The sequence below is a fragment of the Aethalodelphis obliquidens genome, unplaced genomic scaffold (assembly GCF_003676395.1).
Source record: "Aethalodelphis obliquidens isolate GAN/ISIS:26980383/991018 unplaced genomic scaffold, ASM367639v1 scaffold20, whole genome shotgun sequence".
Lineage (NCBI taxonomy): Eukaryota > Metazoa > Chordata > Mammalia > Artiodactyla > Delphinidae > Aethalodelphis > Aethalodelphis obliquidens.
This window is the reverse complement of record NW_020837964.1, coordinates 2,101,088-2,166,079: the sequence shown is the minus strand read 5'-3', so window position 1 is coordinate 2,166,079 and position 64,992 is coordinate 2,101,088. Positions and strand designations below refer to the sequence as shown.

Sequence of the window (64,992 nt, the reverse complement as noted above, 5' to 3'; positions counted from 1 at the left end):
TCAGGTGACTCGGGGTCCGGCTTCCCTCAGGTGACTCGGGGTCCGGCTTCCCTCAGGTGACTCGGGGTCCGGCTTCCCCGGGTGACTCTGGGTCCGGGTTCCCTCAGGTGACTCGGGGTCCGGCTTCCCCGGGTGACTCGGGGTCCGGCTTCCCCGGGTGACTCGGAGTCCGGCTTCCCCGGGTGACTCGGGGTCCGGCTTCCCCGGGTGACTCGGGGTCCGGCGTCCCCGGGTGACTCGGGGTCCGGGCTCCCCGGGTGACTCGGGGTCCGGCTTCCCCGGGTGACTCGGGGTCCGGTTTCCCTCAGGTGACTCGGGTGCCGGTTTCCCTCAGGTGACTCGGGGTCCGGGTTCCCCAGGTGACTCGGGGTCCGGCTTTCCCAGGTGACTCGGGGTTAGGCTTCCTCAGGTGACTCGGGGTCCGGGTTCCCTCAGGTGACTCGGGTGCCGGGCCCCCAGGTGTAGAGTGGTGGCCCAGAGTTTAGGACTGAGGGGTCACTTGCCTGTCATGACGCGCTCGGGGTGAGTGCGCGCTGACAGACCGACACCCGAGGGCTCCCGGAAGTGCCCGCCGCGACTCTAAGTCGTGGAGAGGGGGGTGACGAAGCTCATGATGACGGCGGTGACGAAAGCGGGGACTGGCCCAGGCGTGTCACTCCTCCCTCAGACCGTCCGCCTCTCTGCGCCCTGTCCCTCCCCGGGGCCTCCTCCGACCCCCAACGTCCCTCCTCTTCCGCCACCCCCGCCCCTCAGAGGCCAGGCTCTTCCGGCGACGGCCCTCTGCGCACGCCGCTGATTGGCCCTCATTCAGCCAATCAGACGCTACCTTCTAGGCACTTACTTGGCAGCTGATTGGGCCCTGGCGTCACGGGCCTCGGGGTCAGCAGGGCGAGGTCGGCGGGGCGGGGCGGGGCGGGGCGGGGCGGGGCGGGGCGGGGCTCCTCTCGGGGACTGAGCGGAGGTCGGGCCGGCGCGGTTGACCGCGTGTCGGTTGTGGCCCCGGCCTGGCCTGGATGGGCGTCGGCCCCGGAAGAACCACCCCCTCACTCCCGGGAATGCCCGCTCACCATTTCCGAAGGACGGGCCTGCGGGGCCGCGGGGCACACTAGCCGGGGTCTCTGTCCCCTGGAAGGAGAGAAAGAGGTGGGACCCGCCCCCCGAGGCCGCAGGGGCGCGGTGCCGGCCCAGGGCCTATTCCGGATACCGGGGAGCATCTCGGTAGGAGTGTGTCCCACGCAGGACCCGGGACGTACTTGTAGTTGAAGTCGTTGTTTTTCTGACACTCAGATTTAACCGGGCGCCCCGCAAGTCACTGCCTGAATCGGGCTCAAATTGTGACTTTAGAGAATGTGTGTTTCTTAAGCAACCTGGGGGTTCGAAGGCCGTGGAATTCAAAACAACTGACATCCAGAGATGCCGTGCGGTTCTGAACGCTCGGCCCGTTTCTCTACCCGTTGATCTCTCCTTCCTCCACCTCGCACGTGTGCGCTCTGGGCAGTTTCCGAAATGAAGACACGATGCTTGTCTTCACATTTTAGTAAAATTGAATGTTTTCTGCCTCTCTGTGATCTTTATCACAAGATCAGATTTGTATTTCTTGGAAGCATGGGAGTTCCCTGCTGACCTAGTGGTTAGGATTCCGAGCTTTCAATGCCTTGGCCCGGCTTCAATCCCTGATCGGGGAACTGAGATCCAGCGAGCCACACCGTGGGGCAAAAAAAAAAAAAAAAGTATTTCTTGGAAACAGACTTCTCAGTGTTTGTTTTGCTTTTTTTCTTTTTATTTGGAGGGGGGGGCACATCTCCACGTGCTGCGTTCTAGCCATGGACAAACAAGAGTTCCCGGGCACTGCTCAGGATTCTTGGCTCTTTATTAACTGGTAAGTTTATGAAGTGTAAACAGGGCTGAGCTTCCAGCCAGTACCCCCACGCAGGCTCTCCGGGCCAACACCGATGCTGACTGGGCAGCACCCCACCATATTAGCTGCTAATTATTTCAGACACCACCACCCCCCCACCGCATGTGTGTCTATAAATAATGTCACCACTGGTCTCTTAATAGCTAATGACAAAATTATCCAGGAATCTCACCATTAGCCTAGCATTTTATTTATGGCTGTCTTGTCTCTGCCAGCCTTGGAGGGCCCTTGGCTTCCTTGCATTCTCCTCCTGAGCCCACTGGAACATCGTGGTAGCATAGAAGACAGGTTTGTGCCCCCCTAGAAAGTCTGGCCCTCACCCCTTGGACTTGCCATCTCATGTCAAGAGTGACTCATCACCGTCCCCGTCCCCACCAAAAATAGTTAAAAGGACTTACGGTACCAAGTTTGTAGAGGATGTGGCAGCTGGAACCCTCATACATTACTCACAAAATGGATACAACCATATAGGCAAACTGTTGGGCAGTATTTACAAAGCCTAAACGTGTGAATACCCTATGGCCAAGCAGTTCCCCGCCCCCCCTCCCCCGGGTATACACCCAAGAGAGTGAGAGCTTATGTCCACTAGAGGACACAGACAAAAACACACACACACAGTGCTGGCTCGTCCAGCAGCTGAAGGACAGCCACTTCCCACTCTCACACGTGTCTATATCTGTGTCTTCGAGAACATTCCTTAAAAAGTATGTATTGGGGCTTCCCGGGTGGCGCAGTGGTTGAGAGTCCGCCTGCCAATGCAGGGGACACGGGTTCGTGCCCCGGTCCCGGGAGGATCCCACATGCCACGGAGCGGCTGGGCCCGTGAGCCATGGCTGCTGAGCCTGCGCGTCCGGAGCCTGTGCTCTGCAACAGGAGAGGCCACGACAGTGAGAGGCCCGCAAACCGCAAAAAAAAAAAAAAAGTACGTATTACTGGTAACCCAGAAAAGAACCAAAAAGTTGTGCTTTTGTTTTGAGGTTGGCTTATTTCAAGATAGCCTTGCCTAACTGACCTGTGACAGGCATAGGAGTTCCACAAACCTAAATCCTACGGATTAACTGAAATCACGATTTTCAAATAAAATCTAAATAGGAACTGTAATTCTTAAGTTCTCATGTCTCATAACTTTTTGGGTCTCTCTGACGTTGAGCACTCAAGTGTCTTCCCAGCCCAAGCCACACAGCGGTTTTGGTCAAGATCACACCAGGTGCCACTGTCGTCATGGCCCTGGACACAGGACTCACTTTTTACCCGGATGGGGGCCCTGCATGATGTGACAGGTTCCCACCGGTGGACAGCGTGATGTCAACTCTGCTGCCCCAAACCTTACCCTTTCCTCGTAGGACCATAGGCTTCATCGTCACCCTCACTGACCGAGACACCTAGACTTCTCTCTTCGGTGGCTGTGACATCAGCGTCTCGGCTTCCCTTCCCTTCTTCACTGCGAGCTCCTGCAATCTGCTGGGGGACACAGGACCACTGTCATCCTCCTCCTCACTGTTGTCAGAGGGCTATGAAACGGCACAGCCGAGCCAGGCCACCAGGCTAGGAGAGTCTGTTCGTTTTCAAGTGCCTCTGTCACTGTCTCACCCCCACCTCCGAGGTACCAAGGGCCCCATCCTAGCGCCTTCCCCGAGATCACTGAAGTGTCCCCTAGGAGAGGCCTCGGCACCATGTTCCCTGCACCCATGGCGCCCCATGGGAGCTTGCCTTCCAATAGAACTGTGGCACGCTGGGAACAGGAGAGACATTCTATGGCAGTGGGGCCATCCACCTGGGCTCACACACGCACACAGACCCACACAAATGCATACAGTACATATAAACTGTATCTGTGGCGTTTAATTGTCATGGGGAGTATTAGGGGAAAAAAATGTCTAAAAAAGCTCCTTGGAGGGAGATGATAATGAATAAAAGGCTGAGAAACTGCTGATGAAAGAAACCAGACTAAAAGAGCTACATACTATGCAATTCAGTTTGACATTCTAAAAAAGGCAAAACTAGGGATGGAGAAGAGATGAGTGGTTTCGGAGCGGGGCACTGGCTATGAAAGGGCAGCACCAGGGATTCTGAGGAAGATGGAACATTCTGGATCTCGACTGTGGTGCCTGTTCACAGCTCTATGTGTTGGTCAACTTAAAGAAATTTACTTACGCTAAAAATGACATAATTTATAACTCAAAAAACCTAACCATGAAATAAAAAAGGACAGTCCAGTGATTCCCACTACAGTGCCAAGAACAGCTATGTGTTTAAAATCATGTTCCTTGAGGTATTTTCTCTGGAATCCTCTTCCCAAAAGATTTTGGAAAAGGAGATATTTGTGCAACATCAGAATCCTTTGCGGGGTTTGCAAAACTCGACTGCTCAACCCCTCTCCCCAGAGATCATAGTTCAGCATGCCAGGGCTGGGCAGGCATCTCCCTCCTGCTGAGGACCTGGTGGCGCTGAGCTTCACGCCTGCCCACCCTTCGGGATGCCAAGCCACCAGCTCGAGTGGCAGGCAGTGTTGCTGTTGCCACAACAGCCGTTGCCCACTCCTGCCCACCAGGAGCCGGGGAAATGTGCCGAGGACGGGGCTGGTACCAGGGAGGAGCCCACGGCTCTGGAGCTTTGCAGACACCCCGTTCCTGGGCCCCTGCTGAGGTTCTGGGAGTGACGTCCTCCTGGGTAGAAAGGGAGATAGGTGAGGACACAGCACCTCGCCCACCATCTGGGCCCTGCAGGCCAGGTACCACATGACCACCTGCACCAGCTTCCATCTCAGCCTTGACCCCTCATTGCACTGGAGACAGATCATCACCTGATACAGCACCCAAGAGTCAAGGGGAGGCTGCCTGAGCCCATTTGGGGGATGTTCTGTTCTGTGACCTGTGCAGGACTGAGACCCTGCCACCCGTTCACTGCTGTGTCCCCAACACTTGGCACCCTGTTTGGGGCATGGAGGTGCAGGTACATACCCAGTGGTTCTCCACCAGGTGACAGTCCCCAGGGGACTATGGCCGCATCTGGAGACGTTTTTGGTTGTCATGATGGGGGAGGCCAGGGATGCAGCTCAGCCGCTACAGCAAGCGGGGTGGCCCAGCACAGAATCACCTGGCCCCAAACGTGGAGACCTCATGACTGGTGGAGAAGCCCCGCCCCAAGCAAGCAGCCGGGCTTGGGGACTAAGCTCCAGGGGGCCTAGGCAGCAGCGGGGCTGGTTTCCCCTAAAAGATCTTGTGTCTGAGGCTCGGCCCAGGCTGAGGGTGCGCGTGCGTGCCACGAGAGCAGGACCATCGGGTGGACCTCAGGTCTGCTTCTCAGGTCCGCCTCTAGGGCCCCTCGTGGGTGTCCTGGGTGACCGGCTGCCTCCTTCCGAGTCCGCTCCCGGAGAAGCACCTGTTCATCCCAGGGCGGGGCAGAGCTGCCAGCCCTCCCCTCCCCAAGTTTCCTGAAAGGCGGCCTTCCATCACTCATGGATTTTCAAGTCAAAGTGGGGGGAAAGGTCTGAAAACTTTACCCAAGTGGCGTATCTTCTTTCTTTGTTGTTTTCACCTTGCTGGCTGGGGTCACACAGCGTGCAGCGACTCTACGTGCCCACTAGAGGGCGGGCTACAAAGGGACCCGGTCACAGGGACGCCGGGCCGGAGGGGAGCACACTCCCCAGGGCCACCAATGCAGCCTCCTGCCGCGGGGAAGGGCGAGCACGGTGCCTGCAGGGATGGGGGTGATGCGACGCCCCGGATGGGGGAGGGGACCTAGCCCCAACCCTTCTCAGGGCTCCAGGCCCAGCTGGATGGGAACATGAGGTACTTTTACTTCCTACATAAAACATTTGAATTTTTCACAAGAATATTACTTTTGTAAACAGGTTAAAATAATACATAAATGAGCTCCTCAGCTGTATGCCCAGCCGCTGAGCACATGCCCTGCCCTATCTATCCTGCCCTTCTGTTCTCAGAAACAGCAACTTACTTAGACTTCAGACTAAGAAAACCCACTTCGGCCCTGCCCTCAGGGCTGCCTTGCTGGGGAGGGGGACACATGTCCGCTGGGTGAAAGGGAGGAATCCAGGGACCCACGGTTGTCTGGTGACCCCGGGGGTCACTCACCACTCCGTTCCATAACTGGGAAAATCAAAATTTTGTCAAAATCAAGTGTGAAAAGCGCAGGCCCCTGGGGAGGCCCCCCACCCGTGCCCCAGTCCCCTCCCTCGACCCGCAGCCCCCTCCCACGATCGTCCCCTGTCCACATCCATAGGCCATGTTGCTTAGGGCTCCAGCCTCCATCTGAACCACATCCCGAAAGGAATAAATTACAAAGCACACAATAAGATTTCAGAAGCTGCTTTATGGAGGAACAACCCCGCATGGTTGTCGTGTCCGGGTCACAAGCCGGGGCCCAGGCTCACGGCAGCTGCTTCCTCGGGTCCTGGCCCTGCCCCAGCCGCACCTGGCAAGCCCGAGCGGATGCCTGAGAGCGACCACGACTCTTTCCATCTCCACTCTTGTCTTTCTCACTCACGGGGTGGGGTTTCAAGATCACACAGGATAAAAGTTTTTCTTCTCCAAGTGGACTGTATGATCTCAAACAACAACCAAAAGTACTGAATTAAGCTAAAAAAGCAAAATGTTCTGATCCCTTCACGTGCTCTGGCTGGTCTCCCGGCGAGCACAGAAAGGACCCAGAGGAGGGGCTGCCTTTCTGTCCGAGCCTCCGGTGCCACTGCTGGTCACCTTGGCCCCATGGAAGGCTGGCCTGCAGGCCACCCAGCTGTAAACAACACCGCTCTGGATGGTTCCCATGCACAGCATCAGGCAAACTGATGGCATTGTGGCTTTCTTCTGTCTCTAAATTGTTCTGAGAACATACAAATTACACTTCAGATCTTCTCCCAAAAGTAAAGACAGAGAAGTTGGCCTACGTTAACACTGGGATGGACCATGAATTGGGTCATCTTATCCTCAAGGCAGGTGAGGGTTATATGAGAACATTCCCGTAGGCATTCTTGAAAGTATCCAAAAGAACATGGCTACTGAGTCACAGTCAGGTGCTCCCAGTCTACACTCGAGACACCGTGGTCACAAGGAGCTTAGGAAATTCCCCGAATGACAAAGGGCTGAGCAGGTTTCTGATCCTCTTCAGCTCAGCTCACAAGCACTGAAGTGTCCTCATAGCAGCAGCTGTGCAACCTGGGCAACCCGCACACTGCAACCAGCCCTGAAGGTGTCAGGCCGAGAGGGCAGCTGGCTAAGGGAGGGGTCTGGTCATCTGGAAACAACTCAGTTAGAAAGTCTGGCAGGACAACTGCACCCCTGCGCTTGTTCTGCAGGAAGCGGGAATGTAGCTAGTTAGACCGCTGTGCACTCTCCCGCCCTCCGCGTTGGCCAGGGACGCAGGCACCTGGCACTGAGCAGCCTGGTGTCGGGGCAGGAGGGGGCAAGGGGCAGAGCAGGGCGGCTGTGGCTGTGAGCACCAGCCAGTGAGCTGGACTGTATTGCAGGAGGGGCCAGGCCCACGGCCAAAAAATAAGGTCATTTCCCACAGCCTCACAGCAAAAAACGCTCAGCCCCAACAGGGAAAATCGCCAGTGACCCGTGTCTGAAATCTCCAATCACATCATTTCCAATCGACTAGCAGAGCGTGGAGCCCGCCCAGGTACACAGAGGTGCACCTGAGCTTCCTTCCCCAACCTCACGGCAGCAAAGTGGCAGTGAAGGCGGTGCCAACCATGGGAAACATCTAAAGACCCTCCGAGGTCCACCCATCACCCCCAGATCAAGCCCCACGTGGACGCTGCCAGCCCCTAACCTGGGTCGAGTGCACCATTGGAGCCTGCTTTTTCAAAAGCCCGGTTGCCTTGAGGCCTCGGACAACGACGTCAGCCTTTTTGAATCCTCGCCTACAAGTTAACTGGTTGGAAGTTCCCCTCCTGAGCTGGTTGACCGTCTGCCAGGAAGGGGAGCGGCCAGTGCCGGCTTTGTGCACAGAACCGCCACTGTCCCTACACCTCACCTACTGACATCAAGAGCTGGCTGAGCACGGGTCAGACTGGGAGACCTCTGCATGACCGGCTGTGCGGATGACAAGCCCTCACCCTTCACTGCTGCTGACCTGCCTGGCGTCACCCCGGCCACTGCCAGCTAGACAGACCCCACCCACAGGCCCAGGGGCCCCGCCTGACACCAGACACAGAGGCCAACGTGAACGCGGCCAAGAGACCAGGGTTATTTTAGTCACTGTTAGTGGAAACCATGCGTAGGCCAGACACTAGAGGCAGAACAGCATTTGGTTTGAGACTGGTTTTTAATCAGAAGTGCTCGTCTTCGATCTGTGTGCGCTTGGCAACACTGGGGGCCTCAGGGGGAGACGGTCCCTTGGCCTCAGAGGGAGACGGTCCCTTAGCCTCAGGGGGAGACAGTCCCTTGGCCTCAGGGGGAGACGGTCCCTTGGCCTCAGAGGGGGACGGTCCCTTGGCTCTGCGTAAAACACGCATTTTCTTGACTTTGTTTAAACAATGATGGAATCTAGAGAGGAACAGCCTAGCCCAGCTGTCCTCCGTTGTCACGGTCCTCAAGGCTTTGCGGCCAGTCGTCACTGTTGGGGACGGCCATGCTTGGCACGAGAGAAGAACAGCCACATTGTGAGAGGGAGGGACCGGCCTCAGGCTCTGAGGCTCAGTCCTTCGAGAGACGCGGGAGCTGGGACCACGTTCCCACCCGACCCCGGGTCCTGCTGGAAGGGTCTGGGAGGGGGGCCTACGTGCCTCGGACGAGACGGCCGACAGTGCCCGGCGTGCCCAGGGCAGCCCCACGGAGCCTCCGGAGAGGCGCAGCCTGCGCTTCAAGGCCATGCACAGAGCTTGCTGCTTCTGTGATTCTGGGAGCAAAGGAAGGCCAGGGTCGCCAAATGTGCTGAAGCGGGGGCGGTGGGGGGTTGTTGTTTTAGAAAAGGGCTGGTCAGGGAGAACGCTATCACGAGACACAGGCCACGTTTCATGGGACACCTCAGGTTGGTCTCTACATAAAGGCACCACAAAGCTGCCCCTTCCCTGGGGCCCCCGCCCCCAGTGTGAGGGCTCAGCGCAGTCCAGCCGACAAGGACGAGCAACTGGGAAGGAACAGAGTCCGTCCACCCCGGGAAGCCACACGTCCTGGTAGGCAGGTGCAGCCTGGAGGGAGGGCTGAACAGAACTCCAGCAGGTCTGTGCACAGGCACGCGGGGCTCCGCTCTTCAGGACACAGCAAGATCAGAGCGAGCTCACAGGGGTCCCCAAATGAAGGGGTCAACGTGACACAGGGACGATGCCAGCGGGAGGGTCTGCATGCTGGAGGCTCCCTGAGGGTCCTGGTCTCCAAAGTGCGCTCCCTACGTGCAGCGTCCAGAAAGCCCCCCACCCCCCGCAAAGGGACGTCACGCTCACCTGGCACAACCCCTTCTGCTGCTTCGCCCCTCTCAGAGCGGCACCTGTGTAAAGCAAGCAGGAGGAACAGACGCAGGTCATCTCAGAGGGTGCCCTGTCCTGGTTCTGAGACCAGCGGCTGCAGCTCAGGGTCTGACAGCAGTGAGTGCGGGGCAGGGGCAAGGCGTGAACTAAGTGAATGCCTGTCTGAACTGCTGCAGTGAAGGTCTAGGCTCTAGAGCCTGAGAGGCCGGGCAGGCACACCGCACCGCAGGGACCGGGGTCGGGCGGTGCTTGCAGGGCCTCCAAGCTGCTGGAAGGCCTGCAGTGGTGTTCCCTAGTGACCCGTATCACTGGCCCCATTCCACTGATTTGGAAACTGAGATCAGGGTGAAATGCCTTTGTCCAAAATCCAAGCAAGTCGGTAGAGAAGTGGGTCCCAAGCCCGACTCCCTGGAGCCCTTATTCCACACACAGTGCCCCACCTGCCCAGGCTGTGTCGAAGGCACCAAGGCCCTCTGGCTCACTTCCTGCAGAGGGGATGGTGGAGCCCACACACCTCACCCATGACCCCTTCTATCGGCTGGAGGCAACAGACTCTGTTGCGTTGTGAACCTTCCTGGAGGAGGATTTTGTTTTCCCTAGAAAATGGCCAACTTCTCCAGTTCAGTCACCTACGTGCCCTGCAGCCCGTCCTCTAAGGCGGTTTGTTCTGGTTCTGTTGTTTGTTTCAGACATGCTCAGCTTTCCCATTGCTACTGGCAGATATGTGGGCGTCCACGGAAAGCGTCTGGGGAGGCCGCGCAGAGGCTCCTACGAGGAGGTGGGTGTTCCGGTCAGAGGCCGCGTCTCCTGAGCGCACACTGCTGCCCTCCCAGCCCGGGCCGCCCGCCGCGGGGCGGTGGGCCATCAGGAGGCGAGGGACTGGATGTTCTTGAGCATTTCCTCGAAGGCCTGTGGGGACGGGGCGTCCGCATTCCGGAAGGCGGCCTGGACCCTGCTGTACAGGCTGAAGGACTTCAACTCCAGCCAGATGAACCCAAAGCGATCCTCGTCGAACAGGACGAAGACCCCAGGGGTGCGCTCGGGGCTGGTGAAGCCGTGGCCGGCGATGAGGCCCGTGCCGTAGAAACTGAACAAGGACAAGAGGGAAAGCGCGGGGAGAGGGGATGAGCGGGGCCTCGAAGGCGCGTGCTGGCCCAAGCCCATCACCCGTGGTCCTGGACGTTCTGGAACATTCTCCATTCCACCTCCAGGCCACTTCCACCATCTGCCAGCAGCTCTGCACAGAGGTGGGGCCCTGCGCCTTTGGGGAAGCCGGCGTTCACCCCACACAGTCGGGCTCACCCCGCCGACCACTGCGCTCTCTCTACCAGCTCACCCAACGAAAGGACGAGGGTCCCAGGCAGCCCCACCTCGTATTCTCTATCCCAAAGTACATGTCTTTATGATGCAGACCCAGGTAACAGAAATCGCAGTCCCCGGGACAGTTAGGTCCACATATGAACAACTCAAATGGAATCGATAATGATTTATTGGCATGCAACTGACATTAACCAGAAGCAGAACTTTCAAATACCCATTATAGCCAAGTTTTGAGACTCAGGCTGTAATATGTTTATTTCTTTCTTGCAAAGAACAGGTGACGAGGAGTTAGGGGCTGGCCTGAACCTCCCAATGCGTGGAATGGTGCCTGGGACGCCCACCTCTGCCCACCATGCTGAGGCTCTGCCTGGCGGGAGGGGGACAGCAGCCCTGCGCCTGAGGGCCCATGGCTCAGAGAGTTTCGGGGGGGTGCACCAAGCTTAGATACACAGAGACGTGTGTTGCGCAGGCACTGTGGCAGTGCCAGAGAACGCATGCGCCCCTCCTGGCCGAGCCCCTGATGTTTAGCACCGGGTGGAGGACCACCCCATGACACAGCCGGGGGCTGGGCCAGAGCTTCCAGGCCAGCGCTGCCAGAGGGCTCTGAGCTGGCCCTGAGATGCTGCAAGTTTCCCAGGGATAACAAAGCCTTTTCCTTTATGACCTTTCAAAAATTCACACATTCGCTATGTGTACATATCCCTCCAGAAAACCCAAATTCAGCATCTTTTATCACAACTGTATTAACATGAAGAAAATGTAATGAATTTTTTTCCATCAAGTCCACGCAGACGCCTAAATTCCCTTTGGGGAGCTCGGCGTGCGCCCGCCTACATGTGAAAAGCCTAGGAGACCACTGCGGGCACACGAGAGGCAGCAGATGGCCCAGAGGTAAAGAAAGAAACCTTCACACGTAACGTGACAAAGGCAGAGAAAAGTCGGCTGTGATAATCTGCCAGGAGACTGACAGGTTCCTCCCTCAATGAACCCCGAGGTGACTGTCCATGAGAACTCTCTATGGCGATGGAATGTTCTAGACCTGCACTGTCCAACACACGAGTGGCTACTGAACACTTGAAATGTGGCCAGTGTGCCCGAGGGCCTGAATTTTCATTTTATTCTCTGTAGTTAAACTAAACAGCCCTGGAGTGCAGGGGACCGGGGCAGGGCGTGCATCTCTAAGACAGGACCATGCAAACAGCACGCCAAGTGAGGAGCTAGCAGCAGCGGGCAGGCCCTGTCCCAGACCGGGGCCCACGGCCTCTGTGGGGAGGCTGTTAGAGCCGGGGAGAAACCACACGAAAAAATGAGGAGGCGGTGAGACCCCAGGACAGGCCTTCCCTGCAAGGCCGTCCAGGACGCCGCGAGCAGGCTTTCCAGGGGAGGCGCGGGGAGGGACGCCACGACCTGCTTTCAGTGCTGCCTGACGTCTCACCTGTCTGCCTGTCTACCTTTGATCTCAGCGGCTGTGCAGTGAGAGATGTTGGGGAGGAGGCCCCCTGCCTGGCAGCTGAGGCCCCCAGAGGGGTGAGGAGACAGGAGCCTCACAGTCTGCTCGGCCCGAGCTGGGACCCGGCCCAAGTAGGCAGAGCTTCCCCACCAGTGCAGGGCCCCCAGCGCGGGGTCGGCCCCACCCCAGGCCACCTCCCTGCCGGCCGGGCAGAGTCCCCTCCGGGAAGCCCCGTCTTGCCCGCCCCGCGGCATCCTTACCACATCCTGCAGGTCCGGGGATAATCCTCGTTCCTCGAGCTCACGCCCACTGGCAGCACAAACGGCTGCCCCTGCCCCGACTGGGCGGGCGGCTCAGCCGCGGCCTCGGCCCCTCCATCCCCGGGCCCCTTGGCCTGCTCGGCGGGTGGCTCCGCGCAGGGCTGGGGGCTCTGCCGGCCGAGGCCCGCGGCGTCCTCGGGCCCACCTTCCTGCTGCTGCTCCTGGCGCACCTGCTCGCGCACCTCCAGGACGATGCGCGAGAGCTCGTTAAAGTCGCGGAGGCTCTCAATGTCGGGCAGGTGGATGCGGTGCCTGAGGTCGATCTCTACTGTCTGCTGCCCGGCAGGGATGTTGGGGTCACCCTGCGGAGCCAGCGGGCGGCCGTCAGCAGGCTCAGAGACCACGGCCTCCAGCCCCGGTCACACCTCCGGCCGAGGGCGCTCGCTCAGCCTTCCTACTGATTTGGCGGCAACCCCTTACAAGTCAGAAGATCCTAGAAGCCCTTACAAAGCAGCACCCAGCGCAGGCAGCCTTCTGTGAAGGACCTCTGAGGACACGGAACAACAGCACCCACGAGTGACCCTGGGAGGGCCCGCAGGCACATCTGCGCCCAAAGACCTCAGGTGGGAGCCAGCCTGCGTGACAGCTGAAGAGATGCGTGGCCTAGAGAGGTCCATGGACCCTCCCCGGTCAGACGGGGGACAGGCCGGAAACACAGCCCAGACTGTCTGCCTGGAACACGAAAGCTCCCCAGCATGAACCTGGGAGAACGCCCAGGCCCCACGGCCTGGTCCCAGGCCCTCGTCCACAGGGAGCCCGGCCAACGGAGCTGCGAGCAGTGCCCTGTGAGGACCAGGAAGAGGCCTGCTCTGCGTCTCCACAGAGACTCCCCCCCACCACACCTGCACAGCGACAGGCGAGCACGTGGACAGCAGCCCCTAGAGCAGGTGACAGAGGGCCTGTCGTCGGGACCCCCACTCAGCTCAGAAATCCTCCCACTGCGTTCCCGAGCTGCTGAGGCCAGGACAGGCCACGGGGGCCGGAGTGCTAATGCAGAGGGTGTCCACCATGGCCACACCTCAGGGTCACCCAGGGAGCTCCTGGAGCCCCTCACCCGGCCCACCCCCATTAAATCAGAATCTCTGGGATGGGGCCCCAGCATCAGTGTCTCCTCCACCTCCCCAGGGATCCAGGGTGTGGCCAGGGCTGAGAGCCGTGTGGTAAGGCTGCCTTGGAAACATTCAGAATCGCCGGGGGATCCTATGGAAGGCAGGCCCTGGATCAGCAGGTCTGGGTGGGGCCTGCGTTCCCAGCAAGCTCCCCGGGGAAGCAGTGCCACGGTCCGGGGCCCACACTGAGCAGCCAGGGTGCGGCCCGAGTCACACTACGCCACGCCGACGTGATGGAGTCCACACGGTGCTGGGCCTGCCAGGGCAGCCCCTGGACTCACCGTGATCTTCGTGCCCCTGGCGTGCTTCCCGTGGAAGCTGAGCATGACGATCTCCAGGCCGTGGCTGCCGTAGGTGCCCTTGAAGAGGCCAGGCCTGATCAGGTCGTCCGGGTGGCTGGGCGGGAGGTAGATGCGGCGGTAGGTCAGGCAGTTGCTGCAGGGGGAGCGGGCAGCATGAGAGCTCGGCCACAGAGCCGCACGGGAGCAGGGGCAGGAGTACAAAGTTCATGCACCTCCGGCCATGCTGCATAGGGCGGGCTGGGCAGGGTGGCCCAGGGCAGCCAGGGTTAGCTCCCCACTAGGGGCACCCCTCGTTCCTGAGCTATGCTCCCCAACATGTGCACAGCACACCTCACACCTTCTCCATCACCCCGGGGCAGGGACCCCTGAGACTGCAAAGGGGCTAAACAGGGGCCATGCGACAGGGTCCGGGGGCAGAGGGCACGGCAGCAGGGAGGCTAAGAGGCCCTCCAGGTAGACATGGGAAAGCAACTATGAGGCTCTAACACACAGGCCAGGCCCGTGACAGCACACAGCTGGTGGCTGATGATAGTCCAACAGACACCGAGGTGGGCCAGGGAGTGTGCTCACAGCACCCTGAGAAAAAGACCATGTTCACAGTACGCAGAGAGGGACTGTGCACACAGCACCCACCAGGAGACGGTGTTCACAGTACCCAGAGAGGGACTGTGCACACAGCACCCACCGGGAGACGGTGTTCACAGTACCTGAGACAGGCCGCTCACACCCAGCGAGGGGCTGCACTTACTCGTACTGACTGGTGTAGATGAACTTCATCAGGATGAGCTCCTGCATGTGCTCGTGGAAAATATCCTCCAGCGTCCGCCCCCATTCTTCCCTCAGCCACGTGCGGAATTCCTTCGAGAGAACACAGGTCACGAAAACCGCCACAACACTAGGGCTCGGAGAGGCTGTGACGCTGAGTGCATGGGATGAAGACAGAGGCCGGGCAGGAGGGAGGGGGGCTGCTGTGTGTTTGGTCTCCCAGCTCCTGGCCTCCCTTCCTGTTGAGGCGTGGCGCCAGGGGCTCTGGTCCCCACTTCCCCCGCCCGACTTCAACAGGAAGGAAGCGCAGGGACCGTGGGGGTCCTTCGGGGAGGATGGGGCCGCAGCCCATGTCGAGAGCGCCCAGGAGGCTGCTGGGCAAGCCTCGCTTCTGTGCCACCCACACAGGTGGCGTCTACACTGAGCCTGGTTCTCAGGTTTCTGGGGGAGTGGGCACAGCAGACCCCCGTGCCGGCCAAGTCAGCAGAATTGCCTTCTGTAGCCACCAATGAGGAACAGGACAGGGACAGGCGGGGCAGAGAGTGTGGGTGGATTCTCCTTTTTAAAATGTGCCTTCAGGGCTTCCCTAGTGGCGCAGTGGTTGAGAGTCCGCCTGCCGATGCAGGGGACACGGGTTTGTGCCCCGGTCCGGGAGGATCCCACATGCGGCTGGGCCGGTGAGCCATGGCCACTGAGCCTGCGCGTCCAGGGCCTGTGCTCTGCAACGGGAGAGGCCACAACAGTGAGAGGCCCACGTACCGCAAAAAAAAAAAAAAAAAATGTGCCTTCACTGGGATTGACGTACACACTACTATATATAAAATAGATAAGTAATAAGGACCTACTTGTACAGCACAGGGAACTCTACTCAATACTCTGTAATAATCTATATGGGAAAAGAATTTTAAAAAGTGTGGATATATGCATATGTATAACTGATTCACTTTGTACAGCAGGAAATAACACCACATTGTAAATCAACTATACTTCAATAAAAATTTTTTTAATAAAATAGAATAAAATGTGCCTTCACAGTTATGTTCAGTAAGTATATTTGTAAAAAGAAAACTTTTATGACTACCTCATCCGCAAAGCCCAATAATTCATTATGGAATCGAACAATGAAGGATATTTAGTGCTTAACGGTTTCATTCTGTACACCTGACATAACTAATCCACAGCTCTGGGATCCTAACTCAACAGAGTGTTTCTAATGAATATCTAGAATTAGCTCTACAAACAGAAGCAAAAGCAATTTACAAAAAGAAAAAAGAAAGCTACAATCTGTCAATTGCTTTAATATGTTACTGCCCAAACCCTGGCAAAGAAGAGCAATTACTAGTGACTGAAATAAACAACATTAGAACTACAAGGTCCATGCACAAAATTAACTGAATTTTTGTACACTAGCAGCACAAAACTGGAAAGTAAAAAAAAACTTAAAAATCCTACTTACAACAGCCTCAAAAGACATAGGACTTAGGAATAAACATTACAAAACATGTGATACCTCTACTCCGAAAACCACTAGATGCTGCTGAAAGGCGGGGGAAGAGGCCTACAGAGCAGAGGCACCTGCGAACCGGGAGACTTGGTATTGGGTCAGCAACTGTCTCCAGACTGATCTACAGACTCAACATCAGGCCAATCGTAATCCCACCATGCTTTCTGTAGAAACTGACAAGCTGATTCTGGAATTCGTTTGGAACATCCACAGCAATCTTGCAAAAGAACAAGGTTGGAGGATGTACACTAGCGTGCACTGTGACCCACTACAAGACAACAGTAACCGAGATGGTACCTGAGCAAGAGGGCAGAAGTAAAGACAGAGCCTGGAGGGAGCTCCCTGGTGGCCTAGTGGTTACGATTCCAGGCTTTTGCTGCCATGGCCTGGCTGGGGAACTGAGATGCCGCAAGCTGCGCAGCCAGAAAAAAAAAAAGAGAGAGAGAGAGCCTGGAAACACTCACGTGTGTCTCAGGAGTGGACTTTCGATCACAGCATCCAAGCCACCTCCCAGGGAAAGAAAGTCTTTTACACAAATGGTGCTTGAACAACTGCACAACCACAGGGAGCAAAGGAGCCCCGATCCCCACCTCACACCACACACAGGAACCATTCAAGATGGGTCACAGACCGAAAAGTAAAGTGAAGCTACCAAACTTCTAAAAAGAAAAGAGAGAGAGAGAGAGAGACACTCTCTTTGCAACCGGAGGGTAAGCAAAGTTTTTTAAGACAGAAAACAATAACCACTAAGGAAAAAACTGGACAAATTAGACTTCACCCAAATCAAAATCTTCCACTTAAGTGGCTTAACTCATGAAGGGTAGGCCCTTAAAAAAAAAATCGAATAGAGAAATAACAGATAAAAATGGAAGTAAAAGAATGTAGTGATTTCAGTGTTGCCATGGTGCATAATCAGACTTGAGCTAAATACCATGAAGCTGGCCTGTGAACAATCATAATCTTATTTACTTTGCATGAGAAGGTCAGTCATTAAGAATACCAAGCAGACCCAATTACTCAGAACAAATATGCTTACTATGAAATTATCTTACCAGATATGTATCCACAAGGAAAAACACAGGGGCCTAGAACATATCAGACAAGACTCAGTCCACTATGGACCCAGGGCTCGTCCATCACGGCTAACACCGCCCCATCACTGCTTCACTCTGCACAGCGGCCTAGGAGCTGGGTGCTAACATCTTCCCTGTTCTACAGAGGTTTGGGGCTTGGAAAAGTCAACAGACCTTTCCAGAGCCACCCAGCTAGCAGGTGGCAGAATTAAACCTAACCAAAGGCCACGTGCTAACCGGTCTCACCTCTGCCAGGGCCAATGCCAAGGCTGGCAGGAACGTGGTGAGGCAGGGGGCTAACGTGCCCTGGTGGGCTGTAAACGGGGACCAGCAAACTGACAGCATGTAAAGAGAATCTGGAATACCTTCAGGGCCTTTTACCCAATTCCATTTCTGTACAATCCAAAACCACAACGTTTTTGCAGAGTTCAGGCAGTGGGTCACAGTAATAATGCCCGGCATCTCTCCTGGGCGGCTCCGACCAGCTCTGGCACTAAGTCATTCAGCGTCTTACTCAACCCTCCAGAATCACTCGGCACCGCAGGTAATCTCATGGCCCCATTTTACAGACAAGGGCTGAGGCTCCCAGAAGCTAAGTCACTGAGTCACATGGTCAGGAGGGTAACAGGGGAATATCTGACCACAAACCCCAAGTCCAACTACAGGATGGTCACACACCTACAGTCATTACAGCGCAGCAGATGACAGATGGAACGCTGCATTAAAAATAAAGTTTGTAGGGACTTTCCTGGTGGTCCAGTGGTTAAGATTCCACACTTCCAACGCAGGGGGCATGGGTTCAATCCCTGGTCAGGGAACTAAGATCCTGCAGGCTGCGCAGCATGGCCAAAAAAAAAAAAAAGTTCGTAAAGAAATCTAATGAGACTGGGAAATGTTTCTGGAACAACGGTTAAGCTAAAAAAAAAATAGAAAAACTATCCAAATTAGATAGTTAGACTGCAATGACATCACGAAGGCTGAAGGAAATTTGAAGGGATGATGGAGGACGGGCACGGAGGCCGCTCCTTGTGGGGCTGTGTCAGCACTCTTTTCCCTCCCGATTCTGAGGATTTCGGATCTGATGATGATGAGGTATCATTTTAGGAATGTGGCGAGAAAGTACATAAGACAAAGGAAAGCAAAATAAAAGCCACTTGTGTGCAACTGAGGGGAGTCCAGCGCCAGAGCCTTCTGCAGGGCCGAGCAACCGCAGGTAGGGCCAGGCCACACGCCCTTCCCTACCTCTGCTCCCCCTCACAGCGCCCCCCCAACCCCGATTTCCAGAAGCCTCAGGCTGCAGGGCCTGGACGGGCGTGGGCAGGGAGGGAAGAGCCAGGAAGAAGAGCAGGCAGCGTCTGCAGCGGGAGCCAGAGAGCAGACGCACTGCTGGGGTCTGGGCGGGCGAAGGCCTGAGCTGCTCTCAAAGGCCCAGGAGATGAAGCTGCAGTTTGAGCAGCACAGGGAGGGCCCCCAGGAGGGGCACGTAAGGAGCAAGCAGGACACCCCAGTCCTGAGGGGCCAGATCCCGCCGCAGGACGTGGCCTTGGAAGGTGCACAAAGCTGGCGGAAGTCCCAGAACTGGGGCCTGGGATGGGGAATGGGGCGGTTGGCAGCCTCAGGATGCAGCTTATGCAGAGCTGGCCTTGGGTGTTGACGAAGGGATCACAGCCAGCACGGCCTGCAGGGGCTGGGGCGGGCACCTCCACATCTCTCCACGGTGCCAAGGACAGCCTTCTGCCTGGAGACAGTGATAAGCAAGGCCCGTTCACCTTCCTACCCTCCTAGGCCACCAGGAGTCCTCCATTCCCTTGGGAAGCACCCTTGTGGCCCAGAATTTTAAGTGACTATCAACCATCAGAGCACAGAGCAGCCCGGAATCCGGGGCCGAGACTTTCACCTCTTCTTCAGAGCTGTCAGGACACACGGCAGTGCCCACCTCACGGCTCCTCCTCTCTCCCTGGAGCCTGAAGCCACGCTCTGGGTCTGAAAGACTCAGCTACAGAGTGAAGATGTTTCAGGCTGACACAGGAATCCATGGGAGAACCCGTCCCCCAGTCCCCCAGCTCCCCCCTTGGAGGGCAAGAGGGAGGGAGACAGGAGACGGCACAAGGAGCCAGCAAAGTGGCCCCGGGCAACTGAGATGGACAGAGTGACTGTGCCTCACACAGCAAGCCCCCCTGCCCCCCTGCCCCTAGGATGGATTCCTCGGCACCTCAGGCAGCCCAGCCCCTGCTCTGCCTGCAGACGTGCGGCATCTCCCCACCCCAGACCGGCAGGAGTTCCAAGTCCACTATTAAATGATTCCGAGGCCTAGAGAGAAAAGAAAGGCTCCCCAGTTCTAGAAGCCAGCAAAAGACTGCTCCTAAAGCCAAAGACAGCACAAAAAATGTTAGACCAAGCCCGTTCATCAATGCAGCAGTCCTAAATAAAACAGGATCAAAGAGCAGCCAGGAGCAGAGAGAACTGTGCCCCACGATCAAACAAGCTCTCTTTTCACGACTTCGAAGTGGTTAGAAATCTATTAACATAGGTCATCACATTACTAGATTAAGGGGGAAAAAAATCACCTGATGGTTTCCACAGATGCTAAAAAAAACTGGTCAATTCAACATCATTTCTCAATTAAAACAAAGCCCTCTTAATAAAACACGGATAAACAGCTCCATCCCTAGCATAATAATGTATATCCTGACCCCAAGGCCACCTTGCTGCCTCGTGACAGGACCATGTGAACCACACCCACCACTAGACAAGGGTGTTGTCCTCACCACAAGGGGTCAAGGAAGAAGGAAATGTCATTATTTGCAGATAATCAGTATTATCCTGGAAAACTCAAGGTAATCAACTCAAAGATGCTCATAAATGAAAGAGAAGAGGCAGTAAGACGGGTGGCATGCAACAGCTTCTATATATAAAGTCACCAGCTGAAAGATACGAGAGCCAAGAGTCCATTTACAACAGCAACGAAAGACCAGACGCTTTACAACAAACGTGCACGATCTACCTGAAGAAAATCAAATTCAAATGGCAGCACAGGACAAAGATGGCATTTTGAATCGTAGAGAAAACGTGCATCACTCAGCACCAGTGCTGGGGTGACTGAGGGGTACCTGCACTACAGCCAAGGCGGGCTGAAGCTCACTCTACAGAATAAACCCACAGAACCAGCGATAAATGTGGGAAACAAACGCGTGAAAATGAAAACACAAGCGCGTCTGTAAGTGTAATTTCAAAGTGGGGAAAGGATTTCAAGATGATATCAAACTAAGAAGCTATTCACGGGCTTCCCTGGTGGCGCAGTGGTTGAGAGTCCGCCTGCCGATGCAGGGGACACGGGTTCGTGCCCCGGTCCGGGAAGATCCCACATGCCGCGGAGCGGCTGGGCCCGTGAGCCATGGCTGCTGAGCCTGCGCGTCCGGAGCCTGTGCTCCGCAACGGGAGAGGCCACAACAGTGAGAGGCCCGCGTACCGCAAAAAAAATTAAAAACTAAGAAGCTATTCAGGAAGGCGAACTCCCTGGCGGTCCAGTGGTTAGGAGTCTGCGCTTTCGCTGCCCAGAGCCCAGGTTTGATCCCTGGTCAGGGAGCTAAGATCCCGCAAGCCACACAGTGTGGCCAAAAAAAAAAAGGAAAAGACAGATACAACTGCAAATATAAAAATTAAAAACTAAATTCTACAAGTGAAAACATACCTCATTTCAAACCAAAAGACAAAAGAATGAAGGAGGAAAAAATATTTGCATCTCATATCTTGAAGGGTTCACTTCCTCACAGGATGAAAACTCCTACAAATCAATTAGAAACATAACAACAGCAAACAGGGCCGGCAACGGGTATGAACACAGATTTCACAGAAAAGGACCCACAGGACACTAATCCTAGCCTCAGACAGAAGAGAAATACAAATTAACCACCAAAGTCAGGATTCCAACAAAGCATTTTATTCTCACCTTAACTTCTAGGTGTTTTTCTAGTTCCCACAAGGAGCATGTTATTACCTTCATAATGAGAAAAAATACCATTCCGTCTCCAAATTGGTGAGGCCACACACGGCAGTTGGCTCGCAGGAACTTTCTCTGATCCCAGAGCGTGTATTTCCAGAAATCCATACATGGCCCTTTTAAGGTCTCAACAGCTGAGGAGGTTCTATTCTTGGAAAATATGCTGTTGACGTGTTTCACTTAAAAGTGGACTTGGAACAGCCACTGATGTGTATGTGGTTGTACGTGAGACTGTGAATGACAGTGTTATTAGGGAAGGAAGCACGTCATTACCGTCACCTTCACGTACCACGCGTTCGGGAAAACAAGGGCCTCGTTTACCCCCAACAGATTCCAAGCAGCACGTGTGTACTCTCCATCTGCGCTGTCTCCCCGCAGACCCCTGGCTACCAGGGACCCAGCAGACTCAGAAACGCTAAGAGATGCACCCGACAAATAAATGCAACGAGCATCCTGTATTTAAAGGTCTGAGGTTTTCCTAAGAATGTTTCGAGATGGTGGTGTAACTAAAACTCAAAGGCGATGTGAGATTACTCGTGCAGAAAGGAAACCCGAAGACACTCACGCAGGCTCACCCACCACATGGCTGTGACCTGGGAACCTCCACCACGGGGTTCACGCCAATAAAGGCCTCTGGTCTCCCTGCAATTCACATCCAGGAAGAGACCCCACCACCCACGGGCCTGTTGTCAAAGGGGCGACGGAGAACCAGGTAGAAAACTATTTCTACTCGTCCCGTTCATCCTGGGGGTGGTGGGGACTCAGAACCTGGGCCCAGTACACACGTCCACAGCGCCAGCATGAGCCCGGGAGGCGGCCCTCCCTTTAAACCACCCACCCTCTCAGCTGCCCCGCAGGACAGGAGGGTCCGGCCTCACCTCCTGCCTCCCACCAGACATCCTGTGGTGGTCCGTCTGGTTGCACTTGGTGGAGAACTCGTCCTTCTTCACGATCTTGAGTGTCCACAACAAGGAGAAAGGGTAACGAGTCAGCCCCTAACCCCCACCAGAGCAGGCGTGCACCAGTCCCTCCCGCACCCATGCATCCCACTCATCTACAGGACCCCAAGAGGCCATCAGATCGCAGCTGCTCTAAGAAGGAAGGCTGGAACCCCCCTGAGCACACGCTTCCCTCCCAGGGGGCCAGGCGTCGCTGTCCCCCAGGGGGTCCGAGAGCAGCACAGAGGGGCTGGCGCTCTCCTACTGAGATAGAGAACAGGCTTGCTCTCGGGCTGGCCACCTGCCAGGCCCACATCCGAGAGCAGAACGTCTGGTTCCAAGTTGATGCCCTTGCGAAGAGGAGAAAAAGGAACAGTGAGGAATCTCGCTTGGAAGGACAATTGGCTCTAACCAGAGGCAGAATCAGGGGAGGCTCTGGAAAGTGAATCTCTGAGGAGCGACAGCGGCATAGCGCACAGAAGGGCCGGGCCAGGGCCCGCTTCCCGGTCCTGCTGGCCGGCATGGGCGTGGTGCACAGCTGGGAAGACCCTGGCAAACAGCTGGCAGCAGGCCCGGGACGAAGTGAGGAGACCCAGCCCCTTACCTGCACACGCTGCCCCGTGTGCTCACCTGGACGTGGCCATTGTGGGGCCCCCTGTGGCCGTACATGCACTCCACCGTGGCCGACTTCCTCTCCATCAGGTGGATTCGGAACAAGGGCTTGAACCGCATCGGGTCGTCCACATGAGGGTCGTGGGGAGGCAGGTACATCCAGCCAATGATGAACAAGCCATCCACCTGTGCAGAGGTCCACACACGGCTGAGGGGGAGGCGGAGGCTCAGCATTCGCACCCCCCAGATCACCACGAGGACCATTCCTGTCTTCACACTCCGGTCCCGCGGGGACCCTGGGCCCCCATCTAGCGCAGCAGGACGAGCACGGCCCCGCCCACCAGTGTGTGTTAATCGAAAAGTGGTTTATGAAACGTGGTGACTGAAGTTGATAACGCTGCTATATCACTGAAATCTACTAAGAAATAGAACTCAGTGCTCTCCCCACCCCTCAAAAAAAAAATAAAAATGTGAGGTGATGGGTACGTTAATTAACTAGACGGGAGAATCCTTCCACAGTGCACTTGTACATCAAATCAGATCACCACAATGTACGTTTTATATATCTTACAGTTTTGTCAATTATACCTAAATAAAGCTGAAAAAGTAACTAAATGTTTTAATAGAAAATATAGTGGTTAGCCCCAAATCCGAGCAAACCTTTTAGAGAGAACTTCCAGCTATGAAGTGGGGGTGGGTAGATGCCGGGAGGACAAGCTAAAAGACATAAGAAAGAACCTGGAATGATCCAGAAAGTGCGACACCCAGTAGGGCAACTGACCAGAGGAAAACGGGAGTGCTGCTTTCCACAGAAGAGACTCAGGAGGCAAAACAAAGCAGGCAGCGCGAGGGCCTGCTTAGATCCTCGTGAACAAGCCAGCTGTCGAAGGCGGTTCTGAGACCGTCAGGGAGCCTCGAGCGTGGACTGGGCCTCAGGTAATCCAGGAACTACTGCCACTGCTGTGAGGCGTGGTCAGGACCTCACATGTGTGGGAACGTGCGAAACACCCACATGGTTAGAGATCCACACTGAAGTACAGACATGAACTGACACGGGCCTGGGATCTGCTTTAGAATATGGAAAAGAAAAGGCAAAGGGGCAGAGACAGACACCGTGAACCTGGCGCACTACGGCCAACCTCTGAGTCCAGGAGGTGGGCGTCTGTGGGCGTTCACCCAGCCATTCCCACTACCCTTGTATGTGTTCAAAATGGCAGATGATAAAAGTGGTGATCAGGTCAAAGGAGGGGGCAGTCTCCAGGCACGTTCTCAGTGGAGGGGAGGGGGTGGCCTCTGTAGCCCACTGGGGATGCCCCAGCAGTCGCTCCTGCCTTCCTGGCAGAGCCTGGGTCCACAGCTTCCGGCTCTAGCGACAGAGGAGAGAACTTAATCGCTAACCATCTGAGACAAGAGCCAATTGGCGGTGTTCTGTCATAGGCTCCATTTTCCCCTAATTATCCCCTGCTTTCAGAAGCCTTTTTTTTTTTTTTAAACTCTATTACTCACTGCCAGTAAGACAAACAATTATCACCCTCCCCGACGAAAAGAAAGGAAAGAACCTGCCCACGCTGGGAGCTGTCTGTCTTGGCCCCTGTGAGAATGTTCTAAAAGCAAGGCTTCCCCAGTGATACTAAACAGAACAAATGTAGAGCAAGTTTCTTAACAGATGTTTCCACCAAATTATAAAAAATATGAAGCAATATTTATCCCTGCCCAAACCCCACCTGGTGAGCAAAATACAGAGTGACGAAGTATCCAGTCACCCCGTGGCCTACGTGAACCAAGCTCGGGGGAGGCCACAATGAGACTCCCTGGGGGCCCCAAAGGCCACAGTGAGGCAGACCCATGAGCCGTGACACGAGCTGCAGCCAGTCCCCTGGACTTGGCTTCTGGCCTGCCAAGCGCGTGTGCAGCGCCGGCCAAAGGGCACCTGGCTGTGTTTTCCCTGCACCATCAGCTGCGGCAACATCGAGGCCAGGCCCCTGCCCAGAGCTCAGCAAGTACAATGGCCCCACTCAGGTCCCGGCTTCTGTCCCAGAGGCACCACTCGTGCCTGGCAAGAGCACCGGCGAGGGCTGCATCCTGCTAGACACCGACACCAGTTAAGCCCAAGAAAAGTCAGATCTGAGTTTCTCAAATGGACCCAAAAATGAGCAGCTATTATATGCTTCTAGGCAAGTGACCTAGAAGCATATAAAAATTAAAACCAGAAGACTCTTCTCCTGGCTACGACCAAGGAGCTTGTATCAAACAGCCCCTCCTGCTGAGACCAGATATAAAGCCTGAATAAAGTAAAGTTAAAATGCTGCTTGTAGACCTCAGGGCGCAAGCCTGAAGAGAAGGGACAGACACCTGCCATGACACCAAGCCTATGCCACTTGGTCCCCGGGTGGGGCGGGCCTGGCGTGGGCTTTCTGTCTAGGGCCAGCCTCCGAGGGCCCCACATGGCCTCCTTTTCTTTTAGCCTGCAGACCCGATTTAGGGCAACGAACCAGTGCACAAGCCAACACTGGAGTGCCCCGGGGGTGTGAAGGCCGATGGCCCTGAGTGTCCAAGAGGCAGGGACCGGGGAAGGCATCCCGTCACCACGAAGTTCGTGGGTGTAGCAGAAGCCAAGAGCTACTTAAAATGAATCTCTGCTCGCTAGGAAAATAAAACCTGGCCCAATGAGTCTTTGTGAACAACTGGCCTGCCCCTTGGAGGGAGGACGCAGTCCCGTCCGCAAGAACCCAGGCCCGATGCTCTGGGACTTACCACCACGTTCAGCAGTCCTCCATACGGCCCGATATCTGGCTGCCACAGTCCCAAAATGTGTCTGTATCGGTGAAGCACTACAGGGAGAGAGAGAGGACAGGACTTCATCAGAGCCAGCTGATCTTCACTTTACAGTCAATAATCGGAGGAAAGGGCGTGAGGAAGAGGAGGGATGTGTGAAGAAATCCCTCACGGAGGCTCGTAACAGAGCCTTGCAAACAAATGTGGATTCAAGCAAATATTACAAGTGTCTAAATCATTCTAAGAGTAAAAATGTAACAGACACCTGGGTCATTTTGAAACCCAGCCTCTGCGTATCAGCTCCAATGACAAGGAACTGCTGCCTCGAAGGACGTGCAGTGGGCGCCCTTGTGAAGCAATGAACCTCCCCTCCCATCAGTCTACACAACGGAGGAGATGTGGGACTCTTTACCGGGGCAGAGTCCAAAACATCATGGGGCTGTAGAGTAAGATTTAATTGGATCATCTGTCTTTCTTTTAAACACACACACACACACATTCCCCCTTATTTCAAAAGCAGCGCATGTATATTCACTGAGGGCAACGGGAGAAAAGGGCACCTGATGCCGTCCTGAGACCCCACTGCACACGGCCATGGCCAGCACAGTAAATGCCCTGGGAAGAGTCCTTCGCTTCCATTTTCTCTGCATGTGTATTTGTTGAGTGAACAGTGAACAAGTGAAAGAATGAGCAAACTGCACAAAGAAGACAACCAGCTCATGCAGGCCCTGCCTGCCAGCTTCAGGGTCTGGGGTCTCTCTGCAGCCAGTGTGTGGTGGTAAAGTTTATATGTCAACTGGACTTGGCCATGGGGGGGCCAGACATTCGTAGTCAAACATTATTCTGGTATGTCTGTGTTCCCGGATGAGATTAACATTTAAATCTGTGGACAGAGAAAGCAGATTGCCCCCCCTAGTGTGGTGGGCCTTGTCCAATCAGTTGAAGGCCCGAGCAGAAGAAGGCTGGTGCTCCCACCAGTAAGGAGACACTCCTGCTGCCTGGCTGCAGGCTGGGATATCAGCCTTTTCTAACTTCGAACTCTAACTAAATCATGGGCTCTTCCTGAAGAGGACAAAAAGGCTAACCCTCCCACAAACACGGGAATTTTCTCCTGCCCGACTGCGTTGAGCTGGGACATTGGTCTTTTCCAGCCTCTGGATTCGAACTGAAACATGGGCTCTTCCTGGGTCTGGAGGCTGCCGGATTTCGGACTGGAACCACACCATCAGCTCCTGTGGGTCTCCAGCCTGCTGACTGGAGATCCTGGGACTTGTCAGCCTCCACAGCTGTGCGATCTAATTCCTTATAATAATCTCTTTATACATGAAGACATTGGTTGTGTGTCTGAAAACCCTGGCTAATACTCAGTGGGAGCCATGGACGGTCTCCAAGTGCTAGAGCTGCATCATCACAACCGACTTCAGGAAGGAAGACCAAGCAGCAGAGCCCAGAGGGACCTGAGCCCAGACAGCAGTTCTCCAGCCACCACTTGGTCTGGGGAACAGAGAAGAGGAACATGAGGCCAGAACCATCCCAAGCCTGCAGGGCATGCCGACGGCTGGTGGGAAAATACCAACCGTTCCCTAGGTTTCAGCCTAAAGACACACTTCTCTAAATGAGCCTCGATGGCCTGCACGGCGCCTGCCACTCACACCGCGTGCAATCCTCTGAGTCGGTTTACAAGACGCACATTGAAGCCAGTGGTTATTTTGTGGCCACACCCTGACAGGTTTTGTGTTTGTTAAACAAGCAATAATAAGCAGGGTCAGGAGCCATAAACAAATACTGAACTCAGACAGTGCAACACACACTCAGGTGTTTAGGGGTGAAATTGACTGATGGCTGCCAGTGACCTTGAAATGCATCGCAAAACAGGATGGACGGAGGGACAGGTGTGTGGGAGTGAAGTGGAGCAGGGTGCTATGGAATCGGGTAAATGGGTGTTCACTGCACAATTCTTTCTACTTTTCTGTGTGTTTTTAAAATTTCACGATAAAATAGTGGATAAAAAATTAAATGGGCCCATACAGCATGGTCTTCTCTTGTCTCCCCTCCCCTCATCTCCCAACTTGACTGCTGACAACGTCTGGTTCTTTCCAAGATCAACCAATCTGATCTCAAAGCCCCTGGAAAGACTGTTCAAAGAATATGCCCCAGACTCAGCAATTCCCAAAGGGGAGTTCAGCCTTCCATGTGTGCTTAGAGCAGCAGCTGTCTCTGGATTTTAAGCTCTGTGCCCATTAGAAGACTCAGGTGTGCCCCTCGCCCCCGCTGACACGACGCTGGCTCGCCCAGCCTGGGCCCACCCAGGACAATCCGAGGGGAGGTCAGAGACCAACGTCGTCATGTGGACCGTGAGGCACGGGGTTTCCTCAGGCCACGTGACACCTGTGTTCTATAACGTGTTCTTTAAGAAGTCTCAGAGTTAGTTTGGTAGAAGTGACCTGAAAGACTCAGCAAGTCCAGGCAGCACTCAGACAGAAGGAGTCCACTTGAGTCACATGAAACTCTAGGTGTCAGGAGTGGGAGGGCAGCCTGTCCCCACGGCGACCTTGTGTGCCCGGGGCCTGCTGGGCAGGGCAGCTCTAAGGCGTCACCACGACAGGAGGTACGGAGCACGATGAGCTCAGGCACCGGCCCCTGTGCTCTCCTCTGACCTGCACCCGGACCCTGCCTAGGGCACACAAGGGGCCTGCGGGCTTAAGACAGAATCCACAGCACCTCCTGGCCCAGGCGCTGACCACACCCCAGGGCTCCTCGCCTGGAAGAAGATTCCAGCTCAACAAGTCCTCCCGACGTTGTTTCCAAACAACCACTGACCATGCAGGAGAGTAAACGGGATTAAGTCCCAATGACACCGGCTCAGGTGCAGACGGCGGGCTTGGGACCTAGGACAGCAAGTGGACTGGGTCAGACCCTTCGGGTGCTTTCCTGTCAGAGACAGGTGTGCTGAAAGGGCCCAGCTCTTAGGAGACCACAGAAGATAGGCATTCGTGGGCAAGGGGACCCAAACACCAGAGAACCACACTTAAACTCAGTCAGAATAACGACAACCCTCCTGCTCTCAGCCCCACGAAGCAGGACTTGGGCCTTCCAGAATGAGCACCAGCTCAGAGACTCTTCCAACCATTGATCCCCGAGGTCAGCATAGTTGTGTTCAGAAAACCATCCCTGGCTCTAACACAACCCTCCTATTCCCCAAAATAGGAACAACAGTCCAAGATGGCTAAGGGGCGGCTCAGCTCAGCAGCTAACAGGAAAAGAGTCCTAGGCAGGGTTCTCATCTGCCAACAGGAAGGGTCACTTAACAAGCCAAGTGGGAAACTCCGATACACTGGACAACACCCAACCCAAAAGATCCAGCTCTCCTTGCACAGCATGCTCTGATACTGAGCAGTCGCTTCCCTGCTGTCCTACCAGCAGCTGTCACTGCCCACCACACTCGGGACAGCGGCCCCCCACCCAGCAAGGCCATAACATCATTCTTGAATCACCACGTCTGTCACTGCAGAACTGAGGTTTCTTGCCCAAAGGCAAATCATACATGCAACTAATGGTATCTCCCGCCACTTGCTAGAAGCTTTTGGTAATTAGAATAAAATCAGAGGAGGGAACACTTCCAAACTCATTCTATGAGGCCGGCATTACCCTGATACTAAAACCAGACACAGACAGCACGATAAAACAAAATTACAGGCCAATATTCCTGATGAACATAGATGCAAAAATCTTCAACAAAATATCGGCAAACCAAAATGGATCATAAACCATGACCAAGTGGGATTTATCCCAGGGATGCAAGGATGCTGCAACATCCACTAATCAATCAGTGTACTACACCACATTTACAAAATGAAGGCTAAAAAGTCACATGACCATCTCAATCCATGCAGAAAAGGCTTCTGACAAAATTCAACATCCATTTATGATAAACGGGTATGGAGAGAATGTACCTCAACACAGTAAAGGCCATGTATGACAAACCCACAGCCAGTATCACACTCAAAATGAAAAGCTGAAATCTTTTGAAAGACAAGGATGCCTACTCTCCCCACTTTCATTCAATGGAGGATTGGAAGTCCTAGCCAGAGCAATTAGGCAAGAAAAAGAAATAAAAGGTATTCAAATTGAAAAAGAAGAAGTAAGACAGTCACTATTTGCAGATGACATGATACTATATAGAGAAAATCCTAAGGACACCACCAAAAAGCTATTAGAGCTAATAAATGAATTCAGTAACATTGCAGGATACAAAATCAACACACAGAACAAAATCAGGAGAAACATTCCATAGACACTAAGTAGCAGAGGGTCTCTCCTCTCTCAGACGTACATACCGTTGGTGCCCCACTGCCCTTTCCAGGAGCACCCTTCTGTTTTATTCTTACCAGTGGTCTCCTTCCTTCCTCAGTAACCATCCTGCAATGTGCTCTTAGCTCCAGTTGGCAGACTGGGCCTTCCCCTCCAAAGACTCTACCCTGTGTTATCTGCACCTGAGGATTAAAAGTGGTCTGTCTCCTCACCAGTGGAGGGGGGCGGTTTCCACCAAATCCCTCATATCTACTCGAGCAATCTGAAGCACTGCTAAGATGCTGGGTGTGAACCTCAAAACCCAGAGCCCTACAGGTACACGACGCTATTTTTAAGTTCAAAGTGCACTCGGACAGTCACCATCGATTAGCACATACAGACACGTGTTAGACCCATCGTAAAGGCAATATACCCCCTAGGACACTCCCGACGCCTTACAGACATGGATTATCAAGACCATCAGGAAGCTACATACACACACCAAGAGCAGCTGATCTGGGCCACAAGGCTGTGGGGAGATATCATCTCTTGGGTCCAAGGGAACGTGGCCCAGAGGACTTCAGAGGACGAGAGGACACGAGGCCCCACGGCTCTAGGAAGAGCACAAGTGGATGAGGAACAGCCCCAGGGCCTTGTTCCTTACAAGCCAGTCATCACAGCACAAGTCTCTGGAGCTTTGGTGAGTGTCAGAGGATGAATTCCGAGCTGCCCTCGGTTAGGACACACTAGGATGCTGGAACACAGAACACCTGGGCGTACAGAGGTTTCAAATTCAGTTGAAACTGGTTTTTTGTTCACGCACGTAAGTTTTCACTGATGTTTTAGGAGACCATCCAGGTAACAGACCAGTCCACAGAGAAAGGCAACCAATGCTGACAACTGGTTATTTTCATTATGTTTTCTAGATCTTTCAAGTTTTCTACTGTATTTTTATAACTACACTCACACCTCAATGAGACAGTAGTCCCCAATTAAAACAAGTCTGCAATACAGCTACAAGCAGCTGGGGGGCATCACGGCATGTGGCTCTCGTCGGACGTGGTCTCTGAGAAGCATGGTAGGAAGTCTGGATGCAGAACTCGTCCTCATCAGCTGCAGGAAGCTTCTGCCCACCGCTTGGGGACAAAAAGAACACCCCCCAAAACAACTCTAGGTGCTTCCTAGGTCCTGGCCACCCCCAGAGGTGGGTCAGAATTCCACACTAGCCCTATGGTATTAAGTTCCAGATGGGCTGTTGTTCCAGAAGAGGTCTGTGACAGCAGTGTGACATAATGGACCTCTAAGTGCTTGTCTGCTTGTATCAAAAATCCCGCGGCACCCAGTTCCCGTCAGCACAGCCAGTGTCATTGATCCGCTGTTCTCATCAATACCAGCTACGTCACTGTCTCTCCTGTGGGGCTGGAGAAGGCACCAGGGCTCACTGACTGCTAAGCAGGGAGAGCAGCGCAGTCCATGACAAAATGTTCTAGAGAGCCTACTGCTGAGATGGCAGGGAAAAGAACGGAACTTGTGTCCTCATAGCCAGCCGGCCCAGCCCCACACTTGTGGTGATCGCTCCCACACCCATCCCCCCAGGGCCTGGATGACACACAAGGTGGGTTTGTTAGCCCAGACACGCCCTCAAAGCATGCTGCCCACACCCAGGCAGCCCTGTCCGGACCCCAGGATAACCCCGAGTAAAATGGGGCCAGCCAAGCACATGGCAGCTAGGTGGCTGGAGTCTGATGGGGGTTAGGAGGAAATCCACAAACGACTCTATTACCTCTACTCTGAGTAGGTTTTATTAGAAACTGGGTACTTCTTTTTTTTTTTTTTTAAAGATCATTTTTGATGTGGACCAGTTTTAAAGTCTTTATTAACTTTGTTACAATATTGCTTCCGCTTTATGTTTCGCCCACTAGGCATGTGGGATCTTAGCTCTCCGACCAGGGATTGAACCCAAGCCCCCTGCATTGGAAGGCGAAGTCTTAACCGCTGGACTACCAGGGAAGTCCCAAAACCGTGCACCTCTAAGACCCAGGAGTGGGTCTGTCCCACGGTGGCAACACCGACATGAGGAGCACTCGGAGGGGTGGAGTAAAGAGCAGAAGGGTGTCCCTGTGCTTCTTGAAACATAAAAACAGCTTTCGGGACTTCCCTGGTGGCTCAGTGGTTAAGAATCTACCTGCCAATGCAGGGGACACAGGTTTGATCCCTGGTCCGGGAAGATCCCACATGCCGTAGAGCAACTAAGCCCATGAGCCACAACAACTGATGCCTGTGCACCCTAGAGCCTGCAGGCTGCAACTACTGAGCCCACGTGCCGCAACTACTGAAGCCGCGCACCTAGAGCCCACGCTCCACAACAAGAGAAGCCACCGCAATGAGAAGCCTGCGCACTGCAATGAAGAGTAGCCCCCGCTTGCTGCAACTAGAGAAAGCCCACGTGCAGCAACGAAGACCCAACGCAGCCAAAAATAAGTAAATAAAATTAATAACTTAGAGAAAAAAAAACCAGCTTTCAGTGCATCTCGGCTGAACCCAATAAAAGGCAGGGACAGCGGGCTTCCCTGGTGGTGCAGTGGTTGAGAGTCCACCTGCCGATGCAGGGGACACAGGTTCGTGCCCTGGTCTGGGAAGATCCCACATGCCGCGGAGCAGCTGGGCCCGTGAGCCATGGGGCTGAGCCTGCGCGTCCGGAGCCTGTGCTCCGCAACGGGAGAGGCCACAGCAGTGAGAGGCCCACGTACCGCCAAAAAAAAAAAAAAGGCAGGGACAGCATTCATCACCTATGGAATGTGGCTTAGAAAATCTCCAGAGCTCAAGTAATGCCAATCGAAGGAGGAATCAGGACCTAAGTAATCAACTGTTTCTACACACTTTTGTCGTGTGTGTGTATGTACACTTTTGAATTGACAAATGCTGTGCAAACGTGACTGACTAATAAAGCCCAGATGTGAATGCTTACGTTCCATTTTGCAATAGAAAGGTTTTGAGGCTTCCACTCTGCCTCAAGAAGCAATAAATTTTAAAATGCACAGCAACATGGTGATCTTGCTTGGTACAACCCAAAAACCCAAAGCTGCTGCGGACACCCAGCCCGTCTGTGCAGCTGCCCTGGAGTCGCCGCTCAAGAGTGACCCTGGTTGTGCCAAGCCACGGAGGACGCTGCAGCAAAGTGCAAACCAGCAAACGCCAAGGAGGTCAGCTCGATCTCAGGGCCGAAGCTGCCTCGTGCTGTAAGTGAGAGGCCCTATCCATGCAGCTTCTCGGTCTTGCTCACCCACAAAAGCGGAAGCCAGCAGGAGATACGTACGGCAGGTGTAAACATCTCTGTATTCCATGTGCTCGTAATCGGGAAGAATTTTCATGAAACGGCCCGACTTCACACGAGGGTTTATACCTGAACAGACACAGCAGGGAAAGGGCTGAAGATGGTTCTGCCTTCTCGACTGTAGAAACCATTTTCACAGGACTCAACGCCTGTCCCTCACCGACATCACACGCTTCCCTACATCCTCGACCCCCAGAACCAAGCGGTTGCCAAGGAGGCAGGTCTGGCCAAGAAGGAACTGTGGTGACAGGTGCTCCTGTCAGTCAGTGATCCACACCAGGAACTCATGATGGCCGGCCCGCTCGGGACCCCCTCCGGGCTCTCTCCCCATCACCCACCACAATCAGCGGGGCTCACCGAGGTGGGAGGGCAGAGGTCACAGCTCACAGATATTTGGGGTGGCTGTGTAGGGAACCCTGTGCCCCGCTGCACACCTGGCATTGTCCTTCACCTGCTGCACGTGTGTGTTTTGTTTTTGACAAAGGACCGTGTTTGCCAGCCTCCTAACTCAATCAGACCCCTTCACCCCTGGACTGAGGTAGCTGACTCTACCATCTAAGCAGGAACTAGGGACGACTGTCTTCTACCACCTATTCCAGAAGCTAAGTGATTTTCTCCTGGATAAGGCCTTCAAAGCAAATTCACAAAAACACAGTTCCTGCACTGTGAAGATGAAAACTGAAGCTCGCTTTGGCCGGGGCAGATCAAACGCTCAGGGGTGCTGATAACAGATAATGTGAATCAGTCTCTGGATTTGGCAACCGTGTTCAAGGGGTTAAGAACCAGCAGTCAAAGAAGTCTCCAGACGTCCTCCTTTGCCTCACGGTGACCTCACCGTGGCCCTTGTCCCCTCTCCCTGGCCCACCTGGACCTCCCCCTCTCTCCTACTCACCTGCCCATCCACCTGTGTCCAGACGTCCCCTCCACAGGACAGATGCCCCCAAGGCCCGGGCAACCCCTCTGCCCACAGCTGAGATGAGCTCTGTGGGGGCCTTCATTCTCACACGTGTTCTCCTCTGGGTGCTTCAGCCCCCAACACCTAGCAGGTACGAGCACCTGCCTCCCTCCAGGAGTATTTTGAGGGCTTACAACTCTTAGACAGAACTCAAGTGGCTTTGAGATGATATCATCAAGTGGCCTAACAAACTCAAAAAGCAGTGAGATGATAAGGACTTCTCATATTAGATCCTCATGGAAACAGCTGACCGTCCCCAAAGCCAGGAACCTCTCGTTTCTGTGTGCTCACAGGGACTCCTGTGGGGAGCGTGCCTCTGACTTGGACACGACGCCCATAGCGAGGGTGGCCTCCTGGATTCTCTGCTCTGGGAGACTTAAGACACGGACGCTGGGGAGCAACACTGAAGCAGAGAGTGGAGCGGGGCCCTGGGGGCAACCCCAGGATGGAGGGCGGGACGGGAGGGAAGGGGACACAACCACCTTTCCAGCCCTGGAACTCCGGGCTCTGCAGGGTTCAAAGTGGCACTGTTCTCACCACTGAGACCACAAGACAGGAAGGAGTTACATTTTCACGAGACGTGACCACTCGGGCCCCAAGACCCACTTCCCCTGGAGACACGCATGCTCTTGGGTGGGTGGGACATGAAGCAGAGGCCAGAGAAGAAACCAAAATGCGAAGCTGCACAGGGAAGGAGGCGCGGGAGGCCTTGCGCAGACCCGCCCTGCCCTGGGCTTCAGGACCAAGGACAGCGGCACGGGGGTGGGGTGGGGCGCTAGGTTGGGATGGCGTCTGAGGGTGGCTGAGGATGCAGCCCGAGCCCCTCGGCAAGTGGGGACAAGCGGATACGGGGAGGTGGCAGAGGTGAGGCTGGGACACACAGGGCTCCCAGAGAAGGTGGGAGGGGCAACAGCCTCGAAGGCACAGCCAAGAGCCAACATGGAGAACCACACATGCCCAGGGCGGCCGGGGAAGGTCCACGAAGAACTTAGAGCCTCCAACAGGAGATCTCCCCGCTCGTGAGCAAACTCTAACCCAGGAACACTGGCCAACCCAACATCCCAAATGGCCACGGGATCGAGGTGGAGAGAAGTCTGACGGGATGAAGAAATCAGCCCAGATTCAGGGACCAACTGCGCCCCCCCTGGGCTGTCTCCCCACAGAGCTGACGCTCCGCAGAAGTCCACACTCTACCTGTGCGGGGGATGCGGGACACAGGAGGAGAGGCGTCTCCCAGGGGGACTCTGAGAGCAGCAAATCCACTGAAAAGAGGGAACACAGCAAGCGACACCAACGAGCAAGCCCCTGACACTGGAAGGAAGCCTCCAGCACGCTGGCTCCCACCCAGCAGCCTGGCCCCCGGGAAGTCCCTCCATCCTGAATCACAGGTTTTTCCGAGCAGGAGCCCAGTCCCCAGCCTCTCGGTGTTTAAGTAAGAAGCATCATCTGGTCTAGGTGTTCAGGGCAGAACTGGTGCAGAGTTCAAAAGAATGTGTAAGCCAGGGCTTCCCTGGTGGCACAGTGGTTGGGAGTCCGCCTGCCGATGCAGGGGACACGGGTTCGAGTCCCGGTCCGGGAAGATCCCACATGCCGCGGAGCGGCTGGGCCCGTGAGCCATGGCCGCTGAGTCTGCGCGTCTGGAGCCTGTGCTCCGCAACGGGAGAGGCCGCAACAGTGAGAGGCCCACATACCACAAAAAAAATAAAGAATGTGTAAGCCAAAATCTACCAAGCTGGTTTTAAGATGAACACTTAAGGTCCTTTTCAGAGAGGTCAACAGGTCAACCTCAGGCCAAAGAGGAGCGGGCCATCGTGATCCTTCTTTCCCCGTCCTTTACTACCCAGCCCCGAGTGTTAACAACACACGCCACACCCCGCCGGGCAGGGACAGGCGGGCTGCTCCCCGCAGGACGGTGTGCCCACTGCCCCTGGGTGATGTCAGTGCCAACGGACACCCTCACAGCCTCACGCAAAGGGCCCTGAGGAAGGGCCAGCAGAGAGGTGCTTGGGGTCGGGGGCTCTAGGCATCACGGAGCATTGCTGGCGACTCTGGAAAGCAAAGGGGCGGGGACAAGAAATGGGGGCGCTGGGAGACTCAACGTGCCTGCAGGAAACAAGCCAAGGAAGGGCCGGGGCTGGTGCGGTCAGGGTGGCGGGGAGGGGCCCTGGCAGCTGTCACGGCTGCATGTCACAGTCGCTCCTGGTGTCCACGTCTCCAACCAGGCTGCAGGCCTGGGATCTAGAGAGACGGGCACCTCCAAGCACACCAGAGTTGTTTCCAGGGCAGCCACGTTCCCCAGAGGAAAGACACCTTCATCCACCTGCGCTGCAAAATCAGGGTCATGATTCACTCAGAAAGGGAGAAGAGAGCCCCCGACCTTGTCAGTGCTGTTACTACCAGCGCTGTCTCTACAACGTCAAAACTGAACTTAAAGCGTATCTGAGAACACACCTGTGGGCTGAGGGCCATAGACTTCTATTTTCCGTGGCTGATGTCTCTGAGCACCTGCTTCTGGAACAAGTTAACAGAAGATGGTGACAGATTAACTTACACTTCGCGTAGACGTCTCGACAAGACACGCCCGTGATCTCCAGCTTCCGCAAGTTTTCACAAACGCCGTACTCTGCAACAAGAAACGTTTGCTGGAAATTACAGTCAAGAAGTCATAAAGCAGCAGAAATATTAATAGACAGACGTGCGGGTGGGGGTGGAGCAGGCACGCCTCAGCCTTGGCCTTGTCTTCTCAGTCTGACCCTTCTTTCACTGTGGAGGTTTCATGGCCCTTCTCCACAGTCAACACCCTCACTCACCAATGAAGCCACTACTCTATTTTTAGGCAACTCCACTCCGCATGAAATAGCAACCTGCCCTGTCTATTCTGATAAGCTCTAGAAACCTAATCGCTCAAACTCACAACCAGACACCCTGGTTTATGACCACGGTGTGGCAGAAACTCAGAGTCTGGAGACGATGCGAGTTCCCATGGAAATGAGACCATCACTGGTGTCAGGGTTCCACGAAGGCCCCCCTAACCCCCTCCTGATTCTGTGAAACGAAGACACAGCTGGGGCTGCCCAGGACGGCCTTGAAGCAAATCCCTGACACCCACCTCCACGGCCAGCGCTCTGCCCCACCTCCGGGAGAGAAACCCAGGCGTGGAGAGGTTGGTGACTCAGCAGTCCTTCCAGAAGGGGGACTGCAGTCTGGCCAGCAAAAGGCTGTCCACCTCATCACATCACAGACCCCACCCCGGCCCCAAGGCCTGGTCTTTTCAGTGGAATGGATGATGACACTAACCCAACGCTTCTGCGAGGATTTTGACCATATCCAAGCCAAGCTCAAGATGCAGACGGTGGAGAAACCAGTTGGGGCAAGGCGGTTAGCACCTGGCAAACCTCCCTGAGATGGGCCTGCCCGACGGTGCTGCTTCCCCTGCTTCCACTGCCGATGAGCAGACCATGGCCTTGCTCATCACCAGACAAAAACACACGTTTTATCCTCCTGCCAGGAAGAATGTGGACTCCACTCTGGAGTGTTATGCAAGTTACAAGAACGTGTCAGGAACTAGATAACAAAATGTGCTTGTTTGTGACCTTGGACGGGGTGACACCTGCATGTCACATGAGTCACCAGCAACTGAGAGGCCCTGGTTTGTCAAAATCCTTGCAGACCATGCCAGGGACCAGCTGGAAGGGCCACTCCCACCCTTGTTGGCGACCAAGCTGCAGCTGGTCTACCTGTGCTCTTGAGAAGAGCTCTGCTCCACAACGAGCTGTCTTCATGATTCCCCGTCTGCTCTGGGATGTCCACCACAGCCAGGTGGCCCTCCTGACGACCACATGGGCTGTCACCACCTCGTGTGCTCTCCATAAACAGCGTCCTTCCCTCGCACCAACCAGGCACTCCAAAACCATCACCGCACAAGACTGGTGCCTCGGTTTGTTTCCTATGTGAAGCTAAAGGACAGGTCCTCTCCTGGTTCCAGCAGTGACCAGCGCACGGGATAGATGAGATGCACCTCTTGCTGCCTTGTTGACGAGACAGTTTGGGAGCCGGGGTACGGGTGGGGCGCGGGGTAGTCTTCTCTGAACTGCGCACTTTTGTGATACACGTGGACACTCTGCCGGTGAGACGCAGGGCACAGACCCAAGGCGCGTCCGAGTGTGCCCCGGCGGCCTGCAGCACACTGAAGCAGCAGTGTTGCCCCACAGCATCTGCTGACCCAGTGGATGACTTTCGCATCTGAGCCCAGCGATCCTCCGACCTGCTAGAGACAACGCACCACGTCCCAGCACCTGCTCAGACTTCCAAGCGATTCTAAGGTTTTTAGCCAGGATGACCAAACTGTCAAGAATCTCTGCACATCGTGTCAAGAAAAGGTGCTGATAATACCACACAAGAGATGACCCTGCACGAGCAGACAAACCATCCACAGGAACGCCACTAGCAATCAGAAGAACAGCAAAAGCATGATGCAGTGCTCATAAATACAGCAATGCTTAGTGGGTTTTTCTTAATGTTCCCAGAAGATAATAAATTCACCGAAGCGGAACAATGTCATTCTGACCCAACTGCTCCTTCAAGAAATGTTCAGTATTTTTCACATGATGGAAAAATCTTTTTTTTTTAAACAGTGGCTCGGAACAATTCCACATACTCTGACTGTTCCATAAACCTTCCCATAAGTCATCAGGGAAAGTGCCCTTAAAATAGCATTAAGGCCAGTGTACATGCAGAACCACAGATCCTTCCCCCTAGAAAAACTCACCAGTGTTAACGCCATCCTACCCAAGACCAGCATTAACGCCATCCTACCCAAGATGGTTACAGTTAGCACAGCAAACCGTGCTGCCCACAGCTGCTTTCTAAGTGCCAAATTTGGGTTGCAGGCTGCCGATTCAAATACTTTCCTTGCTAATCTATGACATAAAGTAGCTTGTGAAAGTCTGTTTTCAAAGTGTCTACTCCAAAAATGGCAGCAAGTAAAAAGAAAGTTGGGAAGGGGGAGAAAAGTGGGTCAGCCGGACTTGAGGAAATTTAAATTAACCATGGAATTACCATATGATACAGCTATATCCTATTTCTGGGTACGTACCCAAAAGAGATGAAAGCAGAGACTCAGAGATGTTTGTACACCCATGTTTACAGCAGCACTACTCACGATAGCCAAGAAGGGGAAGCAACCCAAGCGCCCATCGATGGGTGATGGGCAAGCAAAACAGGGTCCATCCACATGATGGAATATTCTCCAGCCTTAAAAAGGAAGGAGAGTCTGACACCTGCTATAGTCTGGCCGAACCTTGAGGACGTTGTGCTGAGTGAGATAAGCAGTCACAGAAGGACAATATTGTATGACTCCACTTATATGACGTCCCTATAGAATAGCCACATTTCACAGAGACAGAAAGTAGAATGGTGAGTGCAGGGGCTGAGAAAGGGAAAACGGGGAGTCAGTGTTTAATGGGGACTCAATGTCAGCTGGATAAGACGGAAAGGTTCTGGAGATGATGGGGGTGACGGCTGCACAACAATGTGAACATACTTAATACCACTAAACTGTAGCTTAAAAATGGTTAAAGTGGTAAATTTTATTTTGTGTATATGTTACCACAATAAAAAAATTAAGTTGCCACTTGAAATACTCCAATCAGAAAATTTCCAGAAAGCTATTGAACAAATGTTTTGCCAAGACGGAAAAAGAGCCCAGGAATCTGGGCCAAGTCGACACTGAAGCTCCATCCTCTGGTGATCTGACTGCCAGGGGCGCACTTCCTGTCCAGTGAAGTCAGTACTGTGTGACGGTCGTTACCGAAAACCCCTGCACCCAGAGCACGTGTCTGAATGTGCAGGAAGTCTATTCAGTCTCTGCGGGTGGGAATGGGTGAGAAGAGTTTTCTCTCTCCCTCTTTTCCACTCTCTTGCCCCTACAGGAGAACCTAAGGAACACATGCTGCTTCCTGAGGCTCCTTCCCTCGAAGAGATTAACGGAGATTAACGGAGGCAGTACCTGTGCCAGCCGTGGTTGAGATGTGCACGCTCTCTGCATCGGAATGGAACATGACTAAGTTAACATCATAATTCTATGCACTGCACCTGCCTTGGTACCTGCAATTAGAGGGAACTTAGCCCCATGCTCCCCATAAATGCCACTTATAAGGGTCCCTGCCACGTTGGAAGGGCAGAGCACTAAGACAGTCTCTGAAGCAAGCTGGTGGGCACACAAGATAAGGCTGGAAAGGGGGTGGTCTCCTGGTCCTGCCAGAGCCGGGAGTCCACAGGAAACGCAGAAGCACTGAAGAGTCTCAGGTAGAAAAGCAGCCTGGACTGGGTAACCTGTGGGTGGAGCCAGCGGAGACACACCTGGAGACGCAGGTGGGGGGTCCCATGAGGAGGCCACTGCACCACCAGGTAAGTCAGAGGTGGCAGGAAAGGATGGCGGAACCCAGCTGGAACCCAGCTGTGGCCCCCGACAGGCAGGAGAGAGTGGGAGAAGGAAGAGTGGAGGAGCGCTGCGGGCTTGTTTCCCACCTGCTGTAAACTCACACAGTTTTCCAAATAAAACCAAAAGGCAGTATTGATTGCAAATTCAGCGCATTTTTGTTTGCACTAAATTAGGGGATAATTATATCCCTTAATAAAATATGGTTAAAACTTTACTTCCGAGAGACTTCCCTGGTGGTCCAGCGGTAAAGAATACGCCTTCCAACGCAGGGAACTCGGGTTTGATCCCTGGTGGGGGAACCAAGATCCCACATGTCACGGGACAACTAAGCCCACGCACCACAACAACTGAGCTCGCGCACCTTGATGAGAGAGCCCGCAGGCCGCAAACTAGAGAGCCCATGCGCCCTGGAGCCTGCACACCACAACTAGAGAGAGAAAACCTGCACGCCACAACTAGAGAGAAGCCCTCACGCCGCAAGGAAGAGCCAGCGCCAAAGTGAAAGATCCTGCGTGTCGCAACTAAGACCCAACGCAGCCGAAAAAATAAATAAATAAGGAAAATAAATAAATAAAACCTTTACTTCTGAGGCTGATAAAGGAGGCAGAGGCAGGGGAGGGAGCTGGTGGGGAGGGGGCTCCGCCAGGCTCAGGGGTGTCAGGCAACTGGCCCCCAGGCTTCCTGACACAACTGTTCCGAGGACACCCCTGCGACAGCACAGTGCCGCTTCCAAACCCCTGTGTGTCCCCTAGCTCGCTGCTTTCCTTAGCTATTACTATAACTGCATGAAATGCCTTTTTTTTTTTTTTTTTTTTGATAATGTAGCAGATCTGGAAAAACACTGTGCAGCCAGCTCATCTTAGGATGGGAAGAATGTAAAAACCAAAACCTGGATACAGCCCATAGGCATCTCCTATTCAACACCTAGAATATTCGGGATGCTAACCAATAGTTCCCAAGAACAGCTGACAGCACCTACATACTCCACGCGACTTCTTCCCAACCAGCTCCACCCCTGCAAAGATGAACAGTCTTGGTGCCAACAGCAGCCTCGAGAAGCCTCGCCCTGCCAGCCAGAGGACGCTGACCCTGTCCAGCTCCACGACAGGTATCCCTGGCCAAGGGAGCCCCACTCCAGCTGAAGCCCACCTGTCATGCCCGGACACTTCTTCCTAGTGCACACACACCTGCTCGGTCTCGCCAGCCACTCGTGAGACCAGGAGGTAAGCAGAGTCTGACTCTGCCATCACCTCGCCCCGGACCCCTTCTCAGATTTCAGACACTTCCCGACTCCCCACTAATACTCCTCATACAGGCTTGGCTACTCTGGGTTTCCTCCCCTGTCCATCACCACTGGGCGGACAGGGAGGGTGTCACTGGCAAAGGATGCTGACTCATGAGTTAGAACCCAGGCCGCCTCCTGACCGGTCCTGGCTTTCTCACAGGACACCTGTTCCTCCAAAGTCCCAAAGACGCCCTTGTATTTGCACACTCTTTCCAGCCAGAAAGACAAACCAAGATCCTCAAATGCATTATGTAATCACTTTGTAAACACAGAGAAACAGTGAAAACGGCCCATCAGTTCTTCCTGGCAAGGCAACCATATCTGCCCAATTAAGCAAGGCCAAGGGGAAATCTTCACTCGGTGCTTTCTGGGGGCCAGGTCCACTTTCCAGCTCGCTTTTGTAAGGTTAGCAATGTCCCTCAAGAGGCACCGTTTTCCTTTACCCTCTCCTACTTCGCTAACTGGACGGATGAGGTTTCTCTGTGAAGCAGCACATGAGATTGGACTTCCAGAAATACAGAGACTGTAGTCCTGACAAGAGCAAAGCGGAAGAAAAGGATAAATGTCCCCCTACGATTCTGAGATCCTGCGGTACGTCCAGGAGAAGAAAAGGATAGATGTCCCCCTACGATTCTGAGATCCTGCTGTACGTCCAGGAGGGGGCCTGCTTTCCTCTTCTCACGGCTGAGGCAGGTACGCTTCTCCTACCTCAACACCGCCCACCCCAGCCCCAAAACAGGAAGGCTCAACAAGAATCATAAAATATGCCCAAAAGCCGACTTCAAAGCCTACGACTTGCCCATTTCACCTCTTCCCAAGACGACCCTTCCAATTTCAGCCATGTTTAACAAAAGCCGCATTTCTCACATTTCACATCAGCACATCAAACAGAATAGAAAGCGTTTTCTTCTGCATGCAAATACAAAATTAAATATTGGTTTTTAACTTCCCATTTCTGTCATAAAGCTCATACATTTTGGGAAAAGGGTATTTCTAATTATGATGGAATTGAAGCCCACTTTAGACTCACAAGTGATCAAAATATTATACAAATATTATTCCAGGGTCATTAAAACACTTACCATCAAGGGGAGAAATGGACAAATATATATTATAAATTCAAAACCTCACTCTATGTCTCAATATTTAAGAGTTTGGTGTAGAAGGGAAAATACACGTGGGAGCACTTCCTTTGCATTTCCTTTGCTTTTAAATGCTTCTTTTGTTATTATTTGAATGTTCTGATTTAGAACCATGGTCTGAATTTTCTAAACACCTTAGCCTCAGGTAGACCGGCCAGCATTTCAAAATTCACCAACTAAACAGTGAAGTGTCAACCAAAAAAAGCCTCCTCTGGGTCAAAGACAAAGAACGAACACGGCTGCTACGCTATGCTCTGAGAAATGATGGCTTTTTTATAGCCCCACATGCCAGTAACTGCAGGAGGCCTGAAGCCAAAGGAGGGATGCATCAAAACATTGCTGGGCTCCTGACGCCGCGCCCACGCTGCCGGCTGGGGTTGCTCCGGTTTGGTTTCCTGTAAGAGGGGAAAGAGCGCCTATTTGGTGTATCTGCCCCCAAAACAGGAACACAGATTGGGCTTCTCAGTAGCAACTTTCTTTCACCCGCCCCCAGAAATACCACCTGAAAATAGTTAATCAAATAGCTCCAACAGGCAGGAGGCTCAAAAGACCAAATTCTATAAAAACAACTGATTATTATTGTTGACTTATTATTGCTAGGACACTGAAAATTGTGAGATTCTCATCAAGCGCTATAAAGCCTTCTCATTTTAAGTTTGTAGCGTCCCTACGCCCCCCCGCCCCTGAGTCAGCCTCTCATTTTATGAAGAGCCACTGACATGCTCGCCCTGCCCGTGCCCTGGAAGTCCATCACAGCCCCAAACGCTCTGAAACAATAAAACACAGATGCGTGGCACCCTCCTCCCTGTGCCCCTTTCTGTGGCTTGTCTTCTCCTCTGGGAAACCCAATTATCAAAATACAGAAAGCAAACGTGTAAACACTGAGTAGTAAACGTGCAGACTCACTAACGTCTCACTCACCTTCCCAAGACACTAACAAATGGAAGCACCATCGTGCCGTGTCAGGGCCGGACCTGGAGCTTCTGGGCCAGGAAGCCTGCTGGGCTAGGACCACCCACCTCCTGCTCACCAAGGCTGAGGGCACTGGTTTTTGCCTCTGTGGACATGACTTTGGCCTTAACACCCACCATAACCAAATGTCTACTTCAGGATGGAAGAGGTCTGGGGCTCAGGGAAATAACAGACTTGTCTCACACGCGACTATTCTTTTACATATTCCAATCATAATTAGACTAACCCTACGAGATGCCTATGAATTACGCACGGAACTGCCAACCATCCAATGTTGGACCCAGATGAGCTGGAAATGAAAGCTACCAGAATGAACTAGTGAAACTGAAGACCTTCATAACCTCGGGACAACAATGATTACTTAAACCCAAAGTTAAAAGTGTGTAGCTTTGGGCTTCCCTGGTGGCGCAGTGGTTGGGAGTCTGCCTACCAATGTAGGGGACACGGGTTCAAGCCCTGGTCTGGGAAGATCCCACATGCCGCGGAGCAACTGGGCCCGTGAGCCACAGCTACTGAGCCTGCGCGTCTGGAGCTTGTGTTCTGCAAAACGAGAGGCCGCGACAATGAGAGGCCCACGCACCGCGATGAAGAGTGGCCCCCGCTCGCCGCAACTAGAGAAAGCCCTCACACAGAAATGAAGACCCAACACAGCCTAAATAAATAAATAAATTTAAAAAAAAAAAAAAAAGTGCGTAGCTTTGATTAACGCTGTAGCTTTTGCAGAAGTCACTTTGACTAATGCAGTAACTTTTGCAAAAGTCACTGTAAGTGAAGTTAAAAAGCAAAGGGTTATTGACTATGAGAAAATGTTTTGAGTATATTAAACAGAAATCGACCCAGATTAAATAAATAAAACCCGCAAATCAATAAGAAAAAATAACGATAGAGAAAAAGGGCAAAGATTAAGGATACGCGAATAAGAGAAATCCAAATTGCCTATAATTTTATTTCTTAAATGTGCATCTTCATGAGTTACCAGCCGTCTGCAAATTAAAATGAGATGCTGTTTCTCATCCAGATTGACACAGATTTTTAGAAATGAATCATTCAAACTAGAAAGAATTCAGAGGACACTGGATTAAATGAGATAACTTAAAGAACCCAGACCACAAAGACAGCTACTTTGTAAATAAACACAGAGCATTCCTGTCATTTTCGGTGACTTGCCTGTGCACACCCTCGTGACAGGTGTGCAAAGAGGAAAATACAACTATGTTATATTTGGAGTGAAGAATCACTCCAAAAAAATAACTGGTCAGTATCTAGTAAAACTGCAAATCTCACAGCCCACTACCCCGGCAACACCACTTCTGGATATATTCCTTAGAGAAATTTACAAATTTATCTGCGTCTGAAGACACGTAAGAGCTTCTTTGCTGTAACACTGTGTACACTGTATGAAAAAAATTAAAATGAGCAAAGGAACACTTGTGGCCTCTTCAAATTATGAACCACCACATAGTGTTCAAGAAGACTGAACCAGACTTAAATATATTAACATGGACAGAATTTAAAAACACAAGTTGACAGGGGGAAAAAGGCAGATGCACAATACTTATGGTATGATATATTTCTTAAAATTAAAGTACCATAAAACAATGTTACACATTGGGGATGTTACAGGAATATGTATATACAAGTAAACTCAACCCACAATACTGGTTGCTTCTTGGGAGTGGGAAGGACAGGGGTGATCAGGAGGGACTTAAATGCTGCCTGAGAGGTTTTCTTTTAAAAAAAGGTAGAGAATTCAAAAGCAAATATGACAGAAGACTTAACTGTTATTTACTGGGGATGACTAGGAATATGCCTGTTTTACCATGTCTGTTTTTCATTTTCTTAATTTCTCAAAGTGAAAATTCTCCTAGCTGCTAAGCCACCTGGGTGAAGAAGACACCTTGATCCTACCATCACAGTGTCTGCTGTCCCAGAAAAGCTGAACTGAGAAGCACAGAAGGAGGCAAAGAAGGACTGAAGAGTCCTTCCCTGTCTGCCCCCCAAAGTCTTTCCACATCTTCGTGAGGACTTTTTATGCTTCCACTAGCAATTCTAAGAATTTGCCCTGAGCTGTACCTCCAGTTAATTTTACTATGTGGCATACCTTTGAGTTTTCTGATTATACAGAAGTCTTCCATTACTCTCTTTTGCTACATATCTTACAGTTTCCCCAGAGACAACACCCAGAGACCACCACACAGGTTTGGCTGACTGATGGAGAAACTCCACAGAGCACAAAGGAACATCTGTGATGAACCTGGGTCTCACAGGTGTACAAAATGCAAAACAAAGCAAATGAAAAGGTGGAACTCTCTTTGCCTCTATTTTAAAATGTCAAAAGAAACTCACTTGCCAAATAGATGACGAAAGGTTAATACTGCTAATATTCAAAGAAAAGAGAATGAAAGGAAATGAAGACAGTCTAAGAGACCTCTGGGACAACATTAAACGCACCAACATTCGCATTATTCAGTCCCAAAAGGAGTACAGACAGAGAAAAGACCTGAGAAAATATTTGAAGAGATTACAGTCGAAAACTTCCCTAACATGGGAAAGGAAACAGCCACCCAAGTCCAGGAAGCACAGACAGTTCCAGGCAGGATAAATCCAAGGAGAAACACACCAAGACACATAGTAATCAAATTGACAAAAATTAAAGACAAAGAAAAATTATTAAAAGCAACAAGGGAAAAACAACAAATAACATACAAGGGAACTCCCATAAGGTGAACAGCTGCTTTCTCAGCAGAAGCTCTACAAGCCAGAAGGGAGTGGCACGATATATTAAAAGTGATGAAACAGAAGAAACTACAACCAAGATTACTCTACCCAGCAAGCTTTACAGACAAGCAAAAGCTAAAAGAATTCAGCACCACCAAACCAGCTCTACAACAAATGCTAAAGGAACTTCTCTAAGTGGGAAACAAGAGAAGAAAAGTGACTTCCCTGGTGGCGCAGTGGTTAAGAATCCACCTGCCAATGCAGGGGACACGGGTTCGAGCCCTGGTCTGGGAAGATCCCACATGCCGTGGAGCAGCTAAGCCCATGCACCACAACTACTGAGCCTGCGCTCTAGAGCCCGTGAGCCACAACTACTAAGCCCACATGCTACAATTACTGAAGCTCGTGTGCCTAGAGCCCATGCTCTGCAACAACAGAAGCCACCACATTGAGAAGCCCACACACCACAACTAGAGAAAGCCCGCACCCAGCAACAAAGACCCAATGCAGCCAAAAATAAATAAATAAATAAATAAATAAAATTTTTTTAATGTAAAAAAAAGAGAGAGAGAAGAAAAGGACCTACAAAAACAAACCCAAGGGTTTCCCTGGTGGCGCAGTGGTAGAGAGTCCGCCTGCCAAGGCAGGGGACACGGGTTCGTGCCCCGGTCTGAGCCTGTGCTGCAACAGGAGAGGTCACAACAGTGAGAGGCCCGCGTACCGCAAAAAAAAAAAAAATTAAGAAAATGGTAATAGTAACACACATATCGATAATTACCTTAAATGCGAATGGATTAAATGCTCCAACCAAAAGACACAGGCTCACTGAATGGATACAAAAACAAGACCCATATATATGCTACCTACAAGAGACTCACTTCAGACCTAGGGACACATACAGACTGAAAGTGAGGGGATGGAAAAAGATATTCCAAGCAAATGGAAATCAAAAGAAAACTAGAGTAGCAATACTCATATAAAATAAAATAGACTTTAAAATAAAGAAAGTTACAAGAGACAAGGAAGGACACTACATAATGATCAAGGGATCAATCCAAGAAGAAGATATAACAATTATAAATATATATGCACCCAACAAAGGAGCAGCTCAATACATAAGGCAAATGCTAACAGCTGAAAAAGAGGAAATCGACAGGAATACAATAATAGTGGGGGACTTTAACACCTCACTTACACCAATGGACAGATCATCCAGACAGAAAATTAGGGCTTCCCTGGTGGCGCAGTGGTTGAGAGTCCGCCTGCCGATGCAGGGGACACGGGTTCGTGCCCCGGTCCGGGAGGATCCCACATGCCGCAGAGCGGCTGGGCCCGTGAGCCATGGCCGCTGAGCCTGCGCGTCCGGAGCCTGTGCTCCGCAACGGGAGAGGCCACAACTGTGAGAGGCCCGCGTACCGCAAAAACAAAAACAAAAACAAAAACAGAGAGAAAATTAATTAGGAAGCACAAGCTTTAAATGACACAATAGGCCAGACATATTTAATTGATATTTATAGCACATTCTATCCGAAAACAGCAGATTACACTTTCTTCTCAAGTGCACATGGAACATTCTCCAGGATAGATCACATCTTGGGTCACAAATCAAGCCTCAGTGAATTTAAGAAATTTAAATCATATCGAGCATCTTTTCTGACCACAATGCTATGAGATTAGAAATAAATGACAGGGAAAAAAATGTAAAAAACACAAACACATGGAGGCTAAACAATACATTACTAGATAACCAAGAGATCACTGAAGAAATCAAAGAGGAAATCAAAAAATACCTTGAGACAAATGACAATGAAAGCACGATGATCCAAAACCTATGGGATACAGCAAAAGCAGTTCTAAGAGGGAAGTTTATAGCAATACAATCTTACCTCAAGAAACAAGAAAAATCTCAAATAAACAATCTAACCTCACACCTAAAGGAACCAGAGAAAGAAGAACAAACAAAACCCAAAGTTAGTAGAAGGAAAGAAATCATAAAGATCAGAGCAGAAATAAATGAAATAGAAACAAAGAAAGCAATAGCAAAGGTCAATAAAACTAAAAGCTGGTTCTTTAAGAAGATAAACAAAATTGACAAACCTTCAGTCAGAGTCATTAAGAAAAAGAGGGAGAGAACTCAAATCAATAAAATTAGAAATGAAAAAGGAGAAGTTACAACGGACACCACAGAAATACAAAGCATCATAAGAGACTACTACAGGCAACTCTATGCCAATAAAATGGACAACCTGGGAGAAATGGACAAATTCTTAGAAAGGTATGACCTTCCAAGACTGAACCAGGAAGAAATAGAAAATATGAAGAGACAAATCACAAGTAATGAAATTGAAACTGTGATTAAAAATCTTCCAACAAACAAAAGTCCAGGACCAGATGGCTTCACAGGTGAATTCTATCAAATATTTAGAGACGAGCTAACACCCATCCTTCTCAAACTCTTCCAAAAAATTGCAGAGGAAGGAACGCTCCCACACTCATTCTACGAAGCCACCTGATGCCAAAACCAGACAAAGATACTACAAAAAACAAAATTACAGACCAATATACTGATGAGTACAGATGCAAAAAATCCTCAACAAAATACTAGCAAACAGAAGCCAACAACACATTAAAAGGATCATACACCATGATCAAGTGGGATTTATCCCAGAGATGCAAGAATTCTTCAATATATGCAAATCAATCAATGTGATACACCACATTAACAAATTGAAAAATAAAAACCATATGATCGGGCTTCCCGGGTGGCGCAGTAGTTAAGACTCCGCCTGCCAATGCAAAGGACATAGGCTCGAGCCCTGGTCCAGGAAGATCCCACATGCCGCGGAGCAACTAAGCCCGTGCACCACAACTACTGAGCCTGTGCTCTAGAGCCCGCAAGCCACAACTACTGAGCCCGCGCGCCGTAGAGCCCGTGCTCCGCAACAAGAGAAGCCACCGCGATGAGAAGCCCACGCACCGCAATGAAGGGTAGCCCCCGCTCACCGCAACTAGAGAAAGCCCGCACACAGCACCAAAGACCCAAAGCAGCCCAAAATAAATAAACAAAATAAATAAATTAAAAAACAAACAAAAAACCCATATGATCATCTCAATAGATGCAGCAAAATCTTTTGACAAAATTCAACACCCATTTATGATAAAAACTCTCCAGTAAGTGGGGATAGAGGGAACTTACCTCAACAGAAAAAAAAAAAAAATACTGCTAATATTCAACAAGCTCTTACTAATTTGTAAGACAAAATAAACTCCCTAAGAAAAAATGAGACCAAAAAACCCAAAACAAAACACAAACATGGAATTCACAAGAGGTGAAATTAAAATGGCCAAGAAGCATCATAACCATTTAGGGGGTGAGGGCTTCATCTGCATCATCCCATTTAACCCTCAAAGTCACCCTATGGGAGCAGCACTTGCCAATAACACTTGGGAAGGTGAAGCAGCATCTCCAGGATCTCAGAGCAGATAAACAGATTACAAATCAGTCTTGACCACTGAGCCTTATGGCAGAAAGAAGATGACTGACTGATCCCCTGCTGGGAAGGATATCTGGAAAGCGGCCTTCTCATGCAGTCTTCCTGGGGGTGCAAATACCAACAGCTGGGCAATAAGTATCTAAGGTGTTATCAGCGTGCACACCCCACTGCCCACAACCCCACTTTGGGAAGTACACTCCAAGAAGATAATCTCAGAAGTTCTAAAAGGTACATGTAAGTCCCATGTAAGTCCCATGAACTCCTATAAAAGGCACAAAGGCACTCTTGACAGCACTGTTTACAAAAAGAAAAAACTGCAAACTTAAACGTCTATCAGTAAGGGACTAGTCTGTGGCATACATAGACAGTGGAACACTATGAAGCTTTTTTTATACTAAATTTTTCCAAAATTTTAAGAATGGCTTATCTTTGATTGCAGGGGTCGCGGAAGATATTTTACTTTCTTCCCTTTGTTGTCCTTCGCTGTTTGATTTTTTTTTCTTACCTATTGTTTTTACCAAAACATGAGAGCTTACTGAACATCAGAGATCTATCAACGTTCAAATGAACAGAGAGACTTGAACTATGGATTAGGTAAAGCTTTCTTCCTGAGATTTGTTACAAAACTACTCACTATCCTCACTTCGGCCACCACCATCCCTGAGGGGAGGCATCAGCCCCCTGCAGCACTGCCCGGCTCCACCCACCGCTCCACAGACCAGGTCCTCGCCCTCAGGAGACACTCCAAACCCTCGGGCTCCCCTAACTATTCAAGTTCACCCTCATCGTTCCCGTCAGCTCCGCCCCCAAGGACTGGGGACCAAGGACAGACGTCAGCTTGCTCCCCGGCCTAAACTCAGCCCCAGCTCGCGTCACTGCCCTCGGCGTCCTGGCCCCCGCAGCTAGGGGACCCCTCACCCCTCTCTGATCACCCCATGCAGGCAGAACCCGGTCCGCCGCCCACCCGGAACTCCACCGCGCCCGGAACCCGCGGTCCCGGGTCTGTGGCAGGGCCCCCCGGGGTCACAGCACGCCCCGGCGGCCGGGACCCTCCTGGAGCACCGTTCCGAGGTAGGTGCCCTTCCAGAGCCCGTGGTGACCCCGCCCAGAGCTTCCCCCGGCCAAGCCCCCTCAACCAGGCCCCGCCCCGACGCACTCACCCTCGCGGCAGCGCCGCCTCCAGATGGTGTCGGTGTGCAGGATGCGCCGGAACTTGGTGCAGACCTGGGCCAGGCTGGGCAGGTCGGTGCCGGGCAGCGAAGCGAAGATCTCCACAAGCAGCTCGGGCGGCAGCTCCAGCAGCGAGCAGCGCGGGGGCGACGAGGGGCCCGCGCTCCGGCCGTCCCCCGCCCCGGCCAGCGCCGCCGCGCCCGCCTCGATGCGCTCTTCCTCGGGGTCCGTGTCCGGCTCGCTGTCGGCCGCTGCCGCCTCGGCCGGGCCCCGGCGCTGCTGGCGGCGCCGGCATCCCCGCGACGGGCCCACGCCGCAGAGGCGAGCGCACACCGCCATGCCGGCGACTGACGGCCGCCGCGCCGCCGCCGCCGCCGGTGCGCACGCGCCGCCAGAGAGCCGAGCCCCGCCCCACCCCGCAAGAGAGCCTATCCCCGCCCCGGTGAGAGTCTAGCCCCGCCCCCTGATGAGTCGAGCCCCGCCCTCCGGAGGATCCGAGCCCCTGCCCCAGGAAAACAAGACACGCCCCTGGGATTCGAGCCACACCTCTCCCGACTGTCAAGCCACGCCCCGAATGCATAGGCGACCTCGCGGTCTAGGGCTTGGCCCCGCCCACCAGGGGGAACCTGCAAAGACCTGGGCCGAACCCGAATGCCTCCCGCCTACCCCCGCCCTCCCGTGTCATTGAGACCGTCTCTCCGCGGCCCCACGACCCCACGACCCCCGGGGGGACCGGCGCCTGGGCAGCAAATGGCGCGCTGTCGGGTGTGAGGGCTGAACTTACCACCTCCCGAGTATGTGGCTGACGCGCTCTTCCCGAGATCAGCCCCGAACACCCTACGGGGCACCTCCCCCCAACCCAGAATGCCCCAGGAAGGCCCGAAGGGCCCCCGCAAAACCCCCCAGGAAGGCCCAAAGTTGCCCCCCAAGAACCCCCCCCGAGCACCCTTCCATGAAGAATCCTCCAGGAAAGCCCAGAGGACACTGCTCCGAGGACCTCCCAGGAAGGCCTGGAGGAGCCCACCAGAACTCCCCAGAGGACCCCAAGAACCTCGCGCTAGGTGTGTAGTCAGTCTGATCTTGCTGTGCCCTAGTTACCTTATTTATTGGGTTCTGGAGGCTGACTGGGGCCTAGGGCGGGGGTGGAGAATGTGCAGACCTTCTCCTGACAGTGGCTTCACCTTAAGGAGCGCTGATAACAAGAAACTGTCCAGAGAGGAGGGCCAAGGGTATGGATGTGATTACAAGATTACAGGATTATAGGAGCCTCTGCCTGGGTGGGCCCAAATCCTTTCTGGTCAAGACTGACTTCAACGCCCTGAAGTGCTGGAGAGCCCTTCAGGAGCCCAAAAGGAAGACTAACCAGAGCCCGAAAGGAAGTTAAGAATCCACAGCCCACCCCAGTGTTTCTGGTCAGTGTTTCTATTTCTACTCAAATAGAAAATAGTGACCGCGCCAGTTCCCTGGGCCCAGCCTCCACAAGGTCCTGGCTATTCACTACCTCCCTAAGGAGGTCTCCAAGCAGAAGAGAGGGCTGCCTACCCCAGTCCACAGAATCCCATAAACAAGGAAGTTCATCTTCTGACAGAAGTAACCATTCTGTACTTCAAACCTCGACCATCTCAACTCCAGGCAATTGAAAAACAACATGTAGGGACTTCCCTGGTGGCGCAGTGGTTAAGAATCCGCCTGCCAATGCAGGGGACACAGGTTCAATCCCTGGTCCGGGAAGACCCCACGTGCCACGGAGCAGCTAAGCCCGTGCCCCACAACTACTGAACCTGCGCTCTAGAGCCCGCGAGCCACAACCACTGAGCCCACGTGCCACAACTACTGAAGCCCGCACGCCTAGAGCCCGTGCTCCACAACAAGAGAAGCCATCCAATGAGAAGCCCGCGCACTGCAACGAAGAGTAGCCCCAGCTCGCCGCAACTAGAGAAGAGTCCGCGCGCAGCAATGAAGACCCAACACAGCCAAAAATAAAAATAAATAAATTTTTCAAAAAAAAAAGACTCCGCACTCAAAAAAAAAAAGAAAAACATGTACCTGCCCTCCCTGTATCTCAACGGTTTTTCAAACTGTCCTCCACCCTGTTATCAGAACTCTCTTCCTGCAAATAGCAACACATAAACAAAAGCATACTCATCACTTCACTCACCTATTTAGAAACATTTGACTTCTTATGACATCACACAAAGTACCTCACAATCCTGTCCTAACTTCCCAGTCTGGCGTCATCTCCTGTGTCTCTACTGAAACTCACCGTGTCTGCCCCTTGTTCAAGCTGTCTCCTCTGCCAGGTGAACCCTCTCCCCAGTCTATGCCAGTAAACAGCCACACCTTCTCAGAATGTCCCTTTATTACAGCACCATCATTTGTTTTGTTACAAACATTTGCTTCCTTTAGTAGCAGCCTTACTAGATGTATCTCCTGTCACATGATAGACCTGCTAACACACATCATGTAATCAGCAAATGTGTACTGACTAAATGTTCAATGAAAAAGGAACAAATGATAAACTGGCTAGAAGGCTAAAAAGTGAGGAACGTGAACCAGATTTAGAGAAGACTAGTGGATTTATCACCTGAACCATCCAAGCTAGCAAGTCTCCCAGCAAACAGAAATGCATTAACTAATGTAATAAATATTTATAGAATGCCTGACTAACCTACATGCTATGTTCTCTGTGGACCCATAGATTGTAAAGCATGAACTTTGCTGTTGTATATTTCAATCAGTTTGTTTTCTTAAATCTATCTACTCCCTACTAGGTCCTATTAATAAAATACAGTATTCACCAATTAATAAAATACAGTATTCTCCTATTAATAAAATAGAGTATTCTCAGGTCCTATTAATAAAATACAGTATTAATAAAATACAGTTTAGAGTACATTAAAATGTACAAAAATTTCCATCGTTAGAAGAATGGTTAACGTATGTTCACAATTTGAATAATGCATAATTCAGTGAAAAGATACCTCTAAATCTATATATTCTTGACAGCAGGAACGACAGAGCGCTGTGTACAATAACCCACAAAGGTGTGAAAGGATGGAATTTGTGCTGACCATCAGAACAGAAAGAAAAGGATGGCCGTGAGAGCTTGGGTAATCCATATCGGTGGAGAGGAACCAGAGGCGAAGAGTTAGGCTGTAGCAGAGAACTATTACACATTGAACCCTGAAAGCTTTGTGTCCTTGAAACTTTTACAATCCCTTATATAGAACTGTATCCCTTACAAAGAACGCTAAGGAGGATACATTCATAAATGAGAAAAACCAAGATAGAAGAGGCCCTTTTATGGAAAATTTTTTAAATTCTATACAATTTTAAGTTTTACTTTTTATTTCCAGTTATTACAAAATTTTGGCTCTATTCCCCATGTTGTACAATACATCCTTGAGCCTGTCTGACACCCAAAAATTTGTGCCTCCCTCTCTCCCACTCCTATATTGGCCCCCCCAGCGGTAACCACTAGTTTGTTCTCTGTATCTGCGAGTCTGCTTCTCTTTTGTTATGTTCACTAGTTTGTTGTATTTTTAATTTAATTATTTTTTTTCAAGAAAGCAAAGTGAGGATTTACTAAGCGAAAGTACCATCTCAGTGGGAGAGTGGGCAGACTCAGGTGAGTAGCTGCCTAGTTTGTTGTATTTTTTACTCATACCACGTATAAGTGATATCATACAGTATTTGTCTTTGTCTGGCTTATTTCACTTAGCATAATGCCCTCCAATCCATCCATGTTGCTGCAAATGGAAAAATTTTGCTCTTTTTTATGGCTGAGTAGTATTCCATTGTGTGTGTGTGTGTGTGTGTGTGTGTGTGTGTGTATACATATATATATATATATATATATATATATATATACGTATATATATCACATCTTTATCCATTCATCCCTTGATGGGCATTTAGGTTGCTTCCATATCTTGGCAATTGTAAATAATGCTGCTATGAACATTGGGGTGCATATATCTTTTCGAATTAGTGGGGTTTTTTCAGACATATATTCAGGAGTGGAACTGCTGAGTGATATGGTAGGTCTATTTTTAATTTTTTGAGAAACCTCCATACTGTCCTCCACAGCGGCTGCACCAAGAGCTCATTTGTTTTAACAGTATGTCGGGAATATAAGAATGAAGTCTTTGTTAGTGAGAACTGATAACAACTAAGGAAATTAGTAGAGTACAGGACGAGGCATTTCTCAATTGGTTGCCTCAAAAGTAGTCGTTCTTTCAGGTTGCCCCTGAAAGTAGTAGTTCTTGAACTTAAGAAAACCCTGTTAACTTTCCCCTTGCTGGTTCTCAGAATCCAGATGTGAAAAAATGGCATCTTGCCCACTGCTCAGAAGAAACAGTCAAGGTGAATGGAAAGAAGGGAAAATATTCAAAGGCTAAACAAGAGGTGTGAGGTGCGAAATAAGAGTCTCAATGATTACATCCTTTAGTCCCAACATGGGCAAAAAGCTGGAAAAATAGCAATCCTTCAGAATTTGTTTGGAATTAAACAAGCAAAAAACTACAACAGAGAAAAAAACCCTGTGGAATGCCTGACAGCTCCATTAGTTGCTACACACTCACTTAAGAGACAATGTTAGGTTTTAGGAGTGATTTGAGATCACTTTCCTGCACGCACCAGTGTGCTGGTTTCTGAAGTTGTACACCAGAGCCAGAGCGTCCTGGGAGAGGAAGCACTTCCACATGGTGCCCTTCTCGCTTCGTACAATCCCTCCTGGACCTGGTGAAGACACTCCTAAGGACTGCAAGCTATGGAGCATCGACTGCAAAACCCTCCTGGCTGAGTCCTTTCTGAGAACAGCGGGAACACTGCTCTTGAGCAATACTTGTTTGTTTACTTTAGCTAAAGAGCAGAGGTGACACAAGACTGATTGGACCACTGGCCAATAGTGGCCCAGACAGCAAGGAGGGTGGAATATCTTTCCCAATCAGAAAGAAGAGAGGCAGGACAGGCCGGGCAGGCCTGAAGAGCTGAACTAACTGTCAGTGTGACTTGCCCTCCATACTGAGTGTGGCAAAATAACCCTAACGTGTTCTGCGCCGCCAGTTAATGTTTCACGCTTTGTGTTTTTGTTTTTTTTTCATGCCTCGTTTAACAGATTCTTAGAAATAGCGAGACAGCATGATTTACAGCATGTTACTTCACTAATGCTGGGACATCATATTCAATTTCTAGCTGTTACCTTATAGAAAGAAATAGGGCAAGAGTTACTTAAAACTGACTCTGCTTGCCTTTCTAGAATGATTATTTAATAGCTTAAGAGTACCATGAGATTTCTGGAGAAACACTGAATAAATTCACATGACAGATGCGGTCTTTTCTACTGTATGTGGATTATTTCAAAGAAGAGTAATATTTGTTAATCGTTTAAAAATAAACCGTACTATTCTTATATTAACTAGCTTAAAATAGATCATGATATTAATTTACCACTCTGAATATCATTTACTACGTCGAACATATATTAAACTGCAATCTGGGGGGAGATTTCCCTGGTGGTCCAGTGGTTAAGACTCTGCAGTTCCACTGCAGGGGGCACGGGTTCCATCCCTGGTCGGGGAACTAAGATCCCTCATGCCACATGGCACAGCCAAAACTAAACAAAAACAAAACTGCAATCTGGGGGCACATGAAATTTTTCACATACACTCAAGCACACTTGTTTTCAAATTTTACATGAAGTTATGGTACTTCTTGGTTGATATTTATTTGCATATGACTAAATTAGTAAACTAAATATAATTTATATTTTATTTCAATATGTTGTTCTTACCTGCTCATGAGACACCTTTACACACCAATTGCTCTGGATGATTTTTCTGAGACACCGATAGGGAAGTGTGGTTTTAGATTCAAGTAGAAAGTGGAGATAATAGCATAGCAATCACTGTAAATGTGCACTTCAGTACTTGAAAATCACAAAGAGTAATCCTGTCCCATCTCTATCACAGCCCTTGAGGTAATCCCTGGGGCAGTGAACCCAAGGCCTGAGGTTATTTGGTAAAGCTTTATGGATGCCTAAGGGACTGGGAAAATATGAAACTCTCCTTCCCCTCCCCCCAGCTCCAGATGCCTGATATCGATTTTTTTTTTTCACTCGTCTTGCATTTGGAACAGTTGTCCAGCAAGGGAACAAAAAGTCCATTTCTTACAAACTACCAATTAAGCCAAAAAAGCACTCACCAGTCAATACTCAATATCATAAAAACCCAGAAAAGAAAGCAATACACAGTCCACGCTCTCATTTAAGACTTCGAAACTGATCATTCTGTGTCTGGCAGAAGGTAGGTACACTTACTGGATTTCCCCGCGCCCCCCTCATCGTCACAGAATAAATCAAAAACAACCAAGATAGTACACTTGGAGCTTAAAACCTTCCTTTGGAACATTGGAAAACAGACAGAATGTTTAAGTCATCTTTATTAACTGTACACTATTAGAGATTTTTCAAGGTAAAGAACTGTGACAGAAAGAGGAGAAAAAAAAAAAAACCTGGGAAAGTGACATATGCACAAATGCACTTTTCTTTCGTAAATAGTGGCACAGTACAGAGCTACAACTAACATCACTGTTCTGGCAGCTAATTATAGAAGATACTTGGCTACTCTGTAAAGAAAGAAATTCCAGGTGCATTGGAACCCCTTTGAGAAATATATTTTAGTAGGTTTTGTATGTTTGTATAATAACTGTATATTAGCACAATACAATTACTTTATGAAACAGACATTTTAAGAAAGGCTTTTACAAACTCAAAAAGGGGAAAATACTTTCAAAGTATGAAATATTAAACAGCAAAAACAGCCAAAGAATCACGTGCTGTTCATTCAGATACCTGTTTATCAGATGTTTGAGTTGGGCAATAACTGATTTGATAACTAAACGTTGCGTAGTATCTATATTCTACCAGGCCCCTTTCATTTGCTCCTCAGAAAGCACTTGGAGTTCTAAAATAGTATTGCCCTCTTACACACGAGTCGGAGACTGAGAAAAATGGTTACGTATTCAAGGTAGCTCAGCTAGTTAGTGTTTGAAAGACTGAGCGGTGTGAACACGGGTAAGACTCCGTATCTGAGACCAGCAGAGATGAATGAAAGGCAGTGAACCCTGCCCACGTGTGGGCAGGCCCGCGCCCTGTCAGCGAAGGTGATGCCCAGGGCTCATTCGACCACCTGAGTTACCTGAGGTCGGATGCCGAGCTCAGGGCACGGACTTCCTCCAGGGCCGGACTTTACCGACCATAACCTGAAATAACACAGTTGCGGTTCTTTTCCTAGTTGGGACAATGCGTGCCGGAAGTTACCAGTGGACAGTTTCCTTAAAAAAGAAGAGAAAACTGAGACGTACTTGACGTGGAAGCCAACGAAAACAAACAAAGACACAAAAAGCCGCCGGCGGAAAAGCACCAGCAGCCCCAAAGGAGGCAGGGGCACAACACCCCTTTATTTTCAGGTGCAAACATCACCAGGCATCAGAACCGGCACCGGGAACAGGAGCGAGGCCGAGTCGCGGAAGCTCGGCCGCAGGGGCAGCACCGTGCGTGTCTGCGCGGCGCGTTTCCGCGGGTCACTGGCTGATCCAGCGCTCGCGCTCCCCACGCGGGCCGCCGACCGCCCCCACTCCCGCCAGCCCCGACCCCTCCCCCGGCGCGGCGCTCGTCCTGCTTCCGCCACGCCCGCCATGGCGACGGCGGCGGCCCGCTCCTGGCCCCGCCTCCCGGGACGCCGCGCAGGTCACCTGACGCGGCTGCGGGCTGAGAAGACACAAGAGCCGTCGCTGTCGCCACAGTCGGAACCGTCTCAGCCACCGCCTGGAGCCGCCGGGACTCTCCGCCTCGCCGCCCCCGCCCAGCCTGCCGCGCCATGCCGTCGGAGAAAACCTTCAAACAGCGCCGAACCTTCGGTGGGTGCCGCGGGGCCGGCCGCTGACGGAGGGCCGGGGGCCTGAGGGGCCGAGGCGGTGGGGCCGGCCCTGGCGGAGGGGCTCCGGAGAGGGCGGACGGGCCGAGGTGCCGAGGGCTGAGGGGCTGAGCCAGGCTGAGGCGGGGGCTGCGGGAGGGCCGGGCCCGGGCGGCCGAAGGGCCGAGGCGGGGGCCTGACTGGCCGAGGGCTGCCGGGCCCTGGGGACTGCGGGCCCGACGGGCCGGAGTGCGGGGGCCGAGGGGCCGAGGGCGCAGTGGCGCGGAGCTGCTGAATCACCTTTTGGCCCCGAGAGGCCGGGCGGGTTGTGGGCTCGGGGCCCGTCAGCCCTCCAGCCCTGGGGTGTTAGGTCCCCACGACGAGACGAGCGCGAGCCGCGCAGGGGGTGCCCTCCTTGAAGGGGAGGCTGGCCCGGGCGTCGGGCTGGGACAGGTTCTCCGAAGTGGTGGCAGCGGGGGTGCAAGGCAGTCGTCTTCTGGTGCGTCGTCCGGGTGACACCTGGTCCCTTTACGCGTCAGGCCCTCCGTGGAGAGGAGTGACTCCGAGGCCGCGCCTCCTCACGCCTGCCCCTTCCCCTGCAGCCCCGCGTGGCCGGGACGTCTTGGTCCTATTTGTGGCACAAGAGCTAGGGTGGGTGGCTCTTCTAACCGGCGGGCGACAGCATTCTTTGAGAGCAGCGGCGAATCCGTTCTCTCCCAGTTCAGGCCAGAATCCCCACTTAGCTTGCTGGCATTTGGTTGAAACTGGAGGTGACACCATCACAATATTTACTCCTTCACAAAACCCATGGGAAGGAAGTGATTGGTGCTCCCTTTAGGCAAGACAGTTCTGCAGTAACAACGTGGCCTCCTTGCATATCGCCGTGTAGGGCTTGTTTATCTCAGCCCTGGAAGGCCAGGTGGAGTAGGGCGGCACCAGCGTTCCTTCCTGCTCTAATCTTTAAGAGCTTGAGCAGTAAGTATCGCTTTCGTCTACTTTTGTCTAGTTTCCTGGAGTCTAGAAAGAGCCGAGCATTCACTTGAGCTAGGATATGGTTTTGTAGATCTCGTTATTGATAATTGTTTCTTGTGCCTTGGAAGCTCCAGTAGATGAAATTCACGCTGACCTGTGGAGCATATCCTTTCAGCCTCTTGAAGCGGTTGGTTAGCAAAACTTAGACGTGTCTTTTTTTTTTTTTTAAGAAATTTTCTCTTTAGTGACTTTCATGAACTCAAGTTGATACTCATGAATATTGCTTACTTTTTATGCAGCCATGAGAACAGCATTTAGAGCAGATTTGCCGTTGTATCTGGCTTCTGTCCTTACAGACTCTGGCATTGAAAGCTAACTGGGGACATTTGTATGGGAAAGATGCCCATTTTCTCATGACCAATACTATAGTTACTTTCTTTTTGCTTAGAGTATTTTTAGGTTATCTAGAAAAATCGCTCAAGAAGAGTAGGTGGTAAGAGTAGGAAAGGTGAGGAATAACTAGAATAAAAGTGAGAATAAATGAGAATAAAATAGCGAATTAGAAGGAATTCCCGTGGTGCCTGTGGCCTTGAGGGTAGACCAGCAGGTATTTTTTTTCATTTTCATTTTTTTCTCCATTAGTCTATTTGTGGAGTTTCCTCTTTGTTCACCTTTACTCCCACTCCTCCTTTTTTTCTCCCTGGTCTCCTGACTCTGATTCTTTTTTTTCTACTTTTATTGAGAAATGACATTCATCACTGTATAAATTTAAGGTATTCAGCATGATGGCTTGGTTTACATATATTGTGAAATGATTACCATAATAGGTTCAGCTAACATGCATCTTCTCATAGATAAAATAAGAAAGGAAAATTTTCTCCTTGTGAAGAGAACTCCTAGGATTAACCCCATCCCCCCTTATTTTTAAAAGGGCTCTTTAATAGTCATTTTGCAGGGCTTCCTTGGTGGCGCAGTGGTTAAGAATCCGCCTGCCAATGCAGGGGACACAGGTTCGAGCCCTGGTCCAGGAAGATCCCACATGTCGCGGAGCAGCTAAACCCGTGCGCCACAACTACTGAGCCTGCGCTCTAGAGCCTGTGACCCACAACTACTGAGCTCACGTGCCACAACTACTGAGGCCCGCGTGCCTAGAGCCTGTGTCCGCAACAAGAAGCCACCACAGTGAGAAGCCTGCACACCTCAACAAAGAGTAGCCCCTGCTCGCCGCAACTAGAGAAAGCCCACGCACGGCAATGAAGACCCAACGCAGCCAAATAAATAAAAATAATTTTAAAAAAAATAGTCATTTTGCAGAAAAATATCACATCATTTAATGGCTACTGCCTTTCCTTGCTACTGATTATGGTAATCAGCACTGACAATTTTCAGAGATTTGTAACACAGTAAATGAGGGAAATAAGTTGTTTGGAGATACCTTTTTTTTTTTTTTTTTTTTTTTGCGGTATGTGGGCCTCTCACTGTTGTGGCCTCTCTCGTTGCAGAGCACAGGCTCCAGACGCGCAGGCTCAGTGGCCATGGCTCACGGGGCCAGCTGCTCCGCGGTATGTGGAATCTTCCTGGACCGCGGCACGAACCCGCGTCCCCTGCATCGGCAGGCGGACTCTCAACCACTGCGCCACCAGGGAAGCCCTGGAAATACCTTTTTTATAGACACTAAGACCAGCCCCAGTTAGCTTGAACAGTACTGTTCCCAAGTGAGTGAGTTTAGGTTAATTAAAAATTGAGTATCTCTCTGCTGTGATATATTCTACCAGGGTTAAAAGGGTTGAGATGAATCTTAGGGCTCGCCCAAAACAACCACTTACTTTTGTGGCCAAAGAAACTGGGTGGGGCCCTGAGAGGTGGAAATCATGGTCCACCTAGTGGCAGAGTCTGGACTTGTACCCTTCTGATAGGAATTCTGTCCTCCAGTAGGTAGCCATCATTTCCAGTACATGAAGTGGGCCAACACTCTGAGTCAAGAGGCAATAGTGTTTCCTTACAAATGGTTTGAAAATTTTTATCAACTTCAGAAGTTGTATTTGAGCAAACATTTTTGGATTCAGTCTTCTCAAATGTCATAATCTCACTCCATTTTCTTCTAGGGTTGCCCTAGTTTAATAACAGATCTGTCTCCTAGACATCATTTTGCTGAGATTCAATGTTAAACCTAGATCTTAAGCTTCACCATCAATAACAAAAGGCCTGCATGTCTCGGAAGTTCATGTGATGGTCTAGAATAAATAGCTCTAGCTATGTGACAGGGAGACTGGAGAAGGAGATTTATGCCAACACCTAGGTAACACTCCCTGCTCTTAAGCTGTGTCACTCACTGATGGGTGGGATTTTATGTTTTTTATTTATAGGCATATCGGGGAAAATATTTATGGTTCCACTTCAGTGAACTAAATCCTGGAAAATATATGTAAGCCTTACTTTAAATGCCCTAGGGAATCTATCTCAAAGCATCTTTGCAAATAAGACACCTTAGACTCCTAGTTTCTATTTTTGTAAGGCTTATAAGCGGTCTTAGAGACAGGAAGAGGAATCTGGGGAAGTATATCATCCATGTACAAGCCTGAGCCCTGGGGAATACAGACATGACTAGAGCTGGATCCCTGACCGCCAGGGGCAGTCTGTTGAGAAAGGCAAATGATAAACAGATCATCACAGCATTAAGAAAATAATTGAGTAAAAGAAGTGCTCTCGTGTGCCTTTGATCCAGTGGCGTTGGTAATGCTTTTGTTAAATGTACTGTTGGCTTCTAAAAACAGCCTTCTATTCAGAGTTAGGCCTCAGCATGTACCATATCTATTTAATCACTCTGGGCTCACCACTGGATTTTTATTACAACTGGCCAGGATGCTGAAGACATTCCTGCAGGACTTTGGTACTACTCTTTTCACCTTAGGGAAGTCACTTGTCTTCCTCTGTTGTCCCACCTTTAATGAAAATAATCATTTTTGCCTTCCTTTTTGGATCATATTTTGGGGATAAATCAAGATAAAGAAAACTTTTGACGCTGTAGTTTGACTTTGAAGCCCCACATTTAGAGCCCATTTTATTTTTTCCTGCTCCACTCACCAAAATAAACCTGTTTTCCTTGCATAAAAAATTCTCTCCCCCTTATGCCTGAATGATTCCTTGAACCTTTTAAATTTTTTTGGAAGAGCTTTTAAATGTGAAACATTTCGGGGTGTATTAAACTTACTATTTATTGGCTACAGTGAATTAATTAAATTGTGATTTCCCCTTGCTTGTGAAATCTACTCTGACAAGATGGAGGTTTTTGTTGTGAAGGTGGCTGATAGCTAAGTGTAGATGGTAGAGCGTCTTTTCTGGGGTAGCACAGACATAGGGACAGGTCTTAGGGCTGAGAGAAATGCTGAAGTATCCATGACACCCCTAGAAATAGAGCGGGGTTCTAAGGATGATAGAAAGGAAAACTCTTCCTTTGTGTCCCCTCTACTCTGCAGTACTCCATAAACGCTGCGGCTCACTTCTGACACCAGACAAGCAATTCAGCTAGTTGTCATCCGGTTTAACTCAATTCTAGCGCTACCTGGTGATAGCCTCAGATCCAGCAGGTTAAGGGCTCCGTCCCACCTGACAGCCCCCCCCCCGCCCCCACCAAAGGCTAATTGCAAGTACAGGTCCTTGCTCTGACTAGCTATAAATCAGTTTCCCAAGACCACCTTGTGTTTGATTAAATTACTAGAGTGGCTCCCAGAGCTCAGGAAAAGCCTTTAATTACTAGATGATCAGATTATTGCAAAGGATATTAAAGCACAGCAGGTGAAGAGCTGAATGAAGAGATGCATGGGGGAAGGTCCGGAAGAGTGCTGAGCACAGGAGCTTCTGTCTCCGTGGAGTTTGGTGATTGCACTCTCCTGCCACCTGGAAGCTCTCCAGACCCTTTTACTGTAAATAAGTTCGTTTGTATTATTTTTTAGATTTTACATGTGATACCATATATGATATTTGTCTTTCTCTGTCTGACTTACTATGATAATCTCTAGGTCCATCCATGTTGTTGCAAGTGGCATTATTTCCTTTTTTTTTTTTGCGGTACGCGGGCCTGTCACTGCTGTGGCCTCTCCCGCTGCGGAGCACAGGCTCAGCGGCCATGGCTCACGGGCCCAGCCGCTCCGCGGCATGTGGGATCCTCCCGGACCGGGGCACGAACCTGTGTCTCCTGCATTGGCAGGCGGACTCCCAACCACTGCGCCACCAGGGAAGCCCCTCATTTTTTATTTAATAACAGCTAGCATTTATTAAGCATTTACTGTGTGCCAGATATTTGCAAGGGGCGTACCAACATTCTCACTGAATCTTTTTTCTTTTCTATTATGGTTTATTACAGAATATTGAATATAGTTCCCTGTGCTATAAAATAGGACCTTGTTGTTTATCCATTCTGTATATAGTAGTTTGCATCTGTTTGTCCCAAACTCCCAATCCAGCACTCCCCACCCTGGTCTGCCTTGGCAACCAGAAGTCTGTTCTCTACGTCTGTTAGTCTATTTCTGTTTCATAGATAAATTCATTTGTGTCATATTTTAGACTCCATGTACAACTGATATCATATGGTGTTTGTCTTTCTCTTTCTGACTTATTTCACTTTGTATGATAATCTCTAGGTCCATCCACGTAGCTGCAAGTGGCATTATTTCATTCTTTTTGGCTGAGTAGTATTCCATTGTATGTATGTAACACATCTTCTTTATCCATTCCTCTGTTGATGGACATTTAGGTTGCTTCCATGCCTTGGTTATTGTGAATAGTGC

The 64,992-nt window shown here is 51.4% G+C and overlaps 3 protein-coding genes across 12 annotated transcripts in view; 1 reads left to right on the top strand and 2 right to left on the bottom strand.

The window, feature by feature from the left end:
* CUNH16orf95 (chromosome unknown C16orf95 homolog) overlaps window positions 1-693 on the bottom strand; it is a 475,446-nt gene extending 474,753 nt beyond the window's left edge. Inside the window, exon 1 of the mRNA XM_027119903.1 lies at window positions 504-693. The gene's annotated coding sequence lies outside the window, so the exon portion shown is untranslated. The remainder of the gene's footprint in view (window positions 1-503) is intronic.
* A 5,537-nt stretch (window positions 694-6,230) lies between these two features.
* Window positions 6,231-51,674, bottom strand: FBXO31 (F-box protein 31). Of its 10 annotated transcripts, none has more exons than XR_003435377.1 (10): window positions 37,832-39,332; window positions 36,646-36,717; window positions 33,122-33,208; window positions 25,495-25,571; window positions 22,759-22,926; window positions 22,069-22,143; window positions 14,597-14,706; window positions 13,828-13,981; window positions 9,324-10,434; window positions 6,231-6,760 (listed from the first exon to the last, which is right to left on the bottom strand). XR_003435377.1 is itself a non-coding variant. In XM_027119042.1 (10 exons), exons 1-10 carry the CDS (start codon window positions 51,654-51,656, stop codon window positions 10,212-10,214), a joined length of 1,677 nt encoding a protein of 558 aa, XP_026974843.1. In that variant the 5' UTR covers window positions 51,657-51,674; the 3' UTR covers window positions 10,087-10,211. The 10 variants fall into 10 exon arrangements, 9 of the variants coding, with proteins under 9 accessions (XP_026974844.1, XP_026974843.1, XP_026974841.1 ...); XM_027119042.1 differs by lacking the exons at window positions 6,231-6,760; window positions 37,832-39,332 and adding exons at window positions 12,378-12,739; window positions 51,308-51,674 and having other exon boundaries at window positions 10,087-10,434; XM_027119040.1 differs by lacking the exon at window positions 6,231-6,760 and adding an exon at window positions 12,378-12,739 and having other exon boundaries at window positions 10,087-10,434; window positions 37,832-39,327.
* Window positions 51,675-59,092: 7,418 nt separating this feature from the next.
* Window positions 59,093-64,992, top strand: part of MAP1LC3B (microtubule associated protein 1 light chain 3 beta) — a 13,860-nt gene continuing 7,960 nt past the window's right edge. Inside the window, exon 1 of the mRNA XM_027119039.1 lies at window positions 59,093-59,237. Within this exon, the coding sequence (XP_026974840.1) occupies window positions 59,198-59,237 (40 nt within the window). The 5' untranslated portion in view covers window positions 59,093-59,197. The remainder of the gene's footprint in view (window positions 59,238-64,992) is intronic.

Bases quoted from the DNA above. Each gene is read 5' to 3' on its own strand.
- FBXO31 (XM_027119040.1), bottom strand. From the start codon at position 38,336: ATGCGAAAGTCATCCACTGGGTCAGCAGATGCTGTGGGGCAACACTGC. The intron at 22,144-22,758 runs GTGAGCACACGG...TGGACACTCAAG, and splicing joins CCCACAATGGCCACGTCCAG to ATCGTGAAGAAGGACGAGTT. The intron at 13,982-14,596 runs GTAAGTGCAGCC...CTCCCCCTGCAG, and splicing joins ATCTACACCAGTCAGTACGA to CAACTGCCTGACCTACCGCC.